The sequence below is a fragment of the Talpa occidentalis genome, unplaced genomic scaffold (genome assembly GCF_014898055.3).
Source record: "Talpa occidentalis isolate TD23 unplaced genomic scaffold, MPIMG_talOcc4v2.1 talOcc4.12, whole genome shotgun sequence".
NCBI lineage: Eukaryota > Metazoa > Chordata > Mammalia > Eulipotyphla > Talpidae > Talpa > Talpa occidentalis.
In genome coordinates this window covers 96,718,431-96,787,729 of record NW_023601212.1, presented here as the reverse complement: position 1 = coordinate 96,787,729, position 69,299 = coordinate 96,718,431, and the positions used below count along the sequence as shown (strand labels likewise).

Genomic DNA, 69,299 nt, shown 5'->3' with positions numbered 1-69,299 from the left:
TCTGTCTCCTAGTCATGCTCAGCCCTCCAAACTCACCCTGCACATGACCGTCTCTGGTCTGTCCAGTGGACACTGTGCTGGGCTCTTTCCCGGCCGTCAGGAAGCCAAGTCAGAGGTTGAGTCAGGAGCCCAGGACCACACGGCTCTCGGGCGCGGCACGGGGGCCGGAACTCAGAAGCAGGGTGTCCCTGCCCTTGTTCTGTTGGCCGCACCCACCTCAGCTGCCTCCGCACCTGCTCCTGGAAGCGACAGGCTGGGTTAAGTGCGCTAGAGCCCGTCCATACCCGAGACATGCCCCCGCCACGCCATCCAACGGGCATTTGGAGTTTTGCTTCCTCTGGGAAAAGGCTCGTGGTGTTTGCTGAAGGAGGGAGGCCAGGGGGCCTCCGCGTCACTACGCTGTCCTGCCTCAGCCGTGACAGAGCTCCCAAGTCCTGGGAAGGGAAGTCTCCCTGAAGACCGTGGGGTGAGACAGTCCAGGTGGGTCAGAGTGGGGATCCCCGAGTGGCCGACCCCTCTTCCTGGGGTGCCTCCCCTTCCACCCTGTTGCCTGTTGGTCTTTGAGACCAGCTCAGACATCCCTCCTCCAGGGAGCCCCTCCCAGCCAGCATATGACTTCCTCAGCCCTTCTCTGGAGTCCTCCAATAGGGGAGAGCCTCCAGCTGTCCCCCTCAGCTCTGACCCAGCCAAGTGGGGTTCGTTTCTTCCAGCTCAGACCCTCCACAAGGGCTGCTGGACTCCGCTTTACACCCTCTTGGGGGTTCAAGGCTGCTTTGAACTGCTCTCCCTTCCCGTGCCCTGTCCATGGCCCTCCGTCGGCCTCCTCCAGGCTCCCTCCTCATGTCATGTACAATTGTCTCCTTTCTGATTGCTGCTGTCAAGAGGCCCAAAGTGCTGTCTCCTAAAGGAGATGTGAGCTCCAAAATCTCAGCATTTGTATGGGGTGGGGCCTGGCCTCGGTTTCTCATCCTTAACACCACTGAGGCGGGCGTGCGTGTGTGCATTGTGCAGATGGAGAGACTGAGGCCCAGGGATGCGAGGGCCCTCAGGGCACTCGGCACTGGTGAGGCTAAGCCCCAGCCTGGTCCCCAAACTCCTAGTTTCTGAGCCAGCTCAGCACTTTGAGGCCTCGGGCCCCACCCAGCACCTGCGGAGGGCTAGCTAAGAAACTGACTTCCTGGCTCAATTGAACTTTCGGGAAAGGATCTGGTGGAGTCTGGGAATGGAAAGCAGACAGGTAGCGGACAGGCACACTTCCTGCAGGAGGAAAGTCTGCCTGTCACTTCTGGGAATGCGGCAGGCTTAGCGATAGTATGGTGCACTTTGACCCCAGCGGAGCCACCAGCTGTCACTGTTGACAGCCCCTCATTTCTTCCTGGGGGACGCAGCTGTCCTGCTTAGCATCTCCATGTCAACGTCCAGGTGTTCCTATCCGGCCACCTGTCTGGTCACCAGATGGGGTGCCCAGCTGGGGCCTCTGCCGGCTGTCTGGAGAAGGGGTACAGAGTGGGCAGCCCAGTCTGGGTCATCCAAGCTGAGCCCCACACTGGCCTGGCCAGGCCTGGCCTGGCCCAGATGATGCAATGAGTGTCCCATTTCCTGTTACTGTGGCTATGCAAATAGGGGGGAAATCAGGGCCTCTCCTGGGTCAGGCTTCCCGGAATGATGGCATTGATTGTCCTGAGAAGTCTGGCCCCAGAGGGGCCCCCACAGGCAGGGGGGCATAAATGGCTAAGATCCCTTTCCCTCCTGGTGCATCTCTTGATGCCAGAGCCTGCAGGCCATGTCCGCTGGCCCCTTCAGTCCAAACCTGAGCCGATAAGTCATGTGGCCAGCCCAACTGGACCAGCCTTCCTGGGAGAGAAGGGGGTCGGCTTCCACATATCACCCCTGCAGCCCCAGATCATGAGGTAGGGCACCTCGTGGTTGGGGAGAGCAGGAAGCAGAGTTGGCCTCTCTGGCTCATGGTCCCTGTCCCAGAGATTACTGCACCCAGTCCCCCCAATTTACAAATGAGGAAACTGAGGGCCAGGGACTCGCCCAGAGCTTGCTTCTTTCCCACTCACCCTACACACCCCAGGAACAGAGATAGACTTCTGCTTGCCACCAGAAGCCTGCCAACCCTCTCCTGGCCCCCACCTCCTTGCCAGCCTCGGGGACCTGCTGAGCCTGGCAGGTGGGGGTCTCACCAGGCCCCTGCTGGCCTCCTGCCCAGCTCGGGCTGCCCCTGAGGTCACCAGAGCCACTCTACTGCCCTGACATGGAGAGGGGCCCCACAGACAGCCTATAATCGGGTCCCCCACATTCCAGGTGGCCTCAGCACTTGACAACCTTGCCTCAGGCATTTCCCCCAGGGGTGCCAGAACGCCGGAGAGGTCCTTTTGTGCCTCCGTGGCTCTGCTCAAGCTGCTGCCTCTGCCTTTATTTCTCTAGCTCCTATTATCCTGCCAGACCCAGCACTGCCATGTCCAGGAAGCCTTCCCAGATTCCCCCAGCAAGACCAGGTGCCTCCTCTGAGCTCCCCCAGCCCTTGTTCATGTGCCACCCTGAGATGTCACTGTTCCCTTAGCACCTGTCTCCTCCACTAGCGGGGGGTCCCCGAGGAGCTGGCATAGAGAAAGTGGGGCCATGGGAAGATGCAGAATGCAGACAGAGGTAAGACAGACACAGGACATTCAACCTTCAAGGCTGTCGAGGGGTGAGGCAGAGGATGTCTCTCCCACAGTGGGGGCGCTTGGGTCAGGAAGACACAACTTTGGACATCTTTGAGCCCCACCCTCTAAACCCCCTTCCCACTGTTTAAGAAACTACCCCTGCCCTCCCCAGGTCCCGGGACAAGGCTCCTACTGGAGGGGCCCAAGAGGCCATGCCCACTTCCCCAGACTCCTTTGCTGCCGGGTGTGGACGTGTGACCTGGGCTCAGCCAATCAGAGATACGCACGCTGGAGTTTTGATTAGGAGCTGGTCCTGCAAAAATGGATCATGGGAAAGTCTTTCTGGAGAGAACTTTGGCAACATCAATTCCCAGGGCAGCTGTGGAGGAGCAGGGGCATCAACAGACCAGCTCTGGTGCAGCTGGGCTCTTGCTTCCCTTGTCTGCCTTCTTTTTCATGCGAGCCTCCTGGGGTTCAGTGAGCACCCCAATATGTGCTCAAGATGTCCTTCTTCTGTTTAATGAGCCACCACTGCATTCTGTTATTTGCCACGAAGAACCCCAAAATCTCCACCGTGGACACCACTGGAATCAGTCTTTAAGGAAAAGTCAATGAAAAAGGGAGTGCCCCACTTGCACCACCTTATAGGTAAGTAACAAAACCCAGGAGTGCTGGCTGTCTTAGGGATGCTAGCCCTCCTTGGACATTGAAGGGCTTTCTAGAAAGGAGGTGATGAGAGGCAGCTGCAGCAATTTGATGGGCTTCCTGGAGTTTTCCCTCTTCCTCTGCCTCCCTGCACCCCAGAACATGAATGAGGCATGTGTGACCTCAGAATGGCCTGAGAGCCTGGGTGCCGTCTCTCCCTCCTGCCCCAGCTCCAGCACAGGACATGCCTTGCAGACCTGCCCAGCCCTGTGAGCACCGGAGCCTTCGAGCGTGACCCCTCCAAATCCCAGCCCCCGGCCTGAGCGTCCGCCGAGATTTGGTGGTGGCAGGTGCCCGCCCCTCAGCCAGTCCTTTGGCACAGCCTCCTGCCCTGTCTGTCCATCCGTCTCTGTCCCCAGAACCACCAGCCTAGGCCATTCCACCTCTTCTCACATAGTGCCCCTGGCCCTCCTCCCCCCAGAAACTCCCAAACCCCTGTGGACGCCACACACAGTGTGTCACGGAGAACCCCGGAGTTCTCGTGGGCCAGCCTGGCATTTTCAAAACATGATGCCCCGATCCCTCCCGCACGTGCTGGCAGAGCAGGGCCCAGAGGCAGGCCCACGGCTGGATGGAGGACGCCCCACCCACCCCTCTGAAGGGCAGGGGCAAGGGGGGTGCGTCCTGGTGGACAGGTTGGTTTCATGTTGCCAAAAGTGCCCCAGCAGCTCGCAGTCCAGAAGGCTGGTGCTCCGTGGCGGTGCAGCCCCCGGGAGGAGGAGCGGGGCGGACCAGTGTCCTCCCTGGCCCGGGCTGGGCGCAGCGGAGGCCGGGCCATCTGCACAGGGCAGAGGGCGTCCATGAGCGCCTTCCAAGGAAGTGCCTCCCAGGGGGCAAGCCTGGTCTCAGCAGAAAGCATGAGTCACGGCAAGGAAAGCAGAGGGCGCCTTTCCCCTCACAGGGCCAGGGGTGCCTTCCCAGGTACCTGCCCCAGTCAGGATGGCAACCCCTCCTCTGGCATCTCTACCTTGATTCCGGAGCCCGTCCACCCCAGAGGGGCCAGAGGACGAGCCCCTTTGGCAGATGGAGACAACGCTCGGGACCAGCCAAGGTCCTCGGTGGCGCCAGCCTCAGCCCAGCTTCCTGACAGTTTCTGCTCTACCAGGCTGATGCCCAGGCTTCCCACGTGGGAATTCCCCGTCCCTCTCCCCTCCCCCGGGCACCCTGCAGAGTCATCATGGCGTGTGGCTGCCAGTCATCCAGCGGCCTTCCTAGCACAGGACGGGGAGAGAGCCAAGCTCTGGGCAGACTGAAGACCATGAGCCCCTGACCTCAGGGCTCCCCAGCCTATCCCTCACCCCTCTATCCGTCCACCCCAAGCCATGCCTGGCTGGTGGGCCCCTGCCTGCCTGCCCTCCCCGCTGTGTGTCCCCGGGCAAGGCCGGAGTGTAGGGTCCCCAGCCCTGGGCGCACCCCAGGGCCACAGAGAGGGTGTGCCTCCTTCCGGAGCAGGTTTTGCACTTGCCCACCGGGCTTGGGTGGAGGGAGTAGGTGACAGGCTTGGGCTTCCTGGAAGTCGGGGCTGCCCCACCCATGGGGGAAGGATAGGGGCAGGTAGGCAGGCAATCCGCAACTGGGGTCCCTCTTTCTCCCTCTGGTCTCCCCCCCCACCAGCCTTCCTAAGCCTCTTACCCAGCTTCTACTCTGGAAGGCTCATTCAGCTGTCCCCTGGGGCCGCCTACCCAGGCTGCCTCCAGAAGTGAGAACAAGAGGCCCAGAGGGGTCTTCCCAGTGCCTGGTCTAAGGCAGGATCTTTGAAGCCAGATCTAGTCAATATTTACCCCACAAGTCACCTTTGACTGAGCATGACCCCCATAGTTGCACTGTGAGCCTCATTTTTCAGATAAGGAAACTGAAGCTCAGAGAAGTTAGCAACCTACCTCCAGGTGCACAGCTCCTACATGCCAGGGCTCCTATGGGGCTCTCAACCCCCACCCTTTCCTAGTCTCTGTAAACCTGTGTCGTAGGTTCAGCTACACATACAAGGTGGCTCTGGCAGTTTGAGAACTATTTGTGGAATGAATAATTGCAGCTGCTACACTCTGCTGGCCACCTAGACCACGCCGAGCCCTGTTCTCGCTTATTTGCATGTAGGTGATCTTTTTGAAACGATGGTTCAAAACGCAAAAGGAACAAAAGGGTCCCTCCCTCCTTTGTCCCTCAGCTACCCAGTTCCCTCCCAGATACCAGCAGCTGGTGTCTCCCTGGAGAGGAAGTTACCGCATCCACGCAAACATCAGTGCACTACCCATACTGTATTGGTATATTCCTGCCTAACAGCTTAGTCCCCAAGCCTATCAGCTTAAAATATTGATCAGCCTTTATTATCTCAGCTTCTGAGGCTCAGAACTTTGGCAGACCAGTTTTTTGGCTGGGGCTGCAGTCATCTGAAGGCTCAACTGGGATGGAAGACTCGACTTCCAGAGTGGCACCCTCATGTGGCTGTTGGCAGGAGGCCTCGGTTCCCCACCACATAGCTGCCTGGGTGTCCTCACAAGTGGCAGCTGGCTTCCTCCAGGGTAAGTGATCCAAAAAAGGGCAAGATAGAAACTGCAGTCTTTCATGACAAAGCCTCAGAAGACACTCATTTCCTCTGCATTGTTAATTGCACAGGTCAGTGCTGGTTGATGTGGGAGTCCATATAGGGGCACGATTCTCTAGGAGGTGAGAATTATTGTGGGTCACCTGGAGGCTGCCCACCATCCATATTGTTCTGTGCCTTGTTTTGTCTTTTTTTTTTTTTTTTTTTTTTATTGAGCAATGGTTTCCAGAACAGTTCCATATCAGCATGCCGAGAAAGACTTTATTCTTTAACTGCATGTGGGTACACCGTGATTTATCTACCTGATCCCCTGGTGAGTGCTCACCTGAGCCCTTCCTGATCTTTTGCTGTTACTGCCATGACTGTCTTTGCATCGGTCCCATCTGCCTGGAGGAGTGATGCTCAGGGACGGAATGGCTGAGTCAAGAGGTCTGTTGCTGAGCAAACAGAAAAATCTTTGATATTTCTTGGACTGAAAGACAGGGTTCATATATCCTCTTCTGAAATCAGAATGGACTTTTGATGAATTTGAGAGAGTTTATTGCAGAAGCAATGCTTTATAACATCCAAGGCTGGGTCATAAAAGACCATGCAGTTTCCACCCCGATTCTTGTTACACTAGCTCTTAGAACCCTGCAGCTCCACATAAGGTGAGGTGCCTGGTGAGGAAGCACAAGACACACAAAGAAGCCATATGTTAGCACATCAGTCGACAGTCCCAGAGACACCCAGCCCTTGAGTGATGCCAACAGGGGACTGAAGACACCTCCAGACATCCTGAGTCACTCCCCAGCTGAGACTTTAGACTTCATGAAGCAGAAACAAACCACAGAAGACTGGAATAAAGGGTAAGAATATTTGATATTTGTACCAGGCACTTAACACATACCTTAGCTCATTCTATCTTTCAAACATCCCTCAAGGCAGATGTTAACACTCCCATTTTACAGATCAGGACACAGAAACTCAGAGAGGTTCAGCAGCTTGCCCAAGATCTGACAGCAGATGACTGAAATCTCTGATACACTAGCTTGGGTTTTTCTGACTCCAGTCTCACCCTTTTACCTGAGCATAGGTCTGTCTACTGAAGGAGGGGAGCAACTCACTCTACTCCATGCACAGACTCAACCATGTAGAATTTCTAGATCTGAAGAACACACTGAGTTAGATCAGAAGTTTCATGCCCAGGACTCTGGAAACTATTTTTGGTAGAAACCACTTGGGAATTATGTGTTTACTGTTCTTGTCAATGTAGTTTCCTCAGGAGGGAATGTATAAACTCTCTGTTCTTGCCAGGAATTCTGTTCATTGAGAAATTTTGATTGGTCAGATGTTCTAACCAGCAGTTAGTGACTTCTCTAACTCATTAGCAAACATAGGAAACTATTACTTCCTTCAGTCAGAGAAAAGCTCTCTCAACCTGGTATTGCCCAAGCACGGCACTGACAAGCATCTGGAGATTCCCTTGCCTGGATGGTTTCTCCCCTACTGGCGATGGGCGGTATTGCAACCCAGCTCTATTAGACAGCAGGTGATATGATGCTTGAATGCCATCATTGGAACCGGAGCTGGAGTCTTCAGAGGAAGACTCAACCAAGAGAGAGCATTGCATGGTTAAACCTACAGTTTCAGGAGTCAGAATCCAGTTCCTGTGTTCAAATTCCTGCCTGCCATATGACAGCCAAGAAAACAGAAACCACATAAGGTATTTCCAACAAAGGAAATAGTGACATGAGTAATGAAGCTGAACAGGGGGTGGGGAGACCACCAAAGATTAGAGCCAGCTGGAAGCCACCACCTCCCCTTTTCATAAAGGGAGAGAATGGAGAGACCCTGTTACAAGAGCCTGTTCCTGGGAACAGGAAAGCCAGTGGAACTGTTAGTGGGAGGGACTTTCCCATGGGAGCTGGTGCCACAGAGAAGTCTCCTCTGCTGCCAAAGATGCCACCTAACCCAGAGACAGGGCAAAACACACTGCTTCCCACTCGCCAGTCTCCTGCCCTGCTTCCCATTGACTGCACCCTGCTGGAAGCCAGGGGCCAAAGCAGCCTGGGAAATGTCTCTGCTCACCATACAGAGGAGAGCGGGGGATGGATCTGAGAGCAAACAGACATGTTCCTGACACAGCGTCTCTCTAAATGCCACCTTGGGCAGGAGATAACAGGCCAAGTGACTCATGGTCTGGGCCTTGGTGTCCTCCTTGGTAAAATGAGAATGCCATCCTCCTGCGCAGACTTGTGAGGCTGAAGAGAAGTCTTCCCAGAGAAAGCGCCCAGCATGGAGTTGGCAAGGTAAGTGAGCACTGCAGGCCGGGTGGGCTGTCAGCGGGGACTGTCCCCACAGAACCTGGCCCAGAGATTATGCTAACGGGTGGGGGGGGCATGGGCACCAGCTCTCCAGCAGTGTCTGCCTTTCACAATGGTGTCTGCCTTTCATCCTCCTGCCTGTCTGCCTTTCATAATGGTGTCCCAGCTGAGGCTGTGCTCTCTGCTGTGTGTGTGTGTGTGTGAGTGTGATAGAGTAGGTGAGTATGTGTCAGGGTGTGTGGTATGTGTGTGATGTACAAGTGTGTGTAAGATGGTATGTGTTTGTGTAAGGGTGATATGTGTGCTGTGAGTGTGTGGAGTGTGAGAGGGTAAGGTAAGGTGTGCATGAATTTGAGTGTGTGGTATATGGGAGTGTCCCATGTGCATGTGTGTGGCACAGGTGTGTTTGAATGTTTTTGTGGGAGGGGTGTGAGAGTATGTGGCACGTGAGGGTGTGGTGCGTGTGAATGCATTTGTGTGAGTGTATATATGGGGGTGTGAGAGTGGAGGGTGTGTGGGTGTAGCATGTGTATACAGTGATTGTGTGAATGCACTTGTGTGTACCATGAGTGTGCGTACTGTAAGTGTCCGATGTGGAGGGATGTTGTGGGTGTGAGTGGACTGTGCGGTGAGGGTCCTACCCTCCATTCTTCTTAAATCAAGTTCCAGAAGGACCTTTTGAGATGTCTGCAAAGCACACCCAGCAGAGTCCTAGTCTCAGGGCAGGGATGGGGGTCTAAGAGGAGACCCCGGGTTCTTGCACTTGAGACTAAGCTGCCTCTTGCTGACTGTGTGACCTCGGCAGCCCACATAACCTCTTCCGTGCCTCAGTCTCCACATAGTAAAATGGGGGATGAGAACCGGAAGGCTGTGAGGATTCAGGGCTAAGTACTGAAAAAAGGCATGGAGGCTGGGAACTGCTGGAAGGCAGTTGCTGCTATTATTGTCAACCTTTCCCTTTTAAAGCTGACTTTGGAAAGAGCTATCTCTATTCCGTGAACTTGCAGAATTTTATCTTGCCTTTATCCCTTATTGAATTTATCTAGTGTAAGGAAGTGATAATAACGCCTCCTGGCAGGAAGAAAATCAGCAAGGCTGGTCATAACCTGTTGTCCCAGAGCCCCAGGGAGTCATGCACCGCTGGGGGAATGGATATTATGCAACCTTTCTGGAAAACTGACAGTGTCTCCTGAAACTAACCATTTACAACCCCAAGCTCCAGCAATCCTGCTCCTGGGGAGGAATCCACAAACCAAATTCTCCTGCCCACTCCCTTGGCCATGTAGGATAGTCTCGGATGCATGGCTAAGAAGAACCCTGGACTGAAGAAAGAAAGCACATCCACCATCAGGATGAGGGGGAACTGTAGCACAGCCCACCGTGGAGTCCTACTCAGCGGTGAAAAAGAACAAACACTCCCTGTGGGAAGGGTGTGGAGGAAGCTCTCAGACATCATGTTGAGGTAAAGACGTCAGATACACAATATCACACAGCGTGGCTCATTTCCTCTGAAGACAAAATTCATCAGGGATGACAGGAACCACACCAGTGACTGCCTCTGGTGGGGAGAAGGGGCAGGCGTCTGATGGAAGCTTCTAATGTGGTAGACAGTTCCTACCTCATGCGAGACCCAGGTGATAGCTCCCTGGGGGTGCAGCTACATCAAAATATGCCAAGTTGTGATTGCATGACAATACTGATCCTATGCTTTACCTCGATAGGCTGCTGAAAATCATTTTTTAAACATAACTGATAGATTGGAAGATCATTGCAAAGAAGCACCGATACCCCTACATCCTGCTGAGTGAAGGAAGCTTATGATTCCGTTCACAGGAAAGGTCCAGGGTAGACAGGTGCAGAGAGAAGAGGAGGAGATGAGTGGGGGGTAGAAGTGACTGTGAAGGGCTTTATCTGGGGGTGATGAGAGTGCTCTGGAACTAGATAGCAGTGATGGTTTTAAGTGAATGCACTTACTAAATGTCTCTCAGCCTCACATTTTAAAATGGTGAATTTTAGATTGTGTATTTGACTATACTTTTTTTTTTTTTAAGCAATTGATGGTAAAAGCAAATATTCAGACCTTACTCTTACCCTCCTCGGGCCCCTGCAGGGGGTGCCCTATTTTCTCACCTTTGCTGGTGAGGAAGCTAGAAGCAGAGAGGTGACAGAAGGTCACACAGCCTCCCAGCCCCTGGCAGGGGGCCGCCGGTGAGCAGGGAGCGTTCCTGGAAAGCAGGCAGCCCCAGTTCCTTGTAGAGATCACAGGAGCCACAGCATGGCCCGGCCAGGGCAGAAGTCCCCACGCTGGACGCTGTGACACTTCCCCTGGGCGGGCAGGGGAGGGGCCCGGGACTCTGGTCTCGCCTTGTCCTGAACAGCCTGTCCTCGCGCAGGCTGCTTCTCGGTATTCTCGGTCGCCAGGGAACAGCCTGTCCCGTGGAGAGTTTCCTGTCACCTCCCCTGCCGCCTGCTGGCCACAAGGTTGCTACCCCCACCCCACCCCTTTGGGCTCTGGGACTCCCGCCCTGCAGGGGTGAGAGTCCCTGAACTGAAACACCATCACAGCTCCAGGGCCATGCCTCTGCCGACTCCCCCAAAACTGTTGCCTTCTAATGAACCCCAGTGATGTTCGGCCATGCGAGAAACGCCTGAAACTGCAGAAACAGAAGGGATGCCCCAGACGTGGAAAGAGCTGTGGGGAACAGCTCCCCCTCTGCTCTCCCCGTATCTCCCCTTTCTTCCCCAACTCTTCCTCTCTCCTCTCCTTCCCTCTGTCCTTTCTCCTCCCCACCTTCTTGCACAAGCATTTATTGAGCACCGGCTGTGTACCAGGCACCCACAACTCCAGGACTGGAGACACAGTAACAAACAGAACCAAGTGTCTGCCATTTCACATTTACATTCTGGAGGGACTTTCCGTGTGTGTGTGTGTGTGTGTGTGTGTGTGGGAGAGTGAGAGAGTGTGAATTCTCTATGTGTATGATGGCGAATACAAGCTGTGTGTTGAGCTCTCTCCGAGCTCTTCCCTGGGCTTTCCATATATTCACTCAGCAAACCTCAAGCCACGGCCACGCAGCCGGTGCTCTTCGCTAACCAGGGCCCAGGGAGGTGAGGTGACTTGCCCAAGCTCACACCGCCGGCAGCAGAGCTGTTTAACCAAAGCTGCTTAACCACCACCCTGGAAGGACGCTAGCCAAGGCGAAGCCGCTCAGAATTCCTCTGCGGCGCGGGGGCTGGCGCGCAGGGCTGTCTCCCCTGGCAGGACTGGGGGGGCGGCTGCTGATGCTCAAGTCCGCGTGGAGTCAGCCGCGAGAGCCCCTCTTCCCTCCGCCCCAGACAGCCCCTTCACCCCAGTCCCGTTCCCCTAGTTTGGGGTGTCCACTCTGGCCGCCCAAGCCAGGTGAGGCCTGCCCGTGTGAACAGAGCCTGCCAGGTCCCCATCTGGCCGGGTTGTGGGGGGACGCCGCCCCCTGCGGGGCCCCAGCCTGGTTTCTCTTTCTGGCGGCTGTAGTCCCGCTCTGTCACCGCAGCTATTCTCGACCTCCGGCCCCTTTCACTTTCTGCTCTGCCTCTTCCTGCCAAGGTGGTTCCCCGGCATCCCCTGCTCCCCTCGCCCGCCCAGCCTTCTCTCTGTGCCCCTCACCGGGGCTGGTGCTGGCCCAGCCGGAGCCCTAGAGGAGGCCAGTGCAGGGTCCGGCGAGGGAGGTGCCTCCCCGGGCGCGTGGCCTTAGCCAGCCTCTTCCCCCTGAGCCGCCTTCCCATCTGGAAAGTGGGGGCTCTTCGTGTCTACCCTGCAGGTTGCTGGGGGATGGCCCTCCCTGGGAATCTCATCCTCACACGGTCCTGGTGCATAGTAGGAGCGCAGGTGTCTTGTCCCCCGCTGGCTGCCACAGCCATTCCCGACCCCCATGGGCTGGGCCCCAGGAAAGGAAAGGAACCAAAATCGGGCCTGGGGGAGAGGGGTACACCCTAAGAGCCGGGTTGGGGTTACCGGTTCTTTTCTGCCTTGGATGGCCACATCCCCTGCCTGGCCTCAGTTTCCACATATGTAAAGTGAGGCAGTGGGACCGACGGATCCACAGTCACAGAGCAGAGTGACGAAGGCAGGGCTAGAGGAAGCCGAGTGACCGTGCTCTTGACCCAGGCGGGGAGTGACAGTGGTTCGGGAAGGCTCCTGGGTGAGGGGATACCGAGCTGAGTCTCAGAGAACAGTGTTCACAAGCCACAGAGGTGCAGACCGAGAAGTCAGCAGGTGCAAAGGCCCAGGGGCAGAAGGATGGGGGAGGGGCTCTCACAGCCTCGCTCCTCCCCATGCAGTGGCTGGAAGCTTCAGTTCACAGGGCCGTTCTCATCTGACTGGGGGTTTCCTTACCCATCTTTGAGCTTCCTGCATCTAGCATGGAAGCTGCACGGAAAGGCTAGGAAGATGTAGTCAATGAATGAATGGCTTTTCTGCTCGAGAAGACCTAGCCTCCCTTGAGTAGCTAACGGGAAGAGGTGGCTCCTGCCTGTAGCCGTCAGCTACTGCTGCATGATGAGCTGCCCCGGACCGCAGTGAAGGACAAGTAGGCACTATTGCTCCTGAGGCTGTGGCTGGGCTGGTAGCTCTTGTGGCCTGGGCAGGGCTAGGCTGGTCTTGCCTGGCATACTCCTGCATCCACAGTTCAGCAGACGGGCCTGCTGGAGCTGGCTGGCTCAGGTGGCCTTGGTAGGGTGGGTCCATTCCACTCCGTGTGGGTCTCAGGATCCAGCAGGTCACCTGGGCTGTTGACAGAGGGTTGCAGAGCCCCGTGAGAAGAGAAGCCAGAGGCACCTCGAGGCCTCAACTGTTGAACACAGCACTCATCCTGCTTAGCTCACCGTTTCTGCGGACTGAGTCCCGTAGGCTCCTAAGGAAACCAGAGCAAGGAACTTGCTTTGGCATGGATCTGCGTGGGGATGGGGAATGGGGCCATTTTCTCCCCAGTCAACCTGACATCCTCTCCTACGCATTCTATGTCATCCAAGGAAGTTCCAGGCCCTGGCCAGAGATTGTCTCAACCATAGGCAGGTAGCCCAGTTCCGCCACTAGACACTAGGAAAGCCTGCCCGGGATTTCTGGAAAGGCTTCCCTGCTCCTCAGAGTGAGCCCCAGGGAGCAACAGCTTTTCTTCTTCTCCCGGATGTGATGCCTGGAGCTCCCTCCAGGGCCAGCCCCAACCCTGATATGTCAGGGCTGAATTATGGGCCTGAGGCTCTGGTGGCCTGAGGAGCTGCTGAATCAACTGGTACGAAAGCCCGGCCCACCTCTTGGAGCCTGTTGAACATGATCTTACATTTCCAGATTCTTTAAGCCACTTTACAACAGGCTTCCTTTTTCTTGAACCAACGCAACTTCAGTGATGACCCGGGGCCTCTCCTAGTGTCTGCAAACCCCCTCAGTTAAGCAGACCAGGTCAGAGCTGGGCTCTCCAAGCTTTTCTCTTCAGTGGTGAGTCCACAGAGCAGCCCCCTAGTTTCGGCCTCTCCTTTTGTATCGGGACCACCACCCTCCCAACAGCACCAGGGATCCCCAGCTCCAACAGCTGACCCAGCAGCCACCCAGCTGTTTTCAGAAGATCAGGGTTCTACTGAGTTGAGCTCCACCACCACCCTTTTTTTTACTGTGCAGCACCAGGCAAGTCTCTTAACCTCTCTGATCTCTCTTAGATCACTCTTCCATGAAATGAAGAAATGAAACTGGTCTTTTGCATGGTTACTGCTTAATGAACAAGTTGCAAATATTACAGTAGCTCTCTCAAGCAATGAAAATTTGCATCCCAATGGCTTTTTATAGTTTCCAATGTGCTTCCTAGTACCTAAGCAATAATAACAACAGCCAGTAATTATAGAAACAGACAAAGTGCTCCATGTCTTCTCGTTTCATCCTCCCAGCAGCTCCCATGCTCCCATCTCACTCAGTAAAAAAGTCAAACTCTTCAAGGATCACAAGTCCCTACATAATCTGATACCATCCTCACCTCTGTGACCTCACCTACTCTTCCTCCCCTCTTTCCTTGAACATGCTGCCCCAGGGCCTTTGCACCTGCTCTAGCTTCTGCCTGGCATGCTCTTTCCATACCCAGAGGGTTGACTCACTTCCTTTATACCCTGCTTCTCAGAGAGGCTTTCCCTGATCATCCAAATAAAATAGCAACCGGCATCTGACCCCTTCCAGTCCCGGCCTGTTTTACTTCACTCCGTTGCACTTATCTCTATCTAACGTGCTACTAGTGTGGCCTCTCCTTCCCGCTGCTATGCAATAAGCCCCTGGAGGGCAAGGGACTTGGTCTACTTTTGTCACCACTAAGAACCCACAGCTAGGAAAAGGTACACAGTAGGTGCTCAGTAAATGTTTGTTGAATGAATGAACAAATACCTCCCCTATGAAGTAGATACCAGTGTTATTTGTTCTTCCAGTGGGAAGGGCCTAGGGTAAGAAACTCACTCTAGCCACACACTAGATGGAACCATGGAAGAATCTAACTTGGAGCCAGCAGATGCAGGGCCTGGACTTGAGAGCCAGCACTCGCTCCAGCCCTGGCTCCGGCCTCAGACTGTTGGTCCCCTCTCACACATCTCTACCCCATCTCTGCCAGGCCTGACGCAGGGCCAGACCCCAGAGTGCCCTTCCTGCTGGCACTTCTGTAAAGTGTTACCTGTCCTCTGATGATGGCATGTGACAGGGAGAGCCATGGGGGCCTGGAGCGGGACCGAAGGTCACCAGGAGTCAGCTAAGTGGACAAAGGACTTTCTGAACCGCCAACTGGAGGTGACAGGAAGGAACCCTGAGGGACTAGGCCAGCCCGAGGGAGGATGGCTCAGGGGTCTGGGTGGGGACTGCTCCATACCCAATGTCAGCCCCAGACCCTCCCCGAGCTCCTGCTCTGGGCCCCTCTTGCATGAGCCTAAGATTCAAGGGATGATTGAGACAGAGAAGAGAGAGAGAACTGGCAACAAAATAAGTTTCTTCAGAGCCCATGGATGCATACTAGGTCTTCATGGGGTGTCATTTTTATTTCATTTTTAGCCTTATCCTGATTCTTCAGGTGGAGAGTATTTTCCCATTTCACAGATGAGGAAACTGGGCCTCATGGTGTATAAGGAACCTTCCTCAGGTCACTTGGCTAGGAAGGATGACATCTGGGTTGATGACAATGACAATAATAATGAGTCCCAAAGGCAGGTTATAAAGGTCATGTGGCTTCTGCCATGGCCCTCCTTGGCTCACTTGCTCTGGGGGAGGCCAGCCACCATGTTGTAAGGACACTCAGGCAGCCCTGTGGAGAGCCCATGTTGGCTCTCACCTCCTGCCAACAGCCATGTGATTGTGCCACCACAAAGCAGGTCCCCAGCCCCGGTCAAGCCTTCAGATGGCCGCTGCTCTGGAATTCCTAACCCACAGAAACTATGCAAGATAAATGTCCAAGATAAATGTTTTAAGCAGCTGTGTGCATTTTCTATTGTGGCATGATAAATGACAAACAGTGTATCCAAACAACACAAATTATTATCCCGCAGGACAGAGGTTTGGTACAGCATAGCTGGACTAAAATCAAGGCATCAGCTGGGGGTCCAGTTTCCATCTGGAGGTGCTGGAGAAAAAATCTGCTCCCAAGTTCATTATCAATTTTAGAAAAATTCAGTCCTTGTGGTTGTAGGATTGAGGTCTGCTGCCTTGCTAGATATCAACCACAAGCCCCTCTTAGCTCTAGAGGGGACCTACATTCCCAGATGGGTTGCCCCTCCAGCAAAAGTTCATCAAATCCTTTTGGGGCTTCAAATCTCTGGCTTGTCCCAGCTGCAACTAGAGAAAACTATTTTTTTTTAAGATTTATTTATTTATTTATACAAGCACTGGGTACAGTCAGAAGCGCAGGAGGGTGAGAGAATTCACCAGAGCCAGAGCGGGGAGCAGAACAGGCAGAAGGACCTAAGTACACTGCTGAGGGGAGCAGCGGGAGGCAGGAGAGGTCTGTCGCACCACGTGGGACCCTCGCCCAGCGGCCAGGGATCGAACCGGCGCTGCAGAGGCTGCGGACAGCTTTGCAACCCAGCATGAAACCGCTGCGACACCAGGGAGGGCCTAGAGAAAACTATCTAAGTAGGACTCACTGGATAACCTCCCTTTCGTAAAGTTAACATTGTCATAGAACATAACCCAATCACAGGTTAATCCTGTATCCATCACATACACCAGGTCATGTGGGATAGCAGGGGTGATGGGAAATATTTTAGAATTCCACCTACCATTGTCACGAAGTTGGGGTAATTTGGGCACAGAAATAAATAACTACGGCCTCCCCAGTTGTGCAGTGGGTTGAGCGCAGTGCTATGAAGCTGTCCACAGCCTCTGCAGCACAGGTTCAATTCCCGGATGGCCAGGGAGATTCCCACATGGCGTGGCAGACCTCTACTATCTTACCCGCTGCTCCCCTCAGCAGTGTCTCCAGTCTGTCTGTCTGTTCTGGTCCCCACTCTGTCTCTGGTGAATCCTGTCACCCTCCCAAGCCTCCGACCTGTACCCCAGCTCTTGTATAAATAAATAAATCTTTAAAAAAAAAAAAAAAGAAAGAAGTGACTAAAACAGGGGTTGATGAGATTTTCCAATGGGGAAGCTCAAGTCCTTGTTCAGGGGAGTTTCTTCCTTCTAGTTACTCTGTACTCTCAACTCCTAGAAGTCAGAAGGTGTAGCTTGTGGAGTAATCCTCTCATTTTCTTATCCCTTCTCTTGTATTGGCAACCTCTTGGGCTTTCTGGGAAGTACCCTCAACCTTCTCCTCCAACACTGATAATGGAATTTTGTCTTTTTGCTCTCATCTTTCCACTTCTTTCCTCTCTGAATGCTGCTTAGCCTCCTGTGCTTGTTCTTTAGAGACACCATCTTTGCTTCTTTTTGTTGTCTCATCTTTCTGCTCCCTGCACAGACTGCTTTCAAGGAATTCCTTTCCTCTGCTGACTTTGGTCTCTGACCTTCATTTTACAATCTTGGCCCAAGCATCCAGTGCCCCTGGGCTGTGAGCTCCTGCTGAGGAGCAAGACGGATGAAGGAAGCTCCTGCCCCTGGGAAGCTTCCTGGGAGGACATGCGCAGGATCTGCCCATATGGCTGGATCCCAAGTCAGCATCTCAAGTGGCTCCTCCAGGATAGGGCAGTTCCTCCAGAGAGGAACCCCCTACCCCCCAGTCTCCGGCCTGGGGGACAGCAGAGCTGCCAAATTCTGGAGACCAAGCAGGGCCATGGGGAACGTGCAAATGACTTTTCTCTTTCACTCCTGTGTCAAACTTGACCCTGCCCTCAATTCAGGCTGCCATTCTCAAGGTCAAAGCCTCCAGCAGTTTTTAATCTAGATGACAGGTTTATTAGGTGAGTGTTGGGGGGAGGAGGGTGAGCGGCTGGTAGAGACTGGAGCACTCAGGAACGCCCACCTGACCCCTCCACACGTCCATGCAGCCAGGTGGAAAGGTGTAAACATGAGCCAGACCTGCTTGACCATCCAGCGGGGACACCTCCTAAGCCCTGCGCACCCACGATGTGCCAAGCACAGAGTGCAGATTGAGGTTTTGCTTCTCAGGGAAGCCTGCGTCTGGAGACATGTTTGCCGTCGCCACTGGGGATGAGTGCTGGTGTCTGGTGGGCAGAGGCCAGGGACGCCGCTAACCATCCCACCGTGCACAGGATGCCCCCCCACCCGCCCGCCCCGAGGGCTCCCAGCTCTGGGAGCCAGCAGCATGACGGTAGAGAACCTGGCCTGGAACTATGAAACAGACACCTCTGACTTCCTGGGGCAGGAACAAAGGCTTTCGATGTCCTCAGCACCCACTCTCTGTGCTTCCCAGCAACCATCTATAGGGAGCCTCAGCCCCACTTCCTGGGCAGAGCTGGAGACTGAAGCAGCCGCTGTGGAGATGCAGGGATTGAGAACAGTCACGGGTGTGGGGATGGGGACAAGCCCGCCCTTGGCCCGCGAGCCAGGTGTCTGGGGGTGGGGACTGCGAGGAGCCCACCTTCCTGCCCAGCTTCCCTCCCCCTCGGCCTGGGGGTGGGGGAGCAGAGGTGGCAGCAGCTGGCGGGTGCAAGCCAGTCCAGACCTGTAGCCCTGCCTGACGTTGGTCCCCACGAAGCCATGTGACGAGACCAGGCCACAAGAAAGAGGTTTCAACAAGCGTTATCGCTTCCTGGAACTCCGGCGCGGCGACTTCCCCGAAGACCGGCTGTGCCGGCAGGCGGGCTGCTTGCAGCGGGGACTGAGCTGCTCCTTTCCTCCTCCGCTGTCTCCGCAGCTGCCACCTCTATCTCAGTCTGACTACCTGGAAATACGCCTCCCCCTCCAGGCCCAGTGCCCCAGGAGCCCAGAGCGGGCCTTCTCCAGAGGCTCCTCCCCAGCCTCGGGGATGCTGGTGCAGGGCTGGGCTCTCCGGGGCCCCAGAAACCCAGGCCTGTCTCTCTCTGCCCCCAACCAGGGCAACAGACCATCAGGCTGGCACAGCCCGGCCTCAGGGTTACTCGCAGGAAAATGGACACAAATCTCCCACCCTGATTTCTTCTGCCCCCCAGGCAGGCAGGCTCGTGACCTGGTTTTGGTCTTGGAAATCCTGGGAAGGGAAAAACCCCCCACTCTGGTGGGGTGCAAGGGGACGGTTAGAAACTCAGGGTTCTTGGGTGGCCGTGGTGACGCTGGAGCAAGTCGCGTCCTCAGTCCCCTAAGCCCATCGAGACCCAGAGCCGCCGCAGTGGGGCACCCTCGGTGGGGCACTCTCAGTGGGTGGGTGAAGAGAACCAAGGGCAAACCTGAATCTTCTGTGCAGGCTCTGCCAGTGGGTTTCCTGTCTGCACATTGAAGACGCTATTAGGTCAAACCAGTGAAATTGCCAATACCCTTGTGTTTTTGACCTACAAAATGGCAATTCCGTGTGATTCAGATTGTTTTATTTAAGAAGGAAGGGGGTGCCGTGACAGGCTTAGCCGTGGCGTGTGGAACTAAGACCTGACCCAACACCAGCGCTGACACCGCCGACGGTGCAAGCTTCTCGTCTCCCACCCCTGGCATGGAGCCAGCGGCAACACGACACTAAACGTGTCAGTTCCTTCACCCGCTCCACCCTGCCAAACCCACTTCAGCATCCCTTTGTAAATCCAGGACAGAGGGGAGCATGGCTCATTCTGCCACCAATACTCGGTTACCCCAATTTCTGACCATGTGCCGTGCATGCACCCCGCTTCCCGAGCGTGTGCCACGGGCAGGTGTGATGTGCGGGCTCAACTTATGTGCACAGAAGAGAGAGGAGCCAACAGCCTCCCGGCGGTGACTTCTCATCCTGAGCCTCCTGGCTGGGAAGGTGCTGTCGCTGGACAGAGGCGGCTGGTATGCTCCTGGCGCTCGCCACCTCCCCGAGCTCACGCAGGCCAGAGGCCATCCTGCATCGTCCTGCATCGGGGTAACTGGGTTCCTTAAAGCCAATGTCGGACTTGACAGTAACATCTAAATGTCACTTGGGCGCCCACTCAATGTCTCAACCCGGGACGCATTTGGGATCCTGGCTCCGGCCCAGCAGGCTGACCGTCCTTGCAATAAGCTGAGTGTCTGGCTTCTTGTGAAAGAGCATGGGAAGATGTGAGGACGGACACAGCGTAGGCCGGAGCCCCCCCCTCCCCGCACCCCTCAAAGCCGCTCATCCAGCTGGCAGAGTGCGTGCGTGCGTGGATATGTAGTTAGCCACTTACAGGGTCGGTGCCAGCCTGTGTGCCGCTGTTTCTGCTGGCTTCACGCCTCCCTCGGGTCTAATTGTGGCTTTGCCACGCGTGACCCTAGGCCTCAGTCTCCTTACCTGAGCAACGGAGATAGTGACAGCCCTTCCCTTCCCTCTAGGGCTTGGCAAGGATGAAATGAGCCCACGTGTGTGTGTTTGTGTGTATGCGTGGTGTGTGTGCGTGGTGTGCGTGCGTGCGTGTGTGTGTGTGTGTGTGTAGCACATGCTACACACAAGAATGAGCCAAGAGCAGGGGCGGCTCTGCACCGGGTGGATCCTGCAGAGTCTGGCAGCAGCCAGGTCCCCGGGGCACGCTGTGGCCCAGCAGGGGTGAGGCTGCCCCCCAGGGACGGCAGCATCTGTGACGCTCCCTCAGGGGTCAGCATCCCTCTCTCATGCCAGGCTCCCAGAGGCCCTGCTGTGCCTGGTTTCTCTGCTGCTGACCAGGTCGCCCCCACTCCACAAGGGATTGGAGCGCCTTCCCCTCTTGGAACAGCCATATTCCCCTCCACGAAAAAGGAACAAAACCCCAACGGACAGTTGCGAGTGACAGTCACCGCTAGGCCCTTCCCGCGCCCCGGGGCCTCCCCTGCCTCACAGATCAAATGGGGCCTGACGCCAGCCCGGGCGCCAGCCCCCTGGAAGGCCGCCCATGAGATGCTAAGTGGAAAAGGCGGGTGAGCATGTGAGTCACAAAGAATGGTGTCTTTTTTTAAGAAAAAAAATCTGTATCTAGAAATCAGAAAGTGCACTTCATGTGCTTTAAACGACCATGATTGGTAGATTCTTTTTAAAATCCTAAAACCCAGTGGGACGGTTGAAAATCGTCAATGTGCACTGGCTTGGGATGTTGGTGGCGGGGGCAGCTGTGCATGTGGGGCGCGGGGGGATGGAAACTGGGCTTTCCACGCCATTTTGATGTGAACCTAAAACAGCTCTGAAAATACAGTGCGTTTTTTTTCAAAGGGCAAGGATTTTTCTTTAATGTGGAATTTCTTTTCCAAATTAAAAAAAGTAAGTTATTCAGAACCACCAGGGACAGGTGTGACTGCCTTCCAGGTGTTCTCTCTCAAGCTTTCCTCAAGAAATTAGCCAGGAGAGGGGCCCATCACGGCCCCCCGCCCCCGATCCAGCCAAACCTGACCTCTGGTCCCGGCTGCTCTTCCACCCCTGATGACCCAGGATGCTTTGGTTTGGTAGTGACAGAAGCAAAAGAGGGGCCTTGCAGTGCCTGTAACAGGTAAGTGTGAAGGTGAAGTTCAGGCATGGCTGGAGCCAGGGGCTCACGCAGTGTCTCGGGCCACGCCTTGTGCTCCTTCTGTTCAATGCTCTTGGCACTGCGGCCACCGTGGCTGCCAGCCGGCGCCGGCTTCGATGGAGGAGAGCGTCCTGTTTCGGTGGAACTGTCCCAGGAGGGTCTGACTAGCCTGGCTTCGGTCACGTGCCTGCTGAACTGGGGCCTGGGGAACTCTGCTTGACCAGTTGGGCCACGCCCCCTGCAGCGAGGGTGCTGCTAGGGATGGCCCTGCAGGGCCACACAGAACAGGGCGAGCCCAGAGCTGCCTCATGGGGCCTCCACCTTCTAATCACCAAGCCTTTCCTCACTGACCCTTCCACCGCCTGTCCCTGTCGACTCAGGCTTGTGTTCTGGGAGGGCCTCACACTGAGGAAGGAGGGGGTGCTTTGGGGTCCTATGAGCCTGGGTGTGACCCCACATTTCCCTGGTGCTGTGTGACCCAGGCAGGTGCCTTCACCCCTCGGAGACTTAGTTTTCTTCTCAATGGTGTCTCCTCCCGGGAGTGGCACTAACCATGTAAATGAGGTGTGTGGGAGCCTGGAATCTGGGGGAGAGGGAATGTTTCAGGATGAGGATCTGGGGGCTCCTTGGAGTGCCACTTAGAAGGGGTGGGGCACACGGCTGCATCTGGATCTCCACTCCAGCTGTGAAGCCCTGGCTAATAAATCACTACACTTCTCCGAGCCTTAGTTTTCTCAGCTGCAAAAAATGGAGAAAGATGCCCACTTCAGGGGCAGTTATGTGACTTGTGGAGATAATAGAGATCACTTTGCATATGCTGTTCCCTTGCTGGAGAGGTGTCCCCACGGAGGCTGCCCGGCAGCGCCTGCCCATTTACACTGGAAGCCCTGGACACTAACCCCTCCAGGGAGCCCGCCCTGACTCTGCATCTGCCCCTGAGGCCTTATTATTCTTTTCTTGGCCCCCCTCCACCTCTCCAACCATCCTCCTGTGAGGCCTGAATGGGACCCGGGGCCACTGAAATCCTGCCTCTGTCCCTTTTCTCCCAGCTCTGAAGGACTGAGATTCACTTGCACCTGGTACACAGGAAGCATGAATAAAGCTTTGTGGGATGAATGCATGACCCCCTCCAAGCGCTGGGGGGACTCCCCACCTCCAGCACAGGCTCCTGCCTGATGTCTGCTGCTGTGTGGCACCCACCAGCAAGAAGGGGCCCTTGGGTGAGGGAGGAAGTCCACGCTGCAGCTGGAAACATGATTTCTAAGAAACCAGCTGAGGGACAGGAAGGTTGGGTAAAGCTCAGGACGGCTTTTACTTTCAGTTTTCTGGGCTTTTACAGATGAGGTGCCCAAAGTTCCCGGCTGGGAGGGCAGGGCTTGCGGGCAGTTTCCCAGAGTCAAGGGTCACAGATGCTGTCCCCCCGCCAGGATGTGCGATAGGTCTGGAGCCCAGAGAGGCCCTGGTGCCCCTGGCTGGATCCAGGGGCTCACGCAATGCCTCGGCCACGTCTTGGGCTCCTTCATCTCTCCGCCCCCACCACGCAGGCCGAGAGCTGGGGCCGGGGCTGCGGCTGCCACCGACGCGTTTGCCCTTTATACATGCCTTGGGGTGTTCATTTCTTCACTCACTCACTCACTCATTCATTCATTCATTCATTCATTCGCTCATTCATTCATACCCCCGTCCACCCAGGTGTCCTTTTTTTTGTTCTTGGATCCCCTCTCTGATTTCTCCTTCTTCATCTTTTTCCTTCTGATCTTTCTTCTCCCCTGTCCTTCCCTCCCCCTGCCTCGTCCCTCCATTTCCTCACCCTCTCGCTGCCCTTCTGCTCTGCTCTCCCTCCCTCCTCCCCACTACCCCCCCACTCCCTCCTCCCCACTCCCCCCTCCTCCCACTCTTTGGACCCTCTCCCCTCCTTGCATAGCTCTCCTCCCCTGGCACCCACATCTGTGCCCCTCTCTGACTCTCTCATTCTCTTCTCTTTCATTTGCCCAGCATTCCTCAAACCGCATCATTCACCAGGGACAATTCTTACCACATCTTTGCATCCGATGCCCCCCTAACCTTTGAACAATGTAAATACCTACTTTAGTGTTAACCCGGGCAATCCTTGCCATAACATCCCTCAGGTTTCATGTTATGGATTTTCTCTAATACACACTGGAATAAACCTATAGGGGAATTTCGCCACATGTGTGCCAACGGTTCTGGGGGGGCAGGCTGTGTCTGAGCCTCCTCCATCCAGGTACATTCTTCACTCAGCTGAGCCTGTCACCTGCACTCTCCATGGGGTTATTCCATTTCTAGAAAATTCTGTTCGTACCAGGCATGCTGCTTAATACTTTACAGATAATAATGCATTTACGCTCCTAGAAATCCCGAGAGCTAGTGACTCTCATAATCCATACTCAGCAGATGGGATACAGAGGCACAGAGAGGCGAAGGACCTTGCTTGTATCACACAGCTAACAAGATGGCTCCTGCCCCCCTGGCACCCACCGTCTAGAAGTCAGAGCAGACCTCTCAGCACCCTGATGTCAGCTTGAACAGAGGCAGTGGGGAACCCAGCAGAGTCACGGAGGGATTCCCAGGGGAGCTGATGGCTGAGCTGGGTTTTGAAGGTTGAGTAGGAGTTTGCCAAGTGAAGAGGAAGCAAAGAAAACATCAAAGCCTTTTCCTGGGAGCTCAGAAGGCCGAGGGAATGATGAGAAATTGGGGAATGTGAGGGAACGGTGTAGGGCTGGAAATGTAACTGGGGCCAGGTGGTAAGGCACCTCAAATCCCATGGTCAAGGGTCTTACTTTGGTATGCAGCACGTGAGAGCCCCAGGGTCACTGTGGACTCACCTTACTGGGTTCACATCCTGCTTCCACTTTTACCAGCTGTGAAGTCACAGAACTTAACCTCTCCTGGTCTCAGTGTCCCTGTCTGTAAAATGAGCCGATCATGGCACCCACCAAGACGGACTAACTGAGGGGAAGTTAATGGCAACAATCCTTTGTGGTGGGACCTAAGAGGTATGTGAGGTCAAATGAGCAATTTGGCCCTAGTGCGCCTGCACGGGGTAGGGGGAGGAAGGTGCAGCCTACATCTCTGGTCCTCAGTTTCCCCATCTCAAATCCAGGGAAGGGGAGACCCACTGTAAAGCTCAAGTGTGCACGTCTCCCCCAGTCCCGCACTGGGAGGCACAGCCAGGGTAGACTCAAGGTAGTTTCATTTTGACTGGCCCCTGGGAACTGGCCCTTCCTGTCAGCAGGTTAGCAGGGAAGGAACTGGCAAAAGTCAAAAGCTATAAAATGGCACCGAGGCCTGCACACAGGTTTCATTTTCAGTGTCCCAAGCTGGGATGGGACAGGGCCCCTGACAGGCCCAGCCTGCCCTGCCAATTCCAGCCTATTACTGAGTAAGGCGCCTGCTGGCTCCTTTTGGGGGTGAACACCCTGTGACCTTTACGCCCAGCGCTTTTAGCTTTTCCTTCTTGCTCTTTCCTGGTTAGCTGTGGAGGCCTCACCCACTCCCTCAGGGAAACCGAGATTCAGAGTCCCCCTGCCCAGAAGGGGCAACTGGCAGCCAACCTGAGCAGTTCCCCGATGGGGGAGGGGCGCCCGGAGGGCCTCTGGGAATGGTTTCAGGTGGAATGCAGGGACATTTTTATAAAACTCGGAGCTCTCCACCTGCTGGGAGTGATGTCCTGTATTCATTCTCTGGGCCTTTCTGCTTGAGTCAGGGAGAGCTTCACACTCACACAGGGTCTGTGGTGTCTTAAACACCTTTCTGACACCTCTGTCTGTGTCTCTGTCTCTCCCTCTTGCTCTCTCCCGCCTCCCTCTCAACCGAACACAGACAGAGCTTCTGCCCAGAGCAGAATAAGACACCCATACCTGATACCCGGCTGGGCCGTCCCCCACTGCGCTTCTGTGCGGGCTTCCTCCCTGCGGCAGGTGCGCCTGGCTCTCCCGGACCAGCAGCCACCATGTCCCCCTCGGACTTAAGGCAACTGAGTCACCCAACTTAAAAAAAGCCATCACTGAGTGACAGCACAGCAGGGACTTGAATGGATTTTGCAAAAGTCACAAGTGGAGTCCCAGGGGCCAAAGGTTTGGTGGCCTGGGTTAGAGCTGAAGATGAGAGCGTGGCTTTTAGTGAGGCTGCCTGTGTTAGAACCATGGGGTCTGGGCCTCCCTGGTGGTGCAGGGGTTAAGTCTCAGCACCGTGAAGCTATCAGCAGCCCCTGTGGCCTGAGTGCGATCCTGGGCCAGGGAGCTACCCACATGATGCAGCAGACCTCTCCTGTCTCCCTGCTGCTCCCCTCAGCAGTATATTTCAGTCAGTCTGCCTGTTCTGCTCCCCACTCTGTCTCTGGTGAATCCTCTCACCCCTCACCTCTAGCCTGTACCCCAGTTCTTCTATGCATAAATAAGTAAATCTTAGGGGGAAAAAAAGAGTACGGGCAGATTTAACCTGTCTTTAGTTCCCTCTTCTGCAAAATGAGAATAATAATTTTTTCTAATAATAATGTTTTTATATTATACCACTTCATGTATAATGATACAAATATAGTATGTTGTATGATATACTAAATAATAATTGTATATAATAATTTATTATACCTGTTTCATATGGTTCTTATGAGGATTAAATGAGATACTATGCATGAATGACCTAGAATGGTGCCAAACGTCTAATGAGCATTTGATATGGGTGGGTTAGTAGCTCCTGCTGTTCTTTAGGCAACAGGAAGCCAGGAATGGGACCAGGTCTGTCTGACTGTGAGGCTGCGCCAATTCAAATGCATCTGGACAGCCGGTGTGGTGTGACAGAATAGTTATTTTTGTAATTTCTATATCTAGGTGGTGATCACTTTCTATCCACTTACATTAATTCATTTAGTCCTTAGGACCCTTCAGGAGCTGCGCACAGTGGGTGCCAGTGAGTCTAATTCTCATTTTAAAGATGAGGCCACCAGACACGTGCAACAGAAGCCCTGATAGCCAGTGACTGTACTATCAGCCTGAACCCAGATCCTGGGCCCCAGCTCTTTCTGTGCCACCTCCCAGAGTGACACGTCAGGGACAGGCCCTCCAAGGATGACTTTCCCATCCTTGCCCCCTCCTCTCTTTCCTCATGCCTCTGGCTGCTCTGCCCGGCTGCACCCAGGTGTGGGAGGGACTGCATGTCTCACTACACAGGCCCCTACAGGTCCCCAGGTGGAGCCAGCCCTGAGTGTCACCCTCCCAGCCCTTCCCTTACACAGGATCCAGCTGCTCAGCTCATGCCTTCCTGTCCTGCCCCATCCTCATTTGCAAGCGCGTCCCCCTGGCTGCCAGGGCTTCTGACTGCCCAGAGCCACCCAGCAGCCCTGGCCATTGTCCCAGGTCAGATTCTGATACAGCCTTGCAGATAAGTTACTAGCCCACTGCCTCCTGGCTTCCTGGCCTGTGCTGTGCAGAAAGCACTGGGGGGGAGGGGGGCCGCAAGGGGATGTCGAGCTCTGAGTCCTGCAGGCTGCACAACCTCCAGCATGAAGATCCTAAGAATCAGAAGGCAGCCACACCCATGACCTCTGGAGCACTGCACTTGGTGAGGAAGATGGAGAGTGTGGGCATCACATGCACCTCCCTTCACCCTCCCGAGCCTCAGTCTCCTCGCCATGCAGCCTGGGTGACGTTTAGCACCCAGGTGCTCAGCAAAGGGCTTCACTTTAATGCAAACATGGAGCAGCAGGGCCAGCTGCAGCTATGGGACACCTGTCAGGTGCTAAGCGCTGTGCAGGCACCCTTTTACTTAATTTCGCCCATGGAGTGCGTACAGTCATTAACATAGGTGCCAGGTGAGGAAAAGAGGTTTCAAGGATCCAAGGGCAGCAGGCAGGTCCATCAGTGTGGAGAAGGATGGGTTGGAAGCGCTTTGGGGTGTCTGAGGATTAGAGGGGGCCAGACAGGGCCGGCTATTCTGACCTTGACCCTCAGGCCCTTGGGACATGCGCCGTGTGGGACTCGGGGGTCTTCTGGAGCCACGAAGCCCGCAGGAGGCCAGCGGGAGGCGCGCACCCGGCGGCTTCAGGACCACGCGGAAGCCGGCGGGGCGGGCCGCCTGGCGGTCGGGCGAGCCGAGGAGAGCCGAGCGCTGCCGAGGGGAGCCGAGCGCCGGCGAGGGAGCCGACCGTCGCCGAGGGGAGCCTCGCCTCGCCGAGAGGAGCCGAGCGCCGCCGAGGGAGCCCAGCGCCGCCGAACGGAGCCGAGCGCCGCCGAGGGAGCCGAGCGCCGCCGAGGGGAGCCGAGCGCCTCCGAGGGAGCCCAGCGCCGCCGAACGGAGCCGAGCGCCGCCGAGGGGAGCCGAGCCCTGGCGAGCGCCGCCAGACGGACGCGAGCGAGCGTGCGGCCAGGGGGCTCGACCGCCGGCGGGGGCGGCGCGGTGACGTCACAGGCGCCGCGCGTGGCGGCCCCGGCGCCGCGGACCCTGCGGAGCGCAGCCGTTCGGGCCCTGGCGCCTGGTGAGTGTGCCCGCGGCGGCTCGGCGCTGGCTGGCAGCGCGGGGAGGGCATGTGCAAAGGCCCGGGGGCAGGCGGGGCGTCGCGGGCACCGAAGCCAGACTCGTGGCTGAGCCGCCTGCGGGCCTCCTGCCTCCCTGTGGGAGGGTGGCCTTTAGCCCAGCGCAGCGGGGAATCCCTAGAGAACTGGGGCGGGGCAGGGCCGCACCCCGCACTGGGTGTGTGTTGGGGGAGGGGGGCCCGCAGGCCGCGTGAAACCTGGGAGCGAAGTTTTCGGTGAGTGTTGCCTGTCAGGTTCGGGGGCAGAGCCAGGCTCGGGAGGGGATTTTGAGCCCCACCTTCTGCAGCATTTTCCAGTGAGAATTTGCTCTGTTGAAAACTACCTGCCCCTCTCTGAGGGACCCTGAGCCCCGCTTGGGAATCAGGTCAAGTGCGCCGTGTTATTCCCCAAGTGACATGCAAACCCTGAAGGGCCTCCCTGCGTGATGATAATGGAGGCCAGGTGAGACGGATGCAAAGCAGGCCCCCAGGTGGCCACTCTGCAGCAGATTCGGGCCCACCTCCTTTTGGGTTCTGTTGTGCGGCCTGGTGACCACTGCAGGCTTCCTGGAGGCTTCGGGGCGCTAGGGGGCTACTCAGACCCAGGCTTGAGGGCCTGATGCCACTTGGGGATCTGACTGGTGCCTGTCCCAGGGCTGGCCACTCGAGGCCTGGCCTACACTTGGCCCCAGCTTTCTGCCAGCAGGTCCTGTGGCTGTGCTTGCCTTGCTATTGGCCTGATAGGCTGGAGCTGAGGGATCTGTCTCAGAATGAACTACCCCACCCCACCCCCAAATGCACTCCCAGTATGGCAGGAAACCTTAAGGCCATCTCTACCCAGCAGCCAGAAGATCTGTCAAACACAAATTAGATCAGGTCTCACCCCAGGCACCCCGTTACACTTTTGAGCTCCACATCACATGCCCAATTGTGTCACATCCTCTACGGCCACTTGCCTTCGCTTAGTCCCCTCCAGCTGACCAGCCTTCTGGAAAGGCCTGAACTTGTTACCAGCTGACAGCTTTACACTTGTTCTCCCCATGTTGCAGCGCCCGCAGCCCAGGCTGGCTGGGCCTCCAGGCAGCTGTCCTGACCTCTTCCAGAACGGCCCCACCCACTGTGTCCTGCCACCTTGCTGAATTCCGTCTGTGCTTCATCACTAGCTGGAAGGTTCTCGTTCCTTTAGTTTCATATTTAGTTATTTACTGAGGGCCTAAATGTGAACTCCCTGAGAGCAGGGACCAAACTTCTCCAGTTCCCTGGCTGACAGTAGTGCCCGGAACATAGTGGGTGCTCAGTGAATGTTATGCGAGCGTCAAGTGTCACTTATGGAGCCGAGCCCCATTCAGACATGCTCTGCCAAGTTCGTGCTAAGTGCTTTCTCTGCGTCACCTCATGGAAGAGGCTCAGCCCTCCACTTCCTGGGGGACTCCTGTGGGCCCTGCACTCTGCCTCCATGGGACAGTAAGTGTCTGCTCCTGAGATTGGGTGGCTCAGCAGGCTGAGGTGAGGGCGGGGATCATGCACAGGAGTCCTCCCTCTCCCCTACCCCACTCCCCAAGAAATCCCTTGCCTTTAGGATTTTGCAAGTCTCGGCTATCACTTTTGAGCTGTGTGTCCCCAAGTAACTGACTGTACCTCTCTGAGCCTCCATTTCCTTATCTCTAAAATGAAGCCCCGGCTCAGGGGCAGCTTTGCTGCTGGCCAGAGGCTGTTCCGGCATCTGCACACAGTCCCACGGCACTGGAGCAGCCCCTTTCCCCTTCGGCCCAGCTCACCCACTCTGGGGAAAGCATCCCGCAGTACCTGGGCCCCCAGCACAGCACCCGCCCCCCACAACCCTCCTCTCACTTTTCATTCTTGTAAATTGACGTCAGTGCTGCTGAATCATGAGCTGAGGTTTGAGAGCTAGAGAATCTGCACCGCCAAGAAAGCCACATGGCACACACTGCCCCCAGCCCTTTCCTCTGCAGCGCGCACGGCGTCAGCCACACGGCCAGTGCAGCTCCGGGGGCTGCGGTCACTCTCGGCCACTGTTCGTGTTAGTATAGACATTTAAAAAGTGACTGACCAAGGATAGAAGGGGTCAGCTCCGGGGAATGGGATCAGACGGGCCCTATTCTCGGCTGTTTGGCTCCAGGGTTCATAAAGGAAATGGACTTGTGGGATGAAGATTTGATTTTTTAACTTTTTTTTTTAAAGGAGGGCTTTTTAAAAGGAGCATAGTATCAACCACCTGTTAATTCACCCGTCTCGGGCTGGCTCCTGTTTCCTCCTCGGTTCAGTGGAGATGTTAACAGCACCTAAGTCATAAGGGAGGGGGGCAGAAGGGGGTACCTGGAGGCCACAGGTAGATCTCAGTAGCAGCGCTGCTGTTACTGTGCCCTTGCTGGGCCCCGTGTGTTGGCTCGTAGTCCCCAACCCTGGAAGCAGCACTAGGTGTGGAAACCTGGCTCCAGCACTTGCTGTGCCCCCTCTTTGCCTCTGAACCCAGGTTTTCCCATCTGTCCAATGGGGCAGGACTTTCTGACTCACAGGCGGGTTGTGAGGGGGACAAGGGCTGTACAGGGCCTGCATACAGCACGCACTGTCTGCTCTACGCTTAGCACGGTCTTCTTGGACTTTGTTTCTCCACGTCTGGACCGGAGAGACAGGAGCTGCGGAGCCTCAGGACAAGGTCAGAACTCACTGCCCACAGCAGAGAATGAAGGGCAGGAAGGGGGCTCATAGATTAAGCAGCCATTCCTCGGGGGCACAGAGACAAGACGCCCCTTCCTGTCGCCTCCTTCCCACCTCTTCCCGCCGTATTGAAGGATAAAACTGGCTCGGCTCTCTGAGATCCTGAATCTCTCCTGGCCAGCCTCAACCTTGAGCCTGGAACCTACCTGATCCCCAGGACAATCCTGGGCTGCTCCAGTGCTCAACTCTCAAGTTCACTTTCAGGTGCACTTTGGAGTCTGAAAGATGTCCTTAAATACCAGGACCCTGCATTACAGGCGTGTCCTAGGCGACTGAGGGGCCATCCTAACTTCTGAAAACGTAAGCGTGGCATGTCCAAGAGACGGCTTAGCCCCGAACCTGGAAATGACGCAGTTGGGGAGGTGCAGAAGCACAGCCTGGAGTTGCCAAGTTTGTCAGGCGGGCCGAGGACACAGGAGCAGCCAGAAAACCCAAACCTGCGCCTTGGCGAGCCCTGGAGCGACCCTGCCCCGGGCCGCTGAAAGCATCACCTCCCACACAGTGCCCAGCGCCCGTGGAGGGTCACAGCAGTCCCTCCTGCCGCAAGCTGAGGCCCGGAGAGGCCAAGGGACTTGCCCGTCGCTGCCAGCAGGGCCCTCCTGCCACCGCCACCACAAACCACAGAGCAACTTTCTGGATCCAAGTTGCGTGCTCACCAAAAAATACAGGAGACAGAAGGGCGCGGAAGAGGCTTGTCACCCCCCTGCATCCCATCTGAAGAAGTCTCAGGATGTGCTGCTCCTCCTTCCAAACACTCATCGCCTCCACCTCCCCGCCCCTCCCACCCCCTTCCTGGAAGTTGTTGTGGTCATAGAATGAAAGAAGTTTCCTCTCTGTCATCCATTTCAAAGAGTCTCCGCGGACAGCCAACACAAGGCCAGAGTGTCACCTTTGCCATGGGAGTGACCACACATTTACCCCCGCCCCGGTTTTCTGGGGGGACAGGCTAAGAGCCTGTGTCTCCAGAAAATCAAGGACACTTCAGCAGGGCAAGCTCAGAAGGGTCTCAAACATCAGCTGCCATTTTACCAGACACACCACCCAGCTAGCCCAGCGTTCCTGTCCCCAGAGCTGCAGGCGAAAAGCAAGCAGGGTGGCCTGCCCAGGAACAGGGCCGCCACCTTCAGACCCCTCTCCCTTGGAACCGGTAGGGGCCAAGCCACCCCTGGACCAAAGCACACGCCCTAGAAGCCTTTTTTCTTTAAAAAAAAACTTTTATAATAAAGTTTATTATCTAAACTGGTGTAAAAAATATAAAATAGGATTCTGCATAGCAGAAAAATAAAGCCAGAGACCCTCCCCCAACCCCTGGTTTGTGCAAAGATACTGGGTATATGTAAACATGAGGAGGTAGGAGGGAGTTCAGGTCCTGGCCCCAGACAGTTGCTACAACCAGGGGGACCCAGAGGGAGCACCAGGAGGGGGACGCGCCCCCCCCCCAGAGGTGGGGAGGGCCTGCAGCCTCCTCTCCAGCCAAGAGGGAGCGGCACCCTGCCCCCACCCGCTCCCTCCAACCCAGGTGGGGAGGGCACCCCCATGGTTCCAGAGAAATCATAGTAATAGAAGGGAATAACAGGGTGCCCCCGTTAATGCTGCCTGCGCTGCCAGTCAGATCTGGTAGGGGAAGGAGCTCAAGTAATCACGCAGAACGGGGTTGAGGGGGATGCGCGCCAGGTTCTCACGGCCCACGGTGGCCACGATGCGCTGGCGGCACAGCTCCTGCAGCGGCCGCACGCGGCGCTGGCGCAGGGGGGCCCCCAGCATGCGGCGCGGCGCCGCCACGTAGTGCTCCAGCAGCTCGAAGAGGCAGTCGAAGCTCTCGCGGCTGCCGTCCAGGTGGAAGCGGCCGGCCTGGAAGTGCACGCGGATGCTGGTGGGGCCCGAGGCCATCTTCACGCTGAGCGCGAAGAAGCAGTTCCGCTGGCGGCTGTCGCGCACCAGGAAGGTGCCCACGGGCTCGGCGCGCAGCCGCTCGTGCGCCCCGTGCACGCTCAGGGGCCCCCAGTAGAAGCCGCAGGCGTCGAGGAGCGCGCTGGCGCGCGTGATGCGCCGGTACTCGGCGTGCGAGCGGAACGTGCGGAAGTGCGTCTCGCCGGGGGCCGGCGCCGGGACGGCCGGGCAGGGCCGGGGCGCGCGGGCGCCGCGGGCGGGGAGGGGGAGGGGGAGGGAGGCTCGGGCCGCCGTCGGGGCTCTGCTGCCGCGGAGATTGCATTGTCGGCTGCCACCTGGTTGTGCGCCACCATCCTACACGCGGGGCCGGCCGGAGGGGTGGGCCATAGCGTCCGGGGGTGCGCTGCCGGGAAGACAGAGCCGTGAGCGGGGCCGCGCGGACGGGACGGCGGGCGGGGGCTGCCGCGCCCCCGGCGAGGGCGGGGCTCGAGGCGTCGGGCCGGGCCCGCGGCCCCCGGGGGCCTCGGGGGCTCCCCCGGGAGCGGGCTGTCCGGCGCCGCGCGCGTCCCGGCGGCGGGGCGCTCGGCGGGGGCGGAGTCCGGCCCGCGGGTCCCGAGCCCGGGGGAGAGGGGGCGTGGAGAGGCCCGGGAGCGCCCGCCGCGCCTCCGGCCGCCCGCCCCGCGCCTGCCGCCTGCTGGCCAGGCCGGGGAGCGCCGCGTCCCGGCGCGCCGGGCTCCGGCAGGCGCGGGGCTGCGCCGGGGCGCCCCGCGCCGGGCACCGCCAGGGTGGGGCCGCGGGGCCGGGGGCGAGGCGGGCGCACGCCCACCGCGCGCACCCCGAGGCGGCCGGCCCTGCTCCCCCCTCCCGGCCCTCGCTCCCTCCCGCTGCGCGCCCAGAGCCCGGCTCACCTGGCGGCGGGGCGCGGGGCGCCGCGGGCGGGGCGGCGGGGGGCTCCGGGGCGGCTCTCGCGCATGCTCCGGGGCCGGGAGCCGTGCAGCTGCCACGGCCGCAGCTCGCTCTGCTCGGCGCCCGCCCCTGCAGCGGCCTTTTAACCGCTGGGAGGAGCGCGGCCCCGCCCCGCGCCCGCCCCGGGCCCGCCCCCCGCTTTCGGTTTCTCTTTCCGCGCAGGACGCTCGGCCCCGCCGCGTCCTCCCGGAGCCCGCCCCGGCCTCGCGGCGCTCGCGGGGTCCCTGCGTCCGGCCCTCCCCCGAGACGTCTGGCCACTTCGTGGGCGCCCCCTTTGCACCCGGCGCCCCTTCTTTCGCCCCGTATGCCCTCGACGACGGATGCAGCGGCCAGAGGCTCCGGGATGCGCTGGAGTGGCCCCGACACACCCTCCTCCGGGCCAGACGCCTGGGCTCCGGCCCCGGCGCTTCTCTGGGCTCCGCTCCCTCGAGCCGGCTCTGCCCGCCCGCCCGGGGGTCCGGCCTGGAGGACCCGACCGCGGCCCCGCGGGACAGCGCCCGGCGCCTCGGGCGGCCGCGCTGCCCCTCCCGGCCTGGCGGCGCCCGGCCCGGCTCGGGATTCGCGGGAAGCAGCGCCGCGACCGCAGGCTTCGGAGGAACCCGGGCGCGGGAGGCGCGCGTCCTGGGGCAGTTCCCCGGAATCCAGGCGCGGTCGGCGAGGCCCCGAGTGACCTCGCTCGCCCTCGCGGCTCCCGCAAAGCTGAAGAAACAGAGACTGGGGGGTGCGGTGATTGGCAGGCGGGGAGCTCCGGACGCAGCCGCCCTCCTCGCTTTTATTTTGGGGAGAGGAGCAACTGGGCGCCACCAGATGCGCTTTGGAGCCCGAGGAAATAGTGGTTCCTTCCCAGCTGTGACGATGCCAGAAACCTTCCCTGAGCTCTCCTGGCCAGCCCTCCTCTCCCCCGCCGCTCCCCCAAATTCCCTTCTGGGGCTCAGGCCCGCGTGTGCCCCCGCCCTGCGCTGCGCCCCTGCCCGGGGATGCCGGCTTGCGGGGCAGGCTCTGCCGTGTGCATTTGTGTGGCTCGGCGCTCGCGCCTCTCGTGCAAACCTGGGCATGGGGGCCTGGCTGCTACATGTATTTTTGAAGGAGAAAGAGAGCCCATGAGGATTGGGGTGGGGTGGGAGCCAGTCTGTCCCAGGGGTGTCAAGCCTGCGGGGCGCGGGGAGAGGGCGGCCTCGCGCTGGTACACACTGCCCCCTGCAGGCCGCTCTGAGGCCCGCGCCCGCGGCCCCGCTGCAACCCTGATCCTCCTGCCTTCTCCCCAGGGTCCTTCCCCAGACCCAGCTGCTCCCAGCCCCCCCAACCCCATCGCGCCCCCCCCCACACACCTGGTATCCTCCTGCATACTGAGGGTGGCCCAAAGGCAGCCTTGCTTTGGACTCCACGGGTTCCCTGAATTCGTTTGTGACAGTGTCTGGTGCTGGCCATCGACACGGTTGCCTTGGGTCTTGTGCATAGGTGTGAGCATGCATGGGTGTGCAAGGGGATGAGAGAGAAGGTGCAGAACCACTCATGTGCGGTGGTCATCCAGAGCACCTGTTGCGCCTTTGCGCCTGTGCCCTGCGGTGGGTGTGGTGGGTGATGAATAAAATATAAAGCAGTGGGTAAAAGCCAGACTTTGGCCCTAGACTGTTTCTGGACCTTTCCAGCCTTGTGCCTTTGGCATGCAGTTCACCCCCTGCCTGGTTTCTTCATCTGGGAAACAGAAGTGATACCGGTACTTCCCTCCCGGCACCCAGGATGGAATGAGTGTTACGTAGGCCAGCCCCTCGCTCACGAGCATCCCATAGACCTGTGCTGTCCTTGCTGTTGTCCAAACGAGGGTGCCTATGGTGTGGCAGAGCCCGCAGGCACTTGGCCATGGCTCCTGTGCTCCTAGAAGCTCCAGCCCAAGGGTCTTAGCCAGAAAAGCCGTGGGTGAGTGGGAGGAGAGTTTCTTGGGGTGTGAATCAGGCCCCCCATGGGGACAGCGTGAAAGAGCAGCACCTTCTCCCTTGAGTTGTGGATTGGCCAGGCCCGGAGGAGGCTGTCTTGTCTTGTCTACATGGCTTGTCTTCCTGCCAGCATGTCTCCTTGGGAGCCCTCCCGGCAGAGGGAAACCCATAAATAGCTGATGGCCGATGGGCCCTGCACCCCCTGATGATGGCCTTCCTCCACCCCAGGACCAGGCCTTCCCCTTGGCCATACTCAAAACGTCCAGGTGGGGTCTACTCCTTCCCCTTGTTTGCTGATTCCTGGGATGTACCAGCCTCAACGGCCTGTGCTGAAAGTGTTAGCCCTTGGGCCACTGGGGGGGCACCGTCATGAGCCCGCTTTACAGAGAGAACTGAGGCACGGAGGGGGAGTCACTTGCCCAGGAGCACACAACTCAGAAGGGACAGGGTAGAGATTCCTACCCAGGCTCTCAGGCCACCAAGCATCTCTGCCCTTGTCCTCTGCTGTGAGCCTCCTCCCTCCAGGCCTGCCGCTTTCCCTCCCAAGTTGGGAGGCCCTGGGTGTTGGCCTCCGCCTGGCCCTCTGTGGCTTGGGCCATCTGAGTCTCAGTTTCCTGGCCTGTCCAGTGGGCCTGGCGCCAATCTCTGTAGCCAGTGCCTACTTGTGAAAGCTGAGATGAGTCAGGCACACGTGAGCCCTTCTCACCATTTTGGTTACCATGGCTTTGGTTTCATTTTCTGAATCCTAAGTTCAAAACGAAACCAAGTCCAGTTGCCAGAGGGAAAAAGAAATATGCTGATTGACAGGCACCTGACTTTTGGGCCCGACTCCACAGAGCAGGGCACTGGGCCCTCAGGAAGCTGAGCCTTGGGCCCTGAGGAGCTCAGACTCCACAGCCCAAGAGGCTGCCTTCAGCTGCCCACTTGTGTGACCTGGGGCAAGCAGCTTCCCCCACACACATCTCATTTGCCTCTTCTGCAAAATGAGCCCTGCAAGTTTTGTACCTCACGGCGCAGCCATGCATGCAAAGCCCAAAGCCAGGCACAGAGACCATGCCGGCACAAGGTGCTGGGACAGCCCTAGGTCCGTGCCTGCTGAGCCACAGCCAGGCCAGCCCCGCACCCCGCAGCCGCCTGGAGGAGCAGCACCTCCCCCCACCACACCCCCTGGCTGTGAGGGACCCAGCCAGCAGCCGGGGACTTAGAGCCTAGTCTCTTCTCGAGGTTTCAGTTTCTCTTTCCAGCCATGGCAGTGTCCTGCTGGGAAAAGCAACCCTGCTCAGGGTGAGTGATGCTGCAGCCACCCCAAACCCCAGCGTGCTGCACGCCCTCTTCTGCAACATGAGGAGGAGCCAAGCTTCCCCGGGGCCCCAGCCTTGGGGAGCCCCAGCAGTGGGCTGAGGGCATGGATTCGGTTCTCAGCTGCGTGGGTTTCTGTCTGCCACTTAGTAAGCCTGAGGCCGGGGCCTCAGGAGGTGGCAATAACATCTCTTTGCTCCTGGAGTATTCCTTCAGCAGGTGTTTATGAAGTGCCTGCCCTCTACTAGGCATGGGGGCTGGGGTCTCTAGCAGACATAGGGGGAGATTGTGAACCCCACAATCGTTTTAGATGCAGGTAAGTGCTGGGGAGGAATTAAGCAGGGACTGGGGGACTGGGAGGTGTTTGTGGGGTGGGAGAGGAGAGAGAAAAGAAAGTCAAGGAAAGTGTGGTCGCCTCACAGTTGAGAACTTTCTAAAAGTGGGTGACGAAGACTCCAGAAGCAAGAATAGCCAGTGCAAAGGTCTTGTGGTGAGTGGTTGGCATGCTTGAGGAGCAGAGAGGAGAGGTGAGTGGTTGGTGTAGAGAGCAAAGGAGAGTGTAGGGGTGAGGCTGAGGGCTGACTGGGGCCCATGGGCAGGCTGGCCCTGGTGGGGGGAGGGAGGGGCTTGGATTTCACGATGGCTCCTTAAAGGCCAGGAGCCGCCAGAGGGTCAGTCCCTGCTCACTTTCCATACAGCCAGGCCTTCAGCCATGATGACCTTGGAAAGCATGTGTCGCCGCTTCCCAGAGGAGAATGGCCCTGTTCTGGTGAGAGCTGGTGGGATTTGGCCGACACATTTTGGAGAACCCTCGGGCTTGGCCAGTTCCCACCCCGAATCTCTGTCTGACAGCTTTTTGTGTGAGGCAGAACCTGGCCCCGTGCCGTTCGCACCTCAGGAGAGAGTGTTCCGGCAGGCCAGGGCTGGGCGGCCGACACTCAAGTGCAAGGATGAGGAGGCTAGAAAGGCTGGGAGCAACGACATGAGGTAGTGGCTAGACTCCAAAGTGACGACAGGCAGGCTCCCCGGCCATCTAGGGTGACCGGAGAACCTCCCAGCAGGCCCATTATCCTCAGGTGACAGGTGAGGACAGGAAAATGAGTCTGAGACTAGGTGACGTCGCTGGTGTGAGCCGCGTTGCGGAAGCTATCCTCTTGTGAATAACTGCAGGAGAGTGGGTTTCTGGGGCAGACACACCTGGTTCCAGGGGTTCCCCTCCCCACACCCTGCCTCCGGAAGGTGACTCTTCCCCAAACCCTGGCAGGCCAGGCCAGGACCTCCTGAGCAGTGACGTCCTCAGGACCTTGCTCAGCCTATATTCTATTTTTATACACTATTCTAATAAGCCCATCTGGGTGCCGCCCCAGAGGTGGCAAATTAGGTATCTGCCGCTGACAGCAAGAAGCAGTAGCAGTTACTTTCGGCAGTTGACATTGAGAGGGAAAAATTCACACAGTTTACGACACCGAACTCAAGACACACCAGACCGAGCAGAGTCAGAGGCCGACGAGTCCTGGGCTCCCGGCCCTCGCTGTAATGGCGGGCCAGAGCGCCAGGCCCAGTTCTCTGTGAAGCCTCTTGTTTCGGGGGACACAGACCAGCAGCAGGCTCCACAGCAGCCCATGTGGGAGGCCCAGAGTCGGCTGGCGTAAGCCGCAGCTCCTGGCCAAGCTGCAGTAGGAGGAGGTGATCCTTGACCTGAATTTTAAAGAACAAGTGGAATTTAGCCCAGGGAAGAGGCAAGAGGGCATGCCTGGCAGAGTGGAATACCAGCAATGGAGGATTCGCGTGGCCGGAGACGAAGCTCAAGGCAGGTAGGAGAGCCTCCCTCAGAGGCTCCCTGAGGAGACTGGTGGGGGCGGGGGAGTAGCCAGAGGCTGGCTAGACCTGGCCCTGCCCTGGGCTCTCCCCTCTGGGGAGAGCCTTCTGGGTGGTCACCGTGCACAGGCCTGCAGGCCCAGAAAGGAATGGAAGCCATTGCCCCTGAGAAGAGAATGGCCGATCATTTACCTGTGTCATTCCTGGACCATCTCTTTTCTGAGTCACAGAGCTTTGCTGAGCCCCTACTAGATGCTGACTCGCCTTCCTTTTTTCTCCTCACTTTTTCTTCATTTCCTTGTGTAAAGTACTTAAAGCATTTCCCCTTCCGGAGGTAGCCCCAGGCACCAATGTGGTCTGTGTCCTTCCAGATCTCTCTCTGTGCACTTACATACCTTCACTTCCCCCATAAAAATACAGTACTGACTCAGAGAATTTTTCCTTCTCTAAATGGCCACGTGGTTCTGAACACCATGCACCATCCAACACAGCCTGGCGATCTGGGTAGATCACATGTAAACCAACCCCATTCTCTTTAAAAGCCACATCAGTTCCTCAGTGTGAACCTGGGTGTTCATTCTGCCACCCCCTGTGGATGCACACCTAGGTCATGTCCAGTTTTGCTCTTGCAAACAACGTGACCCTGAACCTCCATGAGCAGCCGCTTCCCACACAGGTTTGAGAAGCACCTGCACCCTTTGTTACTGTCTGTCAGTGTCACATTTCACCCCATCTGATTACACAGTATCTGCCTCCCTAGTATTTGCTATTAGCAGCCGTTTTCTGGTTTGCCCTTCGACAGGTCCGCAAGTCGCGTCTCGCTGTTATTGTCACTCCTGCTAGTTCTTGCATCTGTCCAGCAAGTGTCCACTGGGCTCCTGTTGTGCCAGGCTCCATGCTACATGCTGGGGATGCAGCAACAAGGAGTGGCCTGGCACCTCTTCACAAAATAAGGCTCAGAGAGGTGAAGAGACAGGCGCCTAGGGGACTGGGTTGCTGGTGGTTGTATCTCAGTCTGTGTGGCCCCAGAGTTGGGTTTATTATTTCCCCGGACCAGTACCCCAAGGGACATCACAGCCCACAGGACCTGTACTCTTCCCTGACGGCTTCCCTCTCCCCTGGGTTGGTGGGTCCCTTAGTGTGCACAGGGCCTACAGGAATGCCGGCTAGGCAGAGTCATCGCCAACCTCACTTCACCCCCAGAACCCGCAGAAAGGACATCTCAGCCAGAAGGGAGGGCATCTCAGCTTCAGGCTGTGTCGCCTCAGTGGCCTTGTTCACCATCTGTGTCTCTGTTTCCTGAACCTGGGTTTCCAGCAGGCCCGCCCCACCCCAAACCAAGCAAGTGAAAGAATGAATCTGTGGTTTGTTTTTTTCCCTCTTGTCATGGTGTGTCTGACCGAACGGGTAGACGTGAGTAACAGGTCCTCACCTGGTGTCTCAGTGTGGAGGGGAGGTATTTGCAGGCCTGCCTGCATGTGCAGGGGAGTATTGGGAGTCATATACGAACCGAGGTCCCTGTCTGAGTGGGTTTGGGTGGTGATTTCTTTGGATCCGTAACTGTGCATCTGTGTGTGTCTGTGCCACGTTTCCCTGAGTTCTTGCATCTATCTTGACCTGTCCAGCAAGTGTCCACTGGGCTCCTTGAACCACGCACATCCTATCTACTTCCGAATTCTCTTTCTCTATAATTGAAGCTCCTGCCTTAAGTGATCATATCATGAAAGGACACTGTCTAGGGGATCAGGGCACTCCTTGCTGAGTGGTGATACAAGCCCCTGACCTTATCCTCTGGCCCTGTTTCTACCTCCATACTTAGACAAACTTTTCACTGACGTGTTAGTGACTCTCATGGCTTAAAATGACATTTTAAAATAAGGAACATGGATGTTGTAGGCAAAGAAAGCAGCTCTGATCTCAGACCTGCCCTCGAAGAGACTTTGATCACATCATACTGAGAAAGTGATGCGTCTGCTGAGGGTGTGGATTCAGTGGAAACATTTATGTCAAAACCTCTCACCCCAGTAGGTGCTCAATGCAAGGTACTTCTCTGCCTGAGCCCTTCTGCACCCTCTCATGGCATGCGTGGTACCAATCTGGAACATTCCCTGTGGACCCGACCATGTCCCAGGCCCTCTGCTGGATGCTGCCACGTGCGTTGGCCCAGTGCATCCCAGGTGACCCCCATTTTATAGGGGGCGAACCTCTGTGCAGCAGGCGTATTAAGGCCACGCAGCTGAGATCTGAAAGAGGAGCTGTCACTGGCTCAGCTGATCACAGAGTCCTGCAGAAGTTAGACTTCCACATTTATTTTTGAGATATGACTTATGAGTTACGTAATGATTCCATGTCAGCGCAATGAGTCCACCCCCCAGGCTCGGCTGCGTGATTCCCCGGCCCCTTTCCTCTGCAGACACGCCCATCATTTCCACTCTGGTCCCAACTCCCAACTCCACCTGTTCCACCCCATCTCTTTCACCCAAACGGGGTTCAACAAACGGGAATAAGCACCTCTGAGCTCAGTGCTGTGCTAGGCGCCTTCCCACGCACCAGGCAGCTAAACCCGCTGGGGTTGGAATTATCCAAGGCTTGTGGGTTTAAAGGACAGAAGGTAAATGACTTGGGGCCCTGACTGTACCCTCATCCTATTGTCATCTGGCAACTGACATGCTGTATCAATAGCGAGGCTGCCCCGTGCCCTCTCCGTGCCACGAGCAGCTCCTGATCCCGCCCAGCCACGAAGACTGAGGTTTGCTCGCAGTAATTTGCAACCCCGTGGGCACAGGACTCTGCCCACCTTTGCCTTCCCTTCTAGCCCTTAGCCTGGCGCGAACAAGTAGGTGCTCAGTAAATGTTTGCTGACGTCTAACCCTGAAGCCACCCTCCAGCCTGGCCACCATGCTAATGTCCAAGCTCCCCATGACTCGCAGTCCCCCACGTGACCTGACCCGGTCTGGCGTCCCCCTCCTGTCCTGCTGTCTGCATGGCCGGTATCAGCCATTCTCGTCCTTTCCCTCCTCGGGGTTCTTGCATACGCTGTTCCCTAGGTGTGGAGTGTCCTCTCAGGTCTCCACCAGCCCGCCCAACCGCCGCGCGCCAGAGCTGCTCCCCTGACGCAGCTTCTCCTGTTTACATATTTGTGTTGTCTGGACTGGGTCGTGTTCCCAGAGCCTAGCACAACCCTGAAAGAAATACGTTTAGTACCTTGTGTGTGTTGAAACAGGTGAAGCTCAGAGACAGAGCACCAGCCCAAGGATGCAGCAGGGAAGCAACATGAGCAGGATTCGACCTCAGGCTGCTCTGGACTGCAAAATGCAGCTGCCTAGCCCCTCTGATGGCTGTCTCCTGCTGTGGTCCTGGGTTGCTGCAGCACTGGGGTGTGGGCCTGGGTGCGCGCGCGTGTGTGTGTGTGTGTGTGTGTGTGTGAGACATGTGTGTGTGTGTGTGTGTGTGTGTGTGTGTGTGAGACACATGTAAGGCAAAGGGACTCTGTCCAAGCAGAGCGTTGCCCGTTGCTCCATCTGGCTGAGCTGCCATCTGTCTCCCCCCGTTATTTCTCTCCTGCACTGCCCTTGGCTCCTTATCTTTCATGAAGCCCCATGAAAGTGCACGAGGGCAGGGGGCGGCCCCTTCCCTGCCTCGTGCTTCCCTCCCAGGTCCCACAAAGCATATTAGCGAAATCAAAATGCCACTCAAGGACGGCCATCCAGTGTACGCTTTAATCATTGCCGCATAGAAATCACTGTAGTAACATGTTCCTGCAAAAAGTTTGACTTCCGCCTAGCATTCCACGCGTGATGACATTTCTCCATTGAGTGAAACTGACACAGGAACAAGCCGTGGGGAACCATCTCACTTGCGCTTCTGTCCTGAGGGATAAGACCGGGAAAGCACCTTTTAGCAGCTGAGTGCTTCATACAGTCTCTTAACTTTTGGGGGGCAAGGGGCACTGTGGACTGCTCGTTTGTAAAAGTGGGGGCATGGAATAACTTAGACTATGGTCAAGGTCCTTTTGACCTATACATGAATCCATCCCTCCCTCCCTCCCTCCCTCCCTCCCTCCCTCCATCCCTGCATCCATGAGTTCAGCCATTTATCCAACATTTGTTTCATTCCTTCAACTATAGCCAGATTACCCGTCCAGTCTATCAGTCCATCCACCCATTTGTCCATCCACCCATGATCCCTCTGGCTAATCTCTCATCTGTCCATGCAACCAACCCATCCAGCTTATTGGCAGAGCCAGTCCAGCCAGGATCATGTCTCACCTGCCATGACACCTCTGTGCTCTGGCGTTAAGACTGCACCCTTGTGGCATTGTCCCTGAGGTCTAGCTGGGTCGCCCCTCCTCATCTAAGGGACCCTATGGCCCTCCCCTACCTGCTTGAAAGTTACCTGAGCCCCGCCTCTTTGTCTTGTGCCCCCGCTGGCTCTTCTTGAGTACCTTCCTCTTGTTCACCTTTCCTTCCAAGGTCTTTCTCTTCTTGGGGCAGCTGCTGGAATGGGTGGTGGGCCGCAGGCGGCAGTGGTGGGGGTGCATGGCGTGTTTGTGATTCCTGGGTGGCAGGCTGGGGCTGGGACTCTGGCTCGGGGAAGCCACTGTGCTGCAGTGGCTGGCTGGACTCTGGCTGGAGCTCCGGCTGCAGCTCTGGCTACAGTTTTGGCAGTGGTGGCTGCAGTTGCACTGGCTGCAGGGGTGGCCTTGGGGCCTGGAGTTGCTGTGAGGCTGGGTGTGGGTGATGGAAAGGTTCTGTGTCTTGGTGTCCATGGGAGGCTGCACTTGGAGGGGCAGAGGCCACCTCCTCCCCCACTTCCAGCACACCCAGATTTGCAGAGGCCTGGGCGGCCCCAGGTTATATAGCTGGGGCTGATTGTGATGGCATAGGTCACAGGAGGGTAACAGAGGCCGCTCTTACCCTAGCCCCAGGGGTGGGGCAGCTATCAGGGCTACATGGGGTTGGTGTAGAGTGGGGACTCGAATCGAGTTGAACTGGGTCCACATCCCACACCCTCTCCTTCCTTTCCTTACCGTCACTGCTCCAAGCCCCCACCCCTTGTTTCCCTCTCTTTAGAGAACAGGGACAATAAAAATAACTACCTCCTAGGGATGTGGCCGAGATCAGTTAGGGGCTCTGTGGCTGGCCGCTGGCTCAGTAAGCGCTCCACAAACTTGGTTGTCTAAGCATCTCTCTCCTTTCTCCACCGAGGCGGCTGGGGTGCCAGGAGCACATCCGACCCGTGATAGTTGGCTGGGCACCGAGATAGATGAAAGTGTCGGGTGGATGGTGCCTGGGCTGGGTGACTTAGGGGGCGGAGGAATGGTAAGAGTGACCGAATGGCCTGCTGGGTGGTCTTGGGGTCCCTAGCTGCCCAAACCCACCTCCCCAGCAAGATTTAAAGTCAAGAGATTTAGGGCCTCTCTGGTGGCACAGGGGTTAAGCCTCAGCACTATGAAGCTATCTGCAGCCACTGAGCCACGAGTTTGATCCCCGGCCAGAGAGCTACCCACAGGGCACAGCAGACCTCTCCTGTCTCCCCGCTGCTCCCCAAGGCAGTGTATTTCAGTAGATCTGCCTGTTCTGCTCCCCACTCTGTCTTTGGTGAATCACCCCCTGCACCTCTGGCCTACACCCCAGTTCTTGTATGCATAAATAAATAAATCTTTTAAATAAATAAAGTCAGATTTAGAGACAGGTCCAAATGCCAGTTTATACTGATGTCCAGTAGTAGGTAAGACATACTGGGTTGAGGCCTAGTTTCCTGTCTGACCAAAGAGCACCATCCCTTCCCGGGATGCTTGTGAGCCTGGGAGGCCTGGAAGCCCCAGGAGCCCGGAAGACCTGCACCTCCCTCCAATCACTTGGCATCCACCACCCACTCAGACCTCCCTCCGCCTTGGAAGATGCCCTAACCTGTGTCAGGCCCCCGTCCTGGGTGTGCTGCCCACGGCCACCCAGCCTCCCAACCTCAGTGATCACCCACGGCCTTAGCTCTTCACCACTCGCCTCCCCTACCCCTTTTCACCCCATTAAACTCCCTCCGCCTGGCAGGGCCCCCCCAAGCCTGCTTCTCCCTCTTGTTGCTCACAGTACCTTTGCCCCTTATATGAGGATTTGCGTCGTCAGCTTTCCTGGAGGTTTATTTCTTAACCCACATGTTGTGTTTAATAAACACGATGTTCACCATGCATATCACCGTCATTTAACAGAGCTTCCCACGTGGGGAGTCTCGGGGGCTGAGCGTGGCCCCCAAAGATATCCACATCCTCACCCCCTGACAATGGGACCTTATTTGGAGAAAACATCTGGCAGATGTAATCGCGGCAGAGATCTTGACAGCACCCAGATCAAGTGTCCTTGTGAGACACAGGAGACCCGCCGGGACCGCGGGAGGCCGAGGCGGTGGATAGAGGGACGGGAAGACCTGGAGCTGTCGGGGTCTGATAGGGCAGGGAGAAGCTTCTCCCCAGCACCTGGATGGGGGGTGGCCCCAACGCCTTAATTTCAGACTGTGGCCTCCAGAGTGTGAGTAAATGTGCCCTGTCCCTCGAAGCCAGCACATGTGTGCTGATTTCTTCCAGCAGCCCTAAGAGATTCGTCCATCCTGGGGGGCAAGAGCCATTGTTACAGTTTATAAGAGGCTGGGTGCAGGCTCAGAGCCCCACAGCCCATCAGCCCAGAGCCCGGATTCAAATCCAGGAAGTTGGGGTGCGTGGCGTCAAGCCTGGGCTCTGCCCCATGGCTGGCACCTTCTCTGGCTTCCCGTGACGGCTGGGCTCTGCCCACCAGTGGCACCCCTTGATAAAGCCCGTGGGGGTGGCGGGGTGGGGGTGGGGCAGACAGTCCCCGGGAACATGAGGGCGGCAGCAGAGGAATGGATGGCTGACCCAGAACTGGGGCCAGAGAGGCAGATGGAGCCCTCAGGACCCCAGCACTGTCTTAGCCACTCACTGTGTGCGGGGCCTGTACTCACCCACAGATGGGTCCTTCTCCCAGCCCACTGATCTATGGGGCTGCCCTTGACCTCCCCCTCACACCAGCAGGGGCCCTTGGGGCACAGAGATGGACTTGCTCTTGGTCACAGAACAGGAAAGAAGCGTGAGCCCAGGTCTGCCAGTCTGCCAGGCCCATGCGCTTTGAGAGCGCGGGGAAGTCGAGGAGGAATCAGCCTTGGATGCGGGTGACGCGGGACGCCCATGTGTCCACGGTTGGAGCAGCTGGGTGGGGGCTTGTGGAGGAGATTCAGAGGGGACCTCCCCCTGGGCCACCCTCCAACGGGAAGGCAGCGGAGAAGTCTGGGGAGTGGGCCCGGCACGCACACACACACGCGCACCGCGCTGAGGAAACCAGAAAGAATTCCGCGAAGACTCTTTATTGACTCTTTTCTGAAAGTCTTTCTCTCTGCGGCAGCGGCAGGAACCTCTTCCTGGGTCACCAGGCCCCGGGTCAGGAACGATCAGGAAGGTCAGGAACGGTCTGCTTGGTCTGCCTGGGCTCGGGGCCCTGCTGGTCCTCCGCATCCTCCTCCTCGCTCTCCCCCCGCCGCTCAGGCTCCATCAGCAGCAGCTGGCCCTGCACCGGGAGCTCCTCCTCCTCCTCCTCCTCCTCGTCCACGTCCTCCTCCTGCTCCTCCGGCTCCTCCTCCTCCTCCTCCTCCTCCTCCTCCTCGCCCTCCGACGACAAGGAGAAGTTGTCCTGACTCACGCAGGCCACGAGCTTCTTCATCGAGGACTCGTGGCCCCGGCTGTGGCCCGTGCCAAGCTTGGCACAGTGGGAGCCCATCGTCCCCTCTGGCTGCCTCTCTGGACTAGGAGGGAAGGCCCCCTGGGCAGTGGCGGGGCTGTGAGGGCGGGAGGCGGGGCTCTGACATCACAATGGGGCCTCGGAGTCCACCCTTGCTGGGATACCTGCCTCTGGGCCCCGGCTTGGCGCAAGCCTCTCCCGGCCCTGTTGCCTCCTCCATCTGCATCATTTGTTCTGGCAAAAGCCTGTTTCAGGTGGATCGAGAGTTGGGGGTAGAATTTCTGCAAATTGGAGAGCATGGCCATGTGTCCGCGTTGTAGCTACCTCCGGGGACAGAAGGGGAACTTTGGGGCTGGGAGTTTAAAGTTTCTTGACCTGGGCGGTGCCTGCGCCGGGCCCTTACAACTCTGCCTTTGCGTGTCAGCTGCACTTGCACAGAACTAAAGCAACCCTGCTTACAGTTTCCCACCCTCAGAATCAGCCCCTAAAGGCAACGGCTGCTGAGACCTAAAGTGGGTCTCGGGCCGCGCCTGCACACCCCACTGATTCTCAGCATGGGGGGAGGGGAGGCAAGGACCACTGTTAGGGGACTTGGTCATTTCCAAACATGAGAAAACCATGGAAATCACATCTTCTGCCCCAAATCTCAGTGAGACCCTCACGGATTCCACTGTGCTGGATTATCCCGGGGCTGGGGCGGGCACTAAATGCAAGCACGGGTGTCTCCCAAGGGCCACACGTGTTCACGGACTTCACAAGGAGGCACCGAGACCATAGCCAAGGGCCACACATGGTCACTTTTGTGTTGACCCATGGGCCTCTGGGCCTCACAGAATCCCGCCCCCTTGCTGCTTGCTCCTTCCACGAAAACCTTGTTCTGGCTGGAGCATACCAGACCTGCTGCCCTCCCCAGCACGATTCACCCAAACACCCAACACCCCAGACGGGGCTTCATCGTTGGACATGGGAAGGTCAAGGTGGACTCCAGCCTTGGTTGCGGGTGACAAAGGATGCCCATGGGGGACTTGGAGCCCCTGCCTGCCCTCTGCCCCCCAAGGAAGGCAATTTTGTGCCATTTGCATGAAAGAGACTCCGAGAGGCCAGCAAGTTTCTAGTCAAGCTTTATTTGGTGACGACTTTGCTCATTTTACTCAAGATCTTGTGGACTCCTTGGCGACTCAAGGCTTGAACATCCAACATAAGGGGTTTCTATGGTCTCGTTGGCTGGTTCTTTGGTGGGTGAACTTCCAACCAGGGTCGTGCTGTGCCCAGGAAGGTTTAGTGCCTTCTGCATCTTCTGCCCCTTCTGCTACCTTTTGAAAGAAAAAAATTCTCGTTATAGGGGATCTGGGTAGGGATGGGGATATGGGACCGGATGGGGTTGGGGTTGGGGTCCCAGGCCTGGGGTCGCCCACCTGCTGAGCCTCTGCAGTGCTTCCTGCTCCTGCTGGTATGTCTCCGGCGCCGCTGGCCTGTGCGGACCCTGTATAGCCTCTTCCGGGAGCAGTGCCTGTGCCTGTAGTGGTAGCGACCTCGGTGGGTCCTTCTGTCCACCTGAATGTCCTCTGGGCTTGACCCTGACCCGGGCTCCTGCTCCTGGCGTCTGTCCTGCTGCCTGTGCCCCTGGTGTGGACGCTGGCTCTGGCTTCTCCTGCGGTATCCGACCGTCATGCTCGCAGGTCTGGCCCCTTACACGGAGGCTGCGGCTGGCCTTAGAGGCAGGGAAGGATGGTCGAGGCCTGCCCACCTGCTCTTGCTGGTAATGTTGGTCTGGTCTGCAGGCGCTCTTTGGGGACTTGTATATAAAGGGGAGCCCCCACTATGACCTGGCAGCCGCACCCCTCCATTGTCCCCACCCTGGCCAGCCCTCAGCCAGTCGGACCCAGCAGGGCAAGCCACCAACCCCCCCCACCCCCCGCCGCCTGGCCTGTAATGCATATCCCCTGGTCCCCAGCTTTTTTCCCGTCCAAACCCAAGCCTTCATCCCCCCAGCTGGAGGGAACCTCCTCAAACACCGTTGGGGCTCTGCCATGGTCTGGGGGGGCTTCATTACTGGTTATCCGTCATTGTTGTGGCCACACAGTTGGCTTTGAAGTGATAGTAGCAGGCGGTTTCCTCGTGGGTACCCTGCGCCAGGCATTATCATGACTTTCATTTGCTCTTCTGGTCGCCAGGAGGTGAAGTGACTTTCTCAAGGCCACCCAGCTCACTGGGGGCCAGGCCAGGCTCCAGGGGCAGGCCGCCTGCTTCAGAATCCCCGCCCTTGGCTCTTCCCAGCCCAGAGGCCATCTGCCCCCCAGCCCTGCCCTCCCCCGGGTCTCCCCTCGTCCTGTGCTGGCCCCGTTACAGCAACTGAAGAGCCAGTTTCCCTCTCTGGAGGGCCGGGCGGAGTGGCCGGCTGTGCCATCCTCCCAAAGATTTCTTCAGCATTGATTGACAGGGCACACGTGCCTGACCGGGACTGTCCCCTGACGTGGCAGAAGGGACTTGCTGGGTGGGCACGGGGGTCTTGACACGGGGATCGCCCCAGTGGGCTCGGTGTCATCGCCTGGCTCCGTGTATACGGGGGGGCAGGGGGTGCATGTTGGCCTTGAAGATGGAGACAGGACCATGAGCCCTGGCGGTTGTGGCCTCTAGGAGCTGCGAAAGGCCAGGACGTGGGGTGCTTCCACGTCTCAAGCAGGAGCACAGACCTGCCCACACTTTAATTTTAGCCCCAAAAGACCTCTTTGGGGGCCTCAGAACTGTGAGATAATAAATTCGTGCTGTGTTAGCTATGAGGCTCGTGGGAATTTTTTGCCCTCACTAGTTGCTGAACTGGCACCGGGGAGTCGTCACCCTGGTGTTCACAGCGCCTTTATCACACCAGAGCCCTCGGGCTCCCCGGGGGCACCTGTTAAAAGTACGCATGCCCGCGCCTCACACCTTGCCTGTGTGTAAGGGTCCGCCTGGGGCTCCACACCCGGCGGCCAAGTCACTGGGGTCACGCTAGCCTATTCAGTGGGCTCTACTCACTGTCCTCACTGGAAAGAGTCTGGTGACACAATACCCCAAGGTGTTCGATACGGAGGTGGTGCCCCGTGTCCAGGTGCTAAGGTGCCCTGGGCAGAGCCACCAGCTGATGTGACTTGGGCTCCGTGTCAAAGACTGGCCGCTCCTCCGAGCCAAGCAGGCCATGTCTGGGGGCGGGGGGCTTCCTTTCGCCCGCGTCTCGTGGCCTTCAAGCCCCCGCGTTGTCACGTGCGTTGAGTGGGCTGGGGCCGCACGAGGGGGCCAGGTTACCTTGTTTTCACAGGGGGATGTGCTGAGTATTCAGTGTCAAGGCTGCCTGGGGAGGTCATCATCCCTGTACCCAAATGGACACCTAGGACTGCCACGTGACAGTTTCGTCCTTTTTCTTTGGGGATTGGCGGGGCAGGGGCTGGGGCAGGGAAGGCCAGCCCTGACTTGTGGCCTAGTTCAGTCAGCCAATGAAATCACTGGGTGCAGAGCTGGGGAGATCCCCAGTGTCACGGGATTCACCCAGGAGTGGGTGGGGAGGCAGATCTTGGTTGGGATTTGGGATCCCTCCCCCGCTTCCAGTCCTCGAACCCTCTCCCCAGCAAGCGCCCGCTCAAGGCCAAGAGACCAGACTGGAATGATTTTTTCAACATTTATTGACAGGCGGCATTGTTCGTTAGCAGGCTCCTGTTCATTTCATCGGGATGGTGGTGGCGTCGTCAAGATGTGCGAGAGGTGTTGCAGGCTGGTAGAATCTCAGGCAGGAGTGCGGTGGTCTTGCTAGTGCACGTTTAGTATCTTCTGCACCTCACCGTGTAGCGACGGCAGCACACTAGGGGACAGGAGAGGGTGAGCAGGGATCCCGCTCAGGTTGAACCCTGCCCCCTGCCACCCCCACGAGCAAAGCCCTGTTACCTCTCCTCCTCCTCCTCCGACAACATCGCCTCCTTCGTCTGCGACACCGTCTCCTCCGGCGGCGGCGGCATCTGCTCCGGCTGTAGCTGCGGCAGCATCTGTATCTGGCCATGATACTGGATGGACTAGGCCTGGATGCTCAGAGCAGAGGCACCACCTTAGTTGAGCCAGCCAACCTGTGAGCAGGTGGTATTTTGGGGCTGTGAGCCAGGGGGCAGCTCTGGGCCTCTTATAGACGTGGGCCCCCTCCCCGGGCATTGTGAGGTGGCATTGGCTGGCCCTCACAGAGATGCTGGGGCCAGCCAGCAACATGTCCGTATATGGGCATGTGGGAGGCCTGGGGGGGCAGGGCGGGGCTGTGACACCTCGGGGTCTCCCGTGTCACCAGCCAAGGGGAACACGATGAAGTCTCTAGTGACAGTCCCTCCGTCTTTTAATCTGCCAATTAACCAAATATCACAGAGCACCTGGTAGGTGCCAGATTCTGGGCGAGGCTCCAGGGTCCAGTGATAAATCAAATAAACACAGTCCTACCTAAGTTAAGATTTTATTATGTGGCTATGAGAAACACAAGTGGAATAACCACATGGCATAACTGTAGTTGTGGAAAAGACCAAGAAGGAAATGTCAGGTTTTTATGAGGATAGATAGATACGGGGGTCGGGGGGACTCGGCCCCATGGGAGGCCCTAGGAAAGCCCCCTAAGGAAGTACTGGTGAAAATCTCTGACGGACAAATCAGAGTTGGAGGGGGGAAAGGCATCTGGGAAGTGGGAACAGTCTGTGCGAGGGTCAGAGGCAGTCCGTGGCATGTGATTCTGTTTATGTGACATGTCCGGGAGAGGAAAATCCCCAGGCAGGAACTGACTGGCATCTGCCCAGAAAGGGGTAGTAGGGGTAGGGGGTGTGTCCACTTAATGGGCACAGGCTTTACTTTTGGGGTGATGAAAATGTTTTGGACCCAGATCGTGGTGATGGCAACACCCCTTGTGAGTGTGCTAAGTGCCACCGAATGTTGAGTGAGCTGCTTAAAATTTTTCACTTTATAATGATGAGTTTTACGTTGTGTGACTTTCACCTGGGTTGAACAAAAAAAGTTCCAAGGCTGCAAGGTGCTAGGCAGGTGTGGGGGATCAAAGGCAGGCCCACAGCGTGGTTGGAGCAGAGAACAGAGACCAGTGCGGGCAGGTGGGGCCAGACCCCACTGAGCTTCCTGTGGTCTTCCCTGCACACACACACACACACACCCGTGATCGTAGGGGCAAGAAGGGAGCAATTAGAATCAGGTCTGGTTACTTATAACAGGAAACCAAAGTAAGTGACTCCCGCGGAGGGGTTTTGTGTGTAAGAAGTCTGTGATGATTTGGATGATCCTAGTTTGGGGATTTACTTGTGAAGTGTTTAGGGGTGAAGCTCTCCTTTGCCAATGCTCTCAAGTGATTCAGAAAAGGAATAGGAACAGCAGGTGCCTGTCTCCACAGCAGGAAGAGGGCGAGGGAGGAGGGACGGGAGAAGGTAGCGAGCGATGGAACAGCGTGTGAACACTTGGCCTGTCTGGCTGAAGGGGGGCCCTTTGGATCGTTCTTGTGACGTTTCTGGACCTTGGAAATTATTTCAAAATGAATTATTCAGAAGGTTCTTTTAAAGGATAAATGAAAAAGAAAGAAAGTAGGAGGAAGGTCCTCCAGGCCTGGTATGGGGGCTGCACCCCAATCAAGCACCAAGGCTTCTTTTATCTTCTCAGTCTACCTTCAGCCAATGCCTTCCATGCTCCCGATTGCCCCATAGGGCTGCCATGAACAGTTGTGCAGTGCGTATACTGCTCAAAGGGCTGGGTGGGCCTGAAGCACAGCCACTGCCCTGCTTGCCAGGCCAGACCCAGCACCATAGGTGTGCTCTGCCCAACCCCCTCCCCCCCACCCCCCGCCCAACCCCCTAGCTGTCTGCTCTGATGCAGCTTCCTTTAGTGGAAGACTTTTTTCTGATTCAAACAAAAGCACACTTATGGCTAGCCTCCGCTCTGCTGGAATTCCAAGTAGAGCCACTGCCCAAGCAGAAAGAAAGAAGGGGGCAAGAGGAGGCGTGACCCTTTAATGAGCCATCCCAGACACCTGCTCTTCTGATCATTTGCTGTACCGTTAGAGCACCCTGCCCCTTAGGGCAAATCTGGGGTTCTTAGGAAGGACAGAGGGCCAGGGTGCAGACAGAAACTTCCAGAACCCTGCCCTGATCCATGACAAGGTGGGGAGACTGAATTTGAAGTTACCGTCCACTAAGCCATACAAAGATCTGCACCCCAAACATAGTGGGCTAATAATATTTTAATTGCTTGACTTGTGTGTGGATTGACTTAAAGTGGCTACCCCCCAATCCTGGGACACTTAGTACTTTTTTTTTTAAGATTTATTTATTCATTCATACAAGAACTGGGGTACAGGCCAGATGTGTGGAAGGATGAGGGGATTCACCACAGACAGAAGACAGAGCGGGGAACAGAACAGGCAGACTGACAGAAGTACACTGCTAGGGGAGCAGCAGGCGAGATAGGAGAGGTCTGCTGCGCCATGTGGGATTCTCGCTGGCCGGCCAGGTTTGAACCAGGGAGGCCCAGACACTTAGTACTTTTTAAAGATAAGTTACTTGGCCCTGGGGGAGCCCGCGGGCCACGGGGATTGGGGGCGTGCCTGTTTTACAGTGAGGGATGGGAGGCTGTCGGCTGGCCTACTCACTCATTCGGGGTTTTATTGACTATGAGCCAGGCAGTGTTCCAGACTCCCAGGATGCAGCATGAACCAGAGAGGGGAGAGCTCCTGCCCCTGAGAAGTGTCCCTCTCACTGGGACGCCCACAAAGAAGCCAGCAGAGGGCTTGGGCGCTGCTGTGTACACTGGCGTGGGAGAGAGGCTGGGGGGGACCCTCGGGGCTGGGGGCAGCCTTTCTGAGAAGACACCTGAGCTGTGAACTGTGGGGGTCCCAGTTAGGGAGGGAGCAGAGCCACTGCTCCCCACAGAGGGACGCAGGCCCAAGCAGCCGCAGCTCTGCTTTTCCCAGTGTGCCCGGGGCGGCCACACCCGGCCACCAGCGAGGGCCCCTCTATCCCTTGACCGCCGTGGCCGGAAATGACACACTCTGTTTCTGTTCCCACCTCACAGGTGCTATTGAGATAGTCCCCTCACCTAGGGAGGCCACTTCCCGGCCACATCCTGCTCCCCCTCTGCACAAGACCTGGGGACCCAGGCCTGGGGGTGGGCAGGGTAGCCAGTGGGGAGCTCAGAAAGCCGCTGGGAGTAGGGGCGTGAGCTGAGACGCAGCTGGCAAGAGCGTCGTTGGTTTGAAGACTTGGCAGGTGCACGGGGGGAAAGCCTTGGCCAAGGGAGGACCCCAGGGCCACAGCAGAAAACAGGGGCCTTGGCCTCTCCATTGAGTGGAGGAGACGGGCATGGATCCAATCCGCTCAGAAGTAGGCTCCGAGTCCGGGGAAGCTGTAGCCTGGGAAGCTCGGAGGTGGGGCGCTCGGCCACCTGGAGTGGGGCGCACTCGGCACCTGGAGTGGGGCCCACTGGAGTGGGGCGCACTCGGCAGCCACCTCGCGTGCTGGGTCTATTTGCTCCAGCTGCTGGCTGTTGCCCTGCAGGATGTGCTCTAGCTGATCCTGCCCCTGGGTAGAGAACCAGCTCTCCCGGGTCAGCAACTTAATTTTGCCCCCGGCCCTGCCCTGTAGCAGGAACAGAAAGGAAACGCAAGCATTTGGGGAAGACATGAGCGATACATGACGCTGTGCCAGTGAACGTCTTTCCCTGTCACTTTCCAGGTACAAAATCATGGTATCAGATTGTGATTTTTGAACCGTCACACACTTCCCATCCTCTGTCCCTCCCTTTGCTGGGTGACCCCAGGCTGACGCGCGCTAACCACTGAGATCCTGCCATCAAACAGCGGCCCCTGGAGCAGACATCGGTGTTTTCCTCTGAGAGGACACGTGGCCTGTCCACCCCCACACTGTGATGTCACAGTAGCCCCACCGCCCCCGCCCGGGCTAGGGTGGGGCCTCCTTGGAGAGGCGAGGCAGGGGTTGGGCTGTGCCCCCTGCACCTCGGAAGATGGTGGAGCCAGGCAGTTCATTCTAGCGATGATGCCAGGACGGTTGGGCAGTCAGGTGACAACATTTTAATCGCGGCACCACACCCACCATTCCCCAGCCAGGGTGTCCTGCAGACACCCCCATGCCTGTCCATAAGAGCAAGTGCTGGGGTACGCACCGAAGCCTTGTTTGCAGGGAGAAAAGTGGCAATAATGTTCATCTCAAGGAAGTGGCCCATCAACCATCACCACCCTCCATTGCAGAACAGCTCGGGGGTGGTCATGACAACTGCCGTGGGAGCGGAGGAGGTGCCAGCGGATGCAGAAAAAGTCCGCAATAGGGCAACACCAAGCCAGTTCCTAAAACACAACCCTTGTCCCTATATTTGTAACATGTCCCGTGTTTGTGAGAAAATTAAAATGAATGTTCACATGTACATGGGGAAAAGTCCAGAATGTAATACAGTGACTTAGCAGTGAGGGGTGGGTGGTGGATTATGGAGGGTTTCACTTCCCACTTGACTCATTTTTGCATTTTTTTATTGGTTGAAAAAATGAACAAGTTGCTGAAGGTTCAATCAGTTATTTCCATGCTCAGAAAAAATAAAACAAACCCATCACTGTGTCATCTGAGCCCTCGCTTCCCCATTTAGCTGGGAGGCGGTTCTACTTTCATTAACTTATGTAAGGAAAGGTGAAAATGTAAAGGGCATTCCCACATCCCTGTTCTCCCCATTTGCCGTTCTGCACCCCCAAGGCACTCGTCACACCCCAAACCAGCACACTCACTACTGGTTTTTTCCTTAAATTTTCTTATGTTATTGTCTTATTAGGTTGTCGCCTGAGTTCTCCTGCCCCCACACCTCCTGCAACCCAGCTCCATATCCCTTATGCTCCGCCCCCCCTTTGCTGGAGGCCTCAGATCTATGGTCAGTTTGCTAGTTTTGCCTTTTTTTAAAAAATGATTTATTTATTAATGCATACAAGAACTGGGACACGGGCCAGAGGTGTGAAGGGGGTTGGGGGTGAGAGGACTCACCAGAGACAGAGCGGGGAACAGAACAGGCAGACTGACTGAAACACACTGCTGAGGGGAGCAGCGGGCGAGTCAGGAGAGGTCTGCTGCGGCATGTGGGTAGCTCCCTGGCCAGGGATCGAACTCATGCTGCAGAGGCTGCGAATAGCTTCATAGGTTGTGTCTTAACCCCTTGCACCACCAGGGAGGCCCTAGTTTTGCCTTTTTCTGGACCTTTTGTTTGGTTCCTGTATATTCCACATGTGAGAGAGACTGTGCCATACTTATCTTTCTCCTGACTGATGTCGGCCAGCAGCACCTCCTGCCCCACCCATGGGGCTGCCTGACAGGAGTTTGTCTTTTTTGATGGCTGCAGACTCACTCTTAACCAGCATCCAGGCTCTGTTTGCATTTTGCCAGTTGTCCCACTGAGACCCCTTTCTCTTCCAGGATCCCACTGGGTTTTTCTCGTGATTGACCTCTCCCATGGGACGCTGCGTCTGCCCAGTTAGCCGGTTCTGACGCAGGGCCACTAACTCAGTCTGTGCTTTATTCAGACGCCCCGAGTTTCCCTTCGGCCCTTTCCTCAGCTGGGACCCCCACCTCTCAGGCTCCTCTGGCCTGAGGCAGGGGCTCGGGGCTTCCTCACGTGAGGGGAAGTGGCCAGTGGGGGGGTTTGTCTGGTGCCTTCCCGATGCTTGCACTGGGGTGTGGGCCCGAGGACAGGCCTTTCCCTCACTGCCTTCAAGGCCACGTGACTGACCACATTGATTTTGCCCTCGGTCACCTGGCTCAGGTGTTTGTGAGGTTTCTCTTGCTTTCCTCCACTTTGTGCAAAGACGCCCCCTGCCCAAGCCACACTGAGGGGTCGGACGATGCCCCTGAGGGCAGAGTCTCTGTGAAATTACTTGAAGTTCTGCAGGTTTGTCTCTGCACCCTCCAACCAACGGGTGGCTCCAACCAGGTGTGTGTCTCAGCATGGACGCGGGCCTGCGTCACCCCAATACTTTATTTTATGGCTCGGGTTGATCCAGCTTTGGGGGCTCTTTCAGTCAACTCCTGGGGCCCTCCGATGCGCCCCCCTGTCACTGAGTTTGTGGACACCTCCTTACTTTGGGGCCTACAAGATGCTCGGGGCTCCCGGTAGTTCCTACCCTAGACCTAGAATTGGCTGTTTCTCCCATTCCTTTCAAGGGGGATGGTCTCCAAAACCAAGATCCAGGGGTGTGCTTGTTGCTTCCCAGCCCTCTCAGCGGAAAGAGCAAGGAAATATATTGCAAGTGTGAACCTGCACGGGTACAAACATCAGGAATATTCTAGATGCAGGCGCCCTCCCACAGATCCCCTCAGCCATCGCTAACCCACCCACGTGGGTCATTCCCACCTCCCCTTCTCAGCTCTGCCCTCCCACCTCGACTGCAGGGACCTGGCCCCTGCCACCTGCCTTCCGTTTACTTAACTGTTCCAGCCCAGAATGCATGGGTAGTGGTTTCAGAACGCAGCTTGAGCCCCGCTACCTTTCCATTTATTCGGTTACAGTTTCTGACTGCCCGTTGAGCTGGGCACTGTTCGAGGCACAGTGACCACAACAAAGCCCCTGCCCTCATGGAGTTTATGTTCTGGAGCAGAAGCTCGACACAGCAGCGAGCAGGATAGATAAGTAAACAGGAAAAAGTGGATGAGGGTGACAGGGCTTGCTGGGGGTGGTTGGGGTAGGTGGTATTTTGGGACAGTCAGAACAGGCCTTGTTGATCGGGTGACTTTTGAGCAAATGCTGGAGACAGAGACGGAATTAGTTATGTGGATGTCTGGGAAGAATATTCCAGGTGGAGGGAACAGCCAGTGCAAAGGCCCTGAGGTGGGGATAATTGTGCTGGGTTCAAGGCCAGTGGGGCTGGAGCAGAGAGATGGAGGTTTAGTAGGGGACGAGGTCATAGAGGTGGTGGTGGGGGGCCCATATCATGAATGGCTTAGAGGCCCTTAAAGATTTGGGTCTTACAGAGATAAGAGATGTGGACCACAAGAGACTCAGGGGCCCCTGCTGCTGTGTTGAGGAGGCATGGAGGCAGGGAGTCCAGTTAGGGGAGTGTGGAGTCCACTTAGGCAGGGGGTGGAGGGTGTGGTCAGATTCTGGTTCTGTTCTGAAGATGAAGCCAGCAGGACTAGGCTGGGAGGGGAGCACGTGAGAGAGGGAGGGGGTGAGAGGGGCTCTGAGGATGGTTCTGAGGCTTTGGGGATGCACACCCAGAGGGACAGAGTTACTGCCAAATGAGGAGGGAGGCAGTGGGTGGGGAAGGCCCTGGGAGGCAGGTACAGGACAGACGTCTCAGCAGAGGTGTTGAATCAGCTGCTGGCTACCTGAGCTGCAGCAAACTCACAAACACTAGAGCCCGAAACAGCCCAAACCTGTTATCTTACAGCTCTCTGCAAGTTAGAATTAAATCGGGTCTTCTGGAACTAAAATCCAGGTGTTCTCAGGGGTGCAGTCCTTTCTGGAGACTCTCCAGGTGGTCCATTTCCTGGCTGCTACAGGCCACCCACCTCCGTCTTGTCTGTGGCCCATCCTGCCAGCGGCGTAGGGCCTGCAGCTTGCTCTGCTCTGGCCCGCCCGCCTCCCTCTTTCCCTAAAAGATCCCTTGGGATTACACTGGGCTCCCTTGGGTAACCCAGGATGCACCCCCTCTGTCAAGATCCTTTATTAATCCCACTTGCAGTATTCGTTTGCCCTGTAAGGTGAGGTGTTCACAGGCTCAGGGGGGTGACGCCTTTGGGGACCCATCACCACCGAGGGTATCAGTGGATGGAGGCACTAATGCTGGGGTACCCCAGCACCAGGAAGCTGGGGGCTGAGGAAGAGCAGCCAGGGAGGTCTGAGGGAGCCAGGAGGAAGTCCAGGGCCAGGAAGCCGCATGGAGGAAGGGTGCTGGGTCAGAGGGAAGGAGCAGCTGTGTCCACTCCATCGTCGTTGACTGCCCATTCACCCTGGGGTGTCCACAGGGTGGCCAAGGGGGGTCTTCAGAATAGTCTGTGTAATGGTGGGGGGAGGGGAGCCTGGCGGGTGAGGCTGGGCAGGAGTTCCCTGCTGAGGCCTTCACTCTTGCTGCTGTATATTCTATCGATCAGACAAGTATACAGTGACGTGTGCCCGCGTGTGCCGTGTGGTCATAGAAGCACATACAGAAGCGTCTCGGTCCCCTAGACGTCCGCCATGCTCCCCCTGTTCTTGCTCCCTTCTCTCCCCCAGCCCCTGGCAACCTCTGATCCCTCCGTAGCTTTGTCTCTTCCAGAATGTCTCATTTCATTATGCTTTAAGACTGTGTAGAGCTCACTTTGCCAACATACTCACCAAATATTCAAAGTAATGTGGTGTTGGGACTTTTACCTTTATAGGCATCTCTATAAATCATTTTTAAAGAACATGTGCCCATGCACATTATTTTAGGTGCTAAATATATATAATATATAAATACACTATTTATAAAAATCTCACTCTCAAGGAAAAAACAGTTTGAAGGTCAGTTGTGTCCTTTGTCAAAGTGCTCAAGCTTCACTGCTGACAACCCCAGCAGACCCAGAAGACAAATGAGTCATTTGGGACCATATGCAGGCTTACCTGCTGTTTGAAAGTGGAATGTTCCTAGTTGCATGACCTGGTGGGTCATTTTTTGGTTCTGAGAACAGTATTACCATTAATTTACATGGAAAAGGTGAGCATTCCTAGAACCCCAAAATAACCTCCCAAATCACCGCAGTAGAATCGTTCCACTTTTGGATGCTGGGGAAACCTGTGATTTTGAAACAGAAAACTAGAAAACCCTGTGATGAAAGTATTTTTACACACACACACACACACACACACACACACACACACACACACACAAATCTAATTGTGGTTCCCCACTCCCACAGTAGTGTTGCTATAATGGGGAGCAGGGCCACCCCCATGAGAGCTGCAAGGGTCTCGAGGTCTGAAAACAGCTCCCAGCCATGCTGGCAATGCACAACCCCCTCTGACCCAGCAGCCCGCCTAGGTGTCCACCCAAGAGGAAAGAAACCGCATCTCCACACAAAGGCCAGAGTAGCAGCTCACACGGCTGTTCCCAGAAGACAGTCCAGGCAGCCATTGGCAGGGCGTGGGATGACCCAGTTGGGGTGCAGCTGCACAACAGGGCAGGCCCGCAGCAAATCGGAGGGAGTTACCAACCCTTCGGCTCACGTGGGCCAGGTTGGACAAGGGGAAGCCGACCAGAAAGGGTCGCACCCTGTGACCTGGCGCTGGGTGCTGATTAACAGCAGCCAGGTCTCTGGTAGCTCTAGAAAGCAGAGCTTGCTTGCCTCCCCTCCGCCTCCGACAGCGGGGAAGAGGGCCCTTTTGCAGACGGGTCAGCTGAGGCCGATGGAGAGGAACCAGCTTATCTAGTGAGGTCAAGTGGGTGCTGGACTCTGAGGACTTCTCACCGCCCGGCCACTTGGCGCAAGGGGGCCTCCCAGACCCTTCTATCTTGGCCCAAGGCCTGGGAAGCGGCCTGAAGTTCTAGTGCCTGTGGGGCCAGCCGTGCTGGGCAGCTGCCAGCCCTGGCGCCACCACTGAGATCCCCTTGTTGGGGTCACAGATGGGAACAGTCCCCCCCAGAGCAGGTGGGGCAGGACACCTGCACAGGCCCTGCCGCTTCCCTTCCAAGTCCCCCTGGCCCGATTCTGCAGGAAGGGGCTCTGAACAGGAAGGGAAAGGAAGCTCCCTCAAGAGGTGAGTATTTTCAGCTCTCTGGGCAGTTTCTTCCCAGGAAACGGCTGGTGGTAGCTCCCTGATAGTTCTGTGGAAAGGTTGGATGGGACCCCAGAGGAGGGCCGGCCGTGAGCCCGGAGAGTGGCGGGTGTGCTCACAGCCTGGGGTCCGCTTGAGGTCAAGTCCCAGGACCCGCTCCCCTTCTGCCCACCCAGCTCTCCTTGGCAGAGGGGGCAGGCACTCGGGCCTCCGTTTCTCCATCCGCTGACCTCACCTCTGCGGGCGGATTCCAGCCCCCCTCATGCACCTCTGGCGGAGCTCTGCCAGGGCTGGGCCCGCATCCCAGCCAGTGCCGCTCCCCACGGGGACAGCGGGGCAAGGGGCACGGGCCCGGCCAGCACTCTTTCCACATCAGGCCTCTCCACTGTCTGGGTTTTGAAACTCCTCGCTGGAGCAGGCCAAGCCCTGTTGTTCCTCGGCGTCCTCTCCTGGTTTGTCCAGGGACACAGCATGGCTTCTGGGGGCACCTGAAAAGAAAAAGCAAAGTCTGATTTACAACCACGTTGGTATAAAAGATGGATACAACGCAGGCTGGTTTTGCTTTTCACTTTTATTCGAAGCCCACAAAGTCAAAACATTTCCGCAGGCCCTAAAAACACTGCCCCATGGCACTGGGCCTGCCGAGTCTGAGCCAAGTCAGCCCTGATCGGGCCTTTCCAGACCATGAGGCACCCCCTGACCTCTTCTCGGGAGGCCTCCCTTATTGCCTGACCTGAGACCGGGCTCAGGAACCTCCCGGGAACCATGTTCCTCTGTGAAGCCTTCTCCATAGCCCCTTGAACCTACTCCTTCCACCCTTTCCTGAAGTGAGGGAGCAGGGCCGGCCGGAACTGGTGGGCTGACTCCCAGACCGTAGCCGGACCCGGGACATTGTAGCTGCGGGTCCTGCACCCTCCGTGGACATTTCATTAATCCCCAGGTCATCTCCTCACACTGGTGAGCAAACAAGCCTGGAAGCACCTGCCTGAGGTCACATAGGGAGTGGTCAGCACAAACCGGCAGCTCAAGTCTGGGCTCCCCAAAAGTCTTTGGCTGGTCTTCCCATTAATTCTGGGGGGGTATTAATAAATCACACACATTGTGATAGTTTCCCCAGGCTGCCATCCCACAAACCGGGAGGCTTAAACCAACAGAAATTTATTCTCTCATAGTTCTGGAGGCCAGATGTCCAAAGCAGGGAGTGGGCAGGGCTGGGCGTCCCTGCGGGCTCTGGGCCAGCTCTCTGTCCTTCGCCCCGCTCTGCTCCCCTCCCCTCCTCGTCTTCCTCTGCTCACATTTGTCTCTGTCCTTATGGCCCACCCCCTCCCAGAAGGATCTCATTCTGACGTCTTCCATTACATCTGCAAAGTCCCAATTTCCAAATATGGTCGCCTTGTTGGGCTTGGGGAGTTAGGACATGGGCTTTCTTTTTAGGGGTGCTGTTCAACCCACTGCACATGAGGTGCAGCTAAATGCTGACAAGCGTCAGAGAAAACTGGGAGAAGCTAGCGCGAAGCCATGTGTGACAGCAGTACTTAGCCCAGGCCCTTATTTATTTACACACGTGAATTTCAGTATCAAAAAAGAGGTCTGGGTACACGGTGGGGGGGGGGGCAGAACATGTCTCACACACACACACACCCATGCCAATTTGGCCTGCGATTGCTTTGAGCTGAAGGCAATTAGGGCCCAGCAGACCCTGGAGGGGTGTTACCTTTGCTTGTTTTAAACTCTCCCTTAACGACCTTTAGACGCACCAGAGAGAGTTTTCTATCAGAGTCCTATCTGCTCGGAGTGGCATTTGTTTACCAAACATTTGCTCTTCCCATCTGTCTGCCTCCTCTTTGATGCCCTTGCCTCTCCTTGGCTCAGCGGGCAAAAAACAGATAGCTGCAGTCCTCAAGTCAGATGAAATTTCCCCCCTATTAATCTGTGTCCCGCCAATTTAATTACTAGACCAGCCAAAGAAACTGGAAGAGAAAAAGGGAAGTATTCCTACCCCCTACAGCAGTGATGGCTGGTACAGGGGTTTCTCTCTCTCTCTCTCTCTCTCTCTCTCTCTCTCTCTCTCTCTCTCTCTCTCTCTCAGGACCTACTTGGTTGAAAACACCTTTGGTCTTATTTTCTGTTTGGCAACTACCCTCTCGGTGTGCCGGCTTCAGGGAGCTGCTTCAGGTCCAAGCAGGCCCCATGGGCAACACCACCTGCCAGTAGGGCCCTTTGTCTTTCCAGCCCCAGGCCTTCACTCCTGCCTGCCTTGGCCCCGAGCCTCTGCCCCACCCTTCGGGCTTTGGAGACAGCGTTCTCGTAAGAGGTGCTCTCCGTCCACCCCCAGCTCCAGCAGAACGAGCCAAGTCCGGCCTGATCATTGCAGTGTCCTCTTGCCTAGAAAAAGAGCCAGACTAGAAAAACATTTATTTTAGGACTGAATCCTTGAGACCTCTCACCCTGTCGACCCTGGCCCCCCACCCTCCTCCTCATCCATTCAGTTTCAGCCCCTGGAGACCCCTTTCTTTCCTGGAACTGAAATCACATTCCTGCCTCAGGACCTTGGCTGGGCTGTTTGCTCCTCCTGGAATACCCTTCTTCCTCGTTACCACTCAGATCTCAAAGAAATGTCACCAGCGGGCTCTGGGCCCTCGCAGACTCTGCCTGCTTTTCCTTACTTTCTTAGTTCTCTACCGGTCCCTCCCTGAGGGATCTAGAAGGATCTATGGGTGCTTTGTCCTGCCTCTTTGTTCAATACCTGCCTCCCTGCACCAGATCATATTACCCTTGAAAACAAGTATATCATCTTGCTCACAGCTGCAGCCCCAGCGCCCGCCCAGTAAATTCTAGAAAAGCATGTGCTCAATCCTTGATTGCATGGTTTTCTTGCCTTTAAGACAAGGACTTCCATTGACTGTGAACCGGTGGGGCTTAAAAGCTGGAGAATCCCCTGAGATCGCCAGCAGAACGCGGTCCGTGTGACGGCATTCCCTGGAGACAGTGGTCCATTGTGCACAGCAAATTCTGTGGGCTCGGCGCTCCCCAAAGATTCTGTTTATTTAAAGCCTCACCTACCCTGCGGTCGCTCTTTCTCCCTCTTCTCATTTTGCTCTACTTGTTATTAAACCAAGGCCAGGCTTTCCGTTTTGGTCACAGACCCTGAATAACATCAGGGATAGCTCTGTCTTGGCCATTTGGATCTCCTTGTGTGGGGCATGCGGTCGGTGCCCCATTAATGCATGTTTCCTTGAAATAAAAGTCTCAGTAGTTGGACAAAGAGTTCATTAGATTATCCAGGTGAGGATTCACACTGGCCGGGTGAAGGGAGTCAGATCCTCATGGCTGCTCTGTCTGGGGGGGGGCCTCGGCTGGTGCTGTTCTCTCTCTGAGCCCAATTTCCTGGCCTGTGAAGTGGTGCTTGTAAGACCTGCCTGGGGATCTTGAAGTGGCGGCAGCTTAGCCTAGGCAGCAGTTAGAACCACGGAGACTTTAACAAAGGTGGGGGTTCTTCCTGCCCCCACCCCGCTGACGAACTGTGTCACTGCAAGTAACCCCTGTGAGAAATCAGCTTAGTGGTAATGAAAAAGTAGAGGGGAGGGAGGGCCTCCCTGGTAGCGCAAGGTGTTAAGCATCAGCACTATGAAGTTTTCGCCAACCACTGTGCCCTGAGTTCAATCCCCGGTCAGGGAGCCGACCCACATGGTGCAGCAGACTTGTCCTGTCCCCCCGCTGCGCCCCTCAGCAGTGTGTTTCAGTAGATCCTCCTGTTCTGCTCCCCGCTCTGTCTCTGGTGAATCCTCTCACCCACACCCTCTCCACCCTGCACCTCTGGCCTGTATTAAAAATAAACAAAATCTTTTTAAAAAAAGAAGTAGAAGGGAGTAAACCAAAGTAAAACGATCCCATTTTAAGAAACCCTGGGTAACTTGCTCTCTTCCTAGTAAGAGGCCCTTCGTCCTACTTGGAATCCAGTGCCGTTGCCCTGGGAAAAGGAGGCAGTCTGCATTTAGGGGCTCCTCAGGGATCCTTCCAGCCACTGCCCCACTCCCTGAGAATGCCTGCCCGCCCCAGGCGGGGCAAAACCCTCTCTGGGGTCTGGAGAACTGGAGACACAGGCTGCAGGGAATAACAGCATCAAGACTTCCCCTGGGCAGGCCCGTGCTCCCTGCTCACAGCCCAGTAAGAGGACAGCGAGAGCATTCAGAGAGTGCCGGCCCAAGGTCACACAGCATACAGTGCCTGAGGGGCTCCAGCTCAGCCTAGGCCTTCTCAGTTATGTGTGTGAAATAGTCAAACAAAAGTGTGCATTTGCACACTCGTGTTCACAGCAGCATTGTTCACAGTAGCCAGAAGGTAGAAGCAACCCAAGTGTCCATCAGTGGGGCAATGTGAATAAGCAAAATGTGATTGTTCCACAGAGTGGAATATTATTCAGTCACGAAAAAGGAAGGGGGTCTTGTCACATGCCCCACAACAAGGATGAACCAAGGCCCGTGGCTACATTATGCTAAGTGAAATAAATCAGTTACAGAGGACAAATGTTGTATGACTGAGTCCACTTATACAGGGTAAGGAACAGACAAGAGCAGAGAGGCAGACTGAAATGGTGTTCGCCCAGGGCTGGCAAGAAGGGGAGATGGGGATTATTGCTTAATAGGTATACAGAGCTTTGTTTTGAAGCTGAAAAGAATTCTGGAGATTGGACATACTCCCATGTGAATGTAGTTACAAGCACTGAACTGTGTGCTTACAACTAAGATTGTAAATTTACGATTTCATATCATGTATATTTTATAATAATTAAAAATAAAAAATATATTGTGGTATAACATTAGCAGGGAAGCACGCAAACCTTCGATGGGATTTTACCTGTGCACCACACTCCTGGGCAAACCACCCAGCTGAGGGAGAAAAAAGCCAGCTCCCAGCTGCTCCCACGGCACAGTCAGCACCTTCCCCCTCCCCTCCCCCCAAGACATGCATCGTTCCTGTTCTGGAACATCGTCATCTGCATCATGTGCTCCTGTGTGCGTCCTTTTTGTGCCTGGCTTCTTCCTGCAGTGCCGACTTCCGCGGGCATGGCCAGTGCGGAGCCTGTAGCTATTTGTCATCCTGGACGACGTTCTGTTGTTTTCCTGTTTGTGTCTGTTACTGGTGTCTGCGGCCCAGTTTGGGCTGTTGGGAACGGTGCTGATATGAGCATTCGTTGTCATTTATTGGACCTGAACCTGACCTTCAGATTTTATTGTCTGTACGATGAGCAAGGTGAAGCTCCGAAGCAGCTCACTCGGCCCTGCCTCCCTCCCTCCCGGCTCTAACGCTCACGTGGCTTCCTGGCCGCCTGCTCGTCCACCTGCAGCGGGTTTGGTGCATTTGAGCCTCTGGTCCACCTTCTTAGCAGTTTTGGCCTCTTCCCTGGAAAGTGGCTCAGCCCACCCCCCAGAGCCCCTCTGCTTCCCTGGGGCCCTTGTGCTCGCCACACTGGTCTTTTCTGTCTTGCACCTCCAAAGGGTGGTCGTGAGTGGCTCAGTCGCTGGTGAACAGGCCATGGAGTGGGGGTGGGGGTGCGTGAGACCTTTCCTGAAGAACCCTAGTCTGAGGGCCTTGACGACCTGTTCTCGTGCAGTAAAGGGTCTGTAATGGGATGTAGCGAGCCTCCGCTGGTCGGCTCGTTTTCAGAATGTTCTAGATGACTTATAGCAGCAATTCTCAAACTGTGGTCTCTGATGGTGCTGGGGAGACTTGCAGGATCTCAGGTCTCACCTGACAACAGCAGGGTCGGGAGGCCGGGCCTGGGCTCTGGGTGAGAACGTGGCTCAGGGTGGGCTCCCGTCCCGGGCTCAGTCCCCTCACCTGTAAAATGGGTATAAGAAACCATTCCTGCCTCATAGTAGGTTTTGGAAGGTGAAATTAGTTGCTGCCTGCACTGTAGCTGGCGAAGTCCTTGCACTCAATAAATAAATAGTTGTAAAATGAAGAGATAAGGCTGCCTGGCCCAAGGAGCGGCACCGACGTGGCACCACATAGCTGCTGGTTAATGCACATGCAGAGCCTCCCCTGCTTTGGGGCCCTGGCCAGGGCACAGCTGGAGCTTGAGAGGCTTTGAGGTTTGTGGGTGGGGTAGGCGTGGGTGTCCCCCAGGACTGTCAGGGAAAGTGAGGCTCCAGGCCCTCTATCTGGAGTCGGCACACAGCCAGGCCCCTCGCTCTGGCTCTGCAGGAGCCTCCAGCGCTGCACACACAGCCCTCTGCTTCCACTTTCAGTTCTTGGAAAGCACTGACTTTCCCTCCACTGGGCCGCTCCTCTCAGCTCCCACCCAGAATCTGGGCACAAGTGGCGCCAGGCATCTGGAGCCCAGTGTGAGGCGGGCAGATAAGAAATGCTTATGTGTCTGCCAAGGTCCAAGTCGCACACACTGGGTGGCCCCACCTCTGGGAGGTGTCAGGTAGAAAAGCTGCAGAAATGCAGACCCTTGTGCAGGGGTTAGAGACACTCAAGTCGGGACAACCGTGTGCCAGAGCAGCAAAGTGACCCAAGTCACATCCACTCTGCAAGCCACCAGGCAGCTTCCCTGTGCTGCAGGGGGTCAAGTACAGGGTGACAAAGCCAAGGGCAGCCTGCAGGAAGGAAAGTCCCATCCCAGAGGGGAGAAGAACCGGCGCACACTGGCATGCACTGGGCCTGCACCCACACAGCCTCTTTTTAAAAAGATGCATAAAGGACAGGTTTCCCGAAATGTGTCACTTTGACAAGTGGATTATTTTGAGCTGAGGTCGTGGAGGCCCTGTGGGCTCACAAGAAATGGGCTCACAATAAATGTTTACCCTGCCTTAACTAGAAGCAGAATGACAATGTGGGGAGGGAGACTCCTTGGTGGCACAAGGGGTGTCTTAGACACAGCACTACAAAGCTATCTGCAGCCACTGCAGCACAAGTTCAATCCCTGGCCAGGGAGGTGACCCACATGGCACAGCAGACCTCTCCTGTCTCGCCCGCTGCTCCCCTCAGCAGTGTATTTCAGTGGATCCACCTGTTCTGCTCCCCACTCTGTCTCTGGTGAACCCTCTCACCCGCCGCACCTCTGGCCTGTACCCCAGTTCCTATACGCATAAAATATTTTTTTTAAAAAAAGAATTGCAATTGGGGCTTTGATCCAGAATTAGGGCTTTTAGCAGAAATAAACTTTCTATCTGAGAAACCTGTGGATGTGGCAGGGCCAACTCTTTCACCCAAGTCCCCTCCCAGAAGCCCCAGGCCTGATCCCACTTGGAACCCACGTCTGCGTACTCTCTGCATGCCTAAGTCATTAACATTTTTCTTTCCTAATCTGTCTGATGTTAATTCGGTTGCTCAACCAGCCCCAGAAAAACCCAGAGGGCTGGAGGGAAATTTCTTCTCCTCCCCAACACACAGGAGAAATTGATCACCGGTTGCTAATCTGTCTGATGTTAATTCGGTTGCTCAACCAGCCCCAGAAAAACCCAGAGGGCTGGAGGGAAATTTCTTCTCCTCCCCAACACACAAGAGAAATTGATCACTGGTTGCCCCCGGGAAGAAAACAGGAGGCTGGGCAGGGGGTGGAGGAAAGCTAACTTTTTTCTGTGCAGCCTTTGGATGCTTTGAATTTTTGTGTGATCATGTGCATGCAGTATTATCATGTGTATGTTTTTTTCCCAAAGAAAGAAAGAAAAGAAAGACATTTTCTTTCTTAAACTTCTTGTGGAAGGGCGTTGCAGACTGCACACTTTCTGAGAGACTGAGGTTAGAAGAGTTAGGGCTTTGGACACAGTCTTGGCTCAGTATCGCGATGGTGTTCATTTTCCCACTGGTGTCAGTATGAACCGGTAGATATTAACAAGTTCTGCCTCATAAGCATGTTGAGTGGCTTCATGAGACTGCACAGACAGCAGACATGCCTGGGAAAGAGCCAGGCATGTTCTGAGCCCCCCCAGAGTGAGTGGTTTCCACTGCTACAGGTGCAGGCTGGGCAGAGACTTTTGTGCCTCTTCGCAGATGGGTAAGTTGGGGCAAAGAGTAGGAAAGTCCAAGGCAAGAGGCCTGGTCGTGGGGCCTCTCGTGCCCCAGAACTGGCAGACACCTGCTGCATGGCCCCCTTCATCTTTCTGTCAGCAGAGGGGGGCTGGAAAGGCATCCAGGTGCCAGGTCAGGGTGACAGAGTGAGGCCAAGCCTGGGACAAAGTCAGCTCAGCTGTACCCACAGAAATCCCCTGGGGCTTGCAGGGTGAGGGCAAATTCTGCCCCACCCTCTCATTCCACACGGTCCCTGCAGAGGTGGGACTCCCTGAGGACCACGCTGCTCCCACGTAACTGGGGCAGCATGTATCGTGTAAAAGGTCACAAGGCCGTACACTTAAGAGGGACTCACTTTGCTGAACATGTTCTGCACCTCGGGAGAAAGACCACCCCCACAGGCACGGCTCTGGGTGCTCCCCAGACAGGTGATCAAACAGCAGCAAATAGCTTTGGCACAGAAACTGCCCTGGAATGCCTCCAGGGGAAATCAGAGGGTTAATGAATCCAGGCCAGGGCCTGGACACCCACAGTGCCCCCAGCCCTCCTCCTTCCATGCCCCCACCCCTTCTTCCCAGACCCCCCCACTCCCTCCAGCCTGCCACCAGGTGCTGGGGACCAGGGGCCTCTCCCTGAACCAGCTGCCTTTCTCAGGAAATGCGTGTGGTCCTGCTGCTGAGACAAAGCCTAGTTGCTTAGCCCCCAGGAGGGGGTAAGGGAGAATTTCCTTAGGAGAGGTTCCAAGAAGCAGGATTACTGCTTCAAAGGGCGAGCACCGTGCTAGGCGGGCTGATAACTGCTGTGCCACTTTCTCCCCCAAGGCCCAACAATCCTCCCGTGCACCCCTGGGTCGGCTCCCATGCTGTCCCACCTCTCTCCCTGCTGGCAGCCCCTCTGCACACCCCTCCTGCTCTTTGCCCTCCTGTCCCCCCCTGGGGACGCCTAGGGGCACTGGCTGACCTCCCTGCCCCTTCCCTCACCCACCCACACCCACCGCCTCATTCTGTTCCTTCAATTCCTCGGTGAGTGGCTGGTCCCCGGGGCCACAGCGCTGAGGTGCAGGGTGTGGGCTCTGGAACGCCTGTGTGAGGACAGGGTTGTTCCACAGGCACTTGCTGTGTGATGTGGGCCGCTGCTCCACCTCTCTGCCTAGGTTTCCTCACCCGTGAAAGCCAGCCTCCTGGGGGTATTTGTGAGATGGAATGCACAATTACAGGGGGAGCCCCTGGAATTCTCCATTGTAGTCAGCGCTCAGTATCACTTGCTGCTGTCTACCCTGGAGCACAATCATGCCTCCTCTGTCACACCATAGTCGCTGGGGGGCTGGCCCCAGCATCCCTGCCTCTCTCCCCTCCCT

General features: G+C 56.6%; 3 protein-coding genes across 4 annotated transcripts; all 3 read right to left on the bottom strand.

Annotated features, from left to right (window-relative positions):
• Positions 1-31,704: 31,704 nt before the first annotated feature.
• SOCS1 (suppressor of cytokine signaling 1) lies at positions 31,705-32,782 on the bottom strand. Its single transcript, XM_037507597.2, is given in 2 exon segments — positions 31,705-32,633; positions 32,636-32,782. Coding segments are annotated over 2 exon segments (633 nt in total). The 5' UTR covers positions 32,745-32,782; the 3' UTR covers positions 31,705-32,109.
• A 9,296-nt stretch (positions 32,783-42,078) lies between these two features.
• Positions 42,079-43,248, bottom strand: TNP2 (transition protein 2). 2 transcript variants are annotated; one of them, XM_037504571.2, is made up of 2 exons: positions 42,789-43,248; positions 42,079-42,277 (listed from the first exon to the last, which is right to left on the bottom strand). In XM_037504571.2, exons 1-2 carry the CDS (start codon positions 43,174-43,176, stop codon positions 42,261-42,263), a joined length of 405 nt encoding a protein of 134 aa, XP_037360468.1. In that variant the 5' UTR covers positions 43,177-43,248; the 3' UTR covers positions 42,079-42,260. The 2 variants fall into 2 exon arrangements, with proteins under 2 accessions (XP_037360468.1, XP_037360469.1); XM_037504572.2 differs by having other exon boundaries at positions 42,804-43,248.
• A 2,523-nt stretch (positions 43,249-45,771) lies between these two features.
• PRM3 (protamine 3) lies at positions 45,772-46,283 on the bottom strand. The gene has a single exon (XM_037504570.2). The coding sequence runs from the start codon at positions 46,187-46,189 to the stop codon at positions 45,854-45,856; it is 336 nt and encodes a 111-aa protein (XP_037360467.1). The 5' UTR covers positions 46,190-46,283; the 3' UTR covers positions 45,772-45,853.
• Positions 46,284-69,299: the final 23,016 nt, after the last annotated feature.

Coding starts and splice junctions, on each gene's coding strand:
- TNP2 (XM_037504571.2), bottom strand. CDS start 43,176: ATGGACACCAAGACACAGAACCTTTCCATCACCCACACCCAGCCTCAC.
- PRM3 (XM_037504570.2), bottom strand. CDS start 46,189: ATGGGCTCCCACTGTGCCAAGCTTGGCACGGGCCACAGCCGGGGCCAC.